The 72,089-nt window shown below is 41.1% G+C and overlaps 1 protein-coding gene and 1 long non-coding RNA gene across 2 annotated transcripts; one reads left to right on the top strand and one right to left on the bottom strand.

Moving 5' to 3' along the window:
- Positions 1–9,273: 9,273 nt before the first annotated feature.
- On the bottom strand, positions 9,274–10,992 carry LOC121398180. Its single transcript, XR_005964156.1, has 2 exons — positions 10,862–10,992; positions 9,274–10,373 (listed from the first exon to the last, which is right to left on the bottom strand). It is a non-coding gene; the product is annotated as an uncharacterized LOC121398180 (long non-coding RNA).
- A 29,446-nt stretch (positions 10,993–40,438) lies between these two features.
- Positions 40,439–47,391, top strand: mmp9.2.L (matrix metallopeptidase 9 gene 2 L homeolog). The gene is given in 13 exon segments (NM_001097836.1): positions 40,439–40,641; positions 41,697–41,929; positions 42,043–42,191; positions 42,677–42,805; positions 43,934–44,107; positions 44,247–44,420; positions 44,631–44,804; positions 44,926–45,081; positions 45,185–45,371; positions 45,522–45,661; positions 45,862–46,012; positions 46,649–46,752; positions 47,249–47,391. Coding segments are annotated over 13 exon segments (2,025 nt in total). The 5' UTR covers positions 40,439–40,500; the 3' UTR covers positions 47,362–47,391.
- The last annotated feature ends 24,698 nt before the right edge of the window (positions 47,392–72,089 follow it).

The following is a 72,089-nucleotide window of genomic DNA, read 5'->3' as shown; positions in this document are numbered from 1 at the left end:
CAGACGATTAGAGATTCAGCTCCTGGTTATGTGCTGTCCATGCAAAAGTTCATTTTCATATTTCTAAATAAATGCACACTTGTAGCAACTATATGTGGGTGTTAGGGACCTGTTTGGGTGCAGATACCTTTAATGAAAGGCCACAATAAACAAAAAAAACTTGAGTAAGCATTCCCTTCCAGTATCTCAGTCATGCTCGTCCTGTCCAAGTGGAGGCCTTCCATCTGTGTTCCCATCAGCCAAAAACTGACCAGGGATGCAGGTAGTGGCAGGATAATCACAGGAACATTCTATGTAATGTGCTGTTTTACACCTTTGTGCTGGGACTATACTTTCCACTTATGTCATAGCCAATACTCTGTTCTTCTGTTACAGATCTGCTGCAAGTCTTGGTGTTTCTTCAAAGGAAGAGGCTGGAATGTTCCTCTGGATCAAGACCATGGGCATTAAAGCTTCTGGGTATTGGGGTATAAAGTTGAAGCTCCGTGCAACTAATCATTGAGGAACCTATTGGTGCAGCTCAGCTCAAGTATCTGATACAGTGTAATATAGACTTGGCCAAGTCAGTCCTGACCCTTGTGATTTCATTGAAAATCCCACTGATCATTGACCCCTTCCTCACTGTCCTGTGCCTGGAATTAGGGTTCAGGAATTGGAGTTAACTGCAGTGGATCATTGGCAGGTTCCAAGGAATGCAGATTAGTTATCAGTATGTATCTGTCAGATGCCTCTCACATGACTGCTACCAGCATGCAATGAGGGTCACTCATTAGGGCCACGTTTCTATGGATGCTATTGTGACTGGAGGACTCATACAGAAGATCTGCTCTAAATGAGAATGTACCCCCAATAAAAATAAAATATACACAGACTGCCCATTTCCAGTAACACCATAGCAACCAATAAGATGTTTATTTTTAGACAGCTATTTGTTATGGGTTACTGCATCTGGGCAAAATTACAGATGCAGTCACTGTGGTTTATTTATTTTTAAGTTATGTTTTAGGCAACCATACTAATGCTGGGATTTTGGGGGATGTTGCTTTGTTGGTAAAAAAAATGGCACAAACTTTGTACAAACACAACAGTACACCTACCTCTGCTCTTTTTCTTAGAAAGGCACTCCTCTCTCTTCCTCCTAAAACTCAGATATCTGAGATACCTACCCCTCCCTTAATACTCACACATGCTGAAACTAAATGTTCCTTTCCTTTGTGGGACACCTGCCTCTCCTCCCATAAAACACAGGAAAAAGCAGACTTATACTTTTTAACAGGGCAAGTCCATCTGCTAGGGAATGTGGTGAATTGTAGCTGTTGTAACAGTTGCTGGAGCCATAGATTTTACTATATCTTTATTATATTTTATTAAATCCTGCCTCACCTCTTCCTTGCTCAATTACACTGGAATTCTGAAAATTCTGCATCATAGGCCATTCCTGCTATTACTCATCCTACAGGTTCCAGGGACACTTACCTCTCTACTTACAGACATCCAGATCCCTGCTTGTCCCTCCACTGAATAAAGTTATTGGTAGTCGCTGCCTTGTCCATTTCCTTATGCAGAATAAGTTGTTTATGTACTAACTGGGTGCAAATGCATTGATAATACAATTGACCTGTTCTAACAGCAAGAGATTGAACTTGCAACATATGTTTTACCAGTACATGTTTGAGATGAGTTAACCAGTAAGCTCGAAACCTGAGGCTTTCTGGATTATGGATCTTACTCTAATTTGGAACTTCTTGCCTTAAGTCTACGAGAAAACCATGTAAACATTAAATAAAACCAACAGGCAGGTTCTGCTTCCGCTAAGGATTAATTATATCTTAATTGTGATCAAGTACAAGGTACTGTTGTATTATTACAGAGAAAAAGGAAATCATTTTTTAACAATTGGCTTGTTTGGATAAAATTGAGTATGAGAGAGCCTTTCCATAATTTGGAAACGAGTTTCCAGATAATGGATCTCATATCTGTATAACGGGGGTGCATCTGCTTTGCTGGACTACAGGGCCAAATGAAGGGTTTAGGCAAGCAAGGTGCCTACTTTGGGTGCAGGGGGTGAGCAGATAGACGGTAGAGCAAGCAGGCTCATAGAGGTGCAGACTGAGTGCTGGTGGGTACAGTCATATTGTTGGCATAGTGTTTCATCTTCCATTGTAACCTGAATTTCAGTAACTCCCCACATGATGCTGTTTCTGCCCCCAGACACACGGGTGTGGGTAGTGGGTGCGCTCAAAGATCCCAATTTATGCACCTGTTTGTGCATGAAAAATGTATATAAACAAATATATGTATAATAACAATAATAATAAAAAAAAAAAAAAAAAAAAATATATATATATATATATATATATATATAAAATAGCAATTTATGGAAAGAGACATTGGCATCAAACTCCCCTATGACTGCAGCACTTACTGAGCCAGTCTCCACTATATACTGTACGTAAGATAAGTGATCTAGATTTAGCCACTGAATTAAATGTATATAATAAGGCAATGGGTCACTAGTAAGTGCTGCTATCTTGCAGGTCTTAAGGTGGCCATAGACGTAACAATTACGATCATTCTTGGAAAAGATCTTTCCAAGAAAGATCGTTCGTTTCAATACACACGTGTAGAGCTGAATCGTCAGACATACAGGTAGATAAACGGGAAGAAACAATAGAATTCTACCTGTATCGGACGATTCAGCACTAACAATGGCCGATGTTTGGGTCCCTTCAAAGGCACCCGATCAAAATTTTCCGTCCAGCCCGATCGACAAGCCGACCGATATACAAGTCTTCTGCCGATATCGGTCGGCTCTTTTTCCACCATACACGCAACGAATATCGTACGAAAATTCGTTTCGTACGATATTATCTGTGCGTCTATGGCCACCTTTAGGTTCTGAGTTTTATTCCCATTCTTTAAAGGTCTGTGTAAGCATATTACCACTATATAAATATGTGTAGAATGTTCAACAAAGGTGGAGTGACATAATGGCTTGCTGGTTGTGAGTCCTTAGTGTGATTCCAGCCTCAGCACTGTACAAACAGTTGAGTTATCTCTTTTAAGGTTGGAGTATTTTAGCACTATTTGTATGCAAAGACACGTATATAGCTCTTAATATGATACATAGCATAAAATGTTTACCCGGAAAATTAATTGAAGGGATTATTTACTCTTTGATTCCAGCTGAAGTCAGTATTGAAATCTGGTCCTTGGATATTGCAAGGCAGTAGCCCTAATCATCAAACCATTTTGTCGCTCCTTTGTGTTAGTTTGTTCTATACAGGAAGCAAATTCAGGATACAGGAGCTGTAATACTCAACCCATTACTCTATCTTCTGTCATTATTATTATCATATTAATATATATATCAGAGCAAACAATTGTACATAGTGCTGAGGAGGGAATAAAACTTTGGACACAAAATTTGAACGGCAGCAGCGTTATCCACCAAGCCATCATGCTCTTTACCATTACTGTTTGTTCAGCAGCTCCACTTTCTATACCAGCAGCAGGTGAACTTATCACTATAGTCATTCTGACAATATGTCAATACAGGATCGGTGAGAGGCTTCAGTTCTTTGGTGGATCAGAGGGTTAGTGCCTCTGTGTTAAAATGCTTGGGTCTTGAGTTCAATTCCTGTGTTGGAATGGTTTGAATGAACATTTATGTTGTATGTGAACTTGTTGATACTATATAGATAAAGCATTAGCTGTAAAACCTTGAATTCAAGTTTTATGTTGTATGTGAACTTGTTGATACTATATAGAAAAAGGATTAGCTTTAAATCCTGTGCAGCTTGGTGGCGCATTGGATAGCACTCCTGCTTAGCAATGCCTGAGTCCTGAGTTCAATTCCTGGGTTGGCTCGACTGGAAATTTTATGTTCTATGTGAACTTGTTGATACTATATAGATAAAGGATTAGCCTGGAAATCTGTGCAGCTGGGTGGCGCATTGGATAGCGCTGCTGCATAGTAGTCATTGAGTTCTGAGTTCAATTCCAGGCTGAGCACTATCTGTGAGTTGCGTGATACATGGGTTAGCAGTACTTGAGTTCATTCCACAAACAAAATCACAGCTGGTTGCTGTGTGATGCGGTGCCTTAATCAGGTAGCAGAGCTTTGGTTCTGAACTGAGCTCTCTACCTGTCTGGAGTTTGCATGTTCTCCATGTGTGTATGGGTGGGCTCCGGCCCACCCTCCCAAAACATGCTTTCTAATTGGCCCCGCCCCCCTCATTTGAGAAAAAAACATTGCAGATCATGCTCAGGTTAGAATTGAACTCAGAACCCAGGGCTGCAGTTAGGGCCTTATACACCTGGCCCTGACATGAGCATGGGCAATACTAAAGGCAACAAACCCTGACATGAGCATGGGCAATACTAAAGACAACAGACCCTGACATGAGCATGGGCAATACTAAAGACAACAAACCCTGACATGAGCATGGGCAATACGAAAGGCAACAAACCCTGACATGAGCATGGGCAATACGAAAGGCAACAGACCCTGACATGAGCATGGGCAATACGAAAGACAACAGACCCTGACATGAGCATGGGCAATACGAAAGGCAACAAACCCTGACATGAGCATGGGCAATATGAAAGGCAACAGACCCTGACATGAGCATGGGCAATACGAAAGACAACAGAGGGCCTGCTAGATTAGGATGCTTTTCTAAATAAATTTTTTTTTTTTTTAAGAAGAAAGATTTTTTTTTTAAAGAACGATTCTTTCGAAGAAAAAGATTCTTTTTGAAAGAATCTAGAAAAAGATTCTTTCTTAAGAATCTTTTTCTAGATTCTTTTGAAAGAATCTAGAAAAAGAATCTTTTGAAAGATTCTTAAGAATCTTTTTCTAGATTCTTTCTTTGAAAGAATCTAGAAAAAGATTCTTAAGAATCTTTTTCTAGATTCTTTCTTTTTGAAAGAATCTAGAAAAAGATTCTTTTTTGAAAGAATCTAGAAAAAGATTCTTTTTGAAAGAATCTAGAAAAAGATTCTTTTTGAAAGAATCTAGGAAAAGATTCTTTTTGAAAGAATCTAGAAAAAGATTCTTTTTTGAAAAAATCTAGAAAAAGATTCTTTTTGAAAGAATCTAGAAAAAGATTCTTTCTTAAGAATCTAGAAAAAGATTCTTTCTTAAGAATCTAGAAAAAGATTCTTTCTTAAGAATCTTTTTCTAGATTCTTTCAAAAAGAATCTTCTTAAAAAAAAAAAAAAATCTTCTTAAAAAAAAAATTTAATTTAGAAAAGAATCCTAATCTAGCAGGCCCTCTGTTGTCTTTCGTATTGCCCATGCTCATGTCAGGGTCTGTTGCCTTTCGTATTGCCCATGCTCATGTCAGGGTCTGTTGCCTTTCGTATTGCCCATGCTCATGTCAGGGTCTGTTGCCTTTCGTATTGCCCATGCTCATGTCAGGGTCTGTTGCCTTTAGTATTGCCCATGCTCATGTCAGGGTCTGTTGACTTTAGTATTGCCCATGCTCATGTCAGGGTTTGTTGCCTTTCGTATTGCCCATGCTCATGTCAGGGTTTGTTGTCTTTTGTATTGCCCATGCTCATGTCAGGGCCAGGTGTATAAGGCCCTAACTGCAGCCCTGGGTTCTGAGTTCAATTCTAACCTGAGCATGATCTGCAATGTTTTTTTCTCAAATGAGGGGGGCGGGGCCAATTAGAAAGCATGTTTTGGGAGGGTGGGCCGGAGCCCACCCATACACACACGGAGAACATGCAAACTCCAGACAGGTAGAGAGCTCAGTTCAGAACCAAAGCTCTGCTACCTGATTAAGGCACCGCATCACACAGCAACCAGCTGTGATTTTGTTTGTGGAATGAACTCAAGTACTGTTAACCCATGTATCACGCAACTCGCAGATAGTGCTCAGACTGGAATTGAACTCAGAACTCAATGACTACTATGCAGCAGCGCTATCCAATGCGCCACCCAGCTGCACAGCTTTTCAGGCTAAACCTTTATCTATATAGTACCAACAAGTTCACATAGAACATAAAACTTCCAGTTGAGCCAACCCAGGAATTGAACTCAGGACTCAGGCATTGCTAAACGGTCATGCTATCAAATGCGCCACCAAGCTGCACAGGATTTAAAGCTAATCCTTTTTCTATATAGCATCAACAAGTTCACATACAACATAAAACTTGAAGTCAAGCCAAGCCAGGAATTGAACTCAGGACTCAGGCATTGCTAAGCAGCAGCGCTATCCAATGCACCACCAAGCTGCACAGGGTTTACAGCTAATCCTTTATATATAGTATCAACAAGTTCACATACAACATAAAACACCCATGAAGCCAACCTGGGATTTGAACTCAGGACTCAGGCATTGCTAAACAGCAGTGCTATCCAATGCGCCACGAAGCTGCACAGGTTTTTAATGCTTATCCTTTATCTATACAGTCGCAACAAGTTCAAGGTAAAGGGTTTTTGGTGGTCTGTACAGCTGAGGAATTGAATGTTTTGCTTCCAATTAAGATGCTCTGTGCCAACAACTCCCCTGTGCCAGTAAATCAAAATAATAAAGGAAGGAGATACCCTTTATCAATTGTAACCTGGAATAAAAGATTTGCAGATTCTGCTGGAGTTCTCCGTCCTTTATTATTTTGATTTAATAGTATCAACAAGTTCACATAGAACTTGAAGTCAAGCCAACCCAAAATTTGAACTCAAGACCCAAGCTCTCTAACACAGATCCACTCAAGACCCAAGCTCTCTAACACAGATCCACTAACTGCTGCACCACCATTCAACTTACTCCTCTTTCCTTTGTCATAATGAACACAGAGACAACTCCAACTCCGCAGGATAGAAAGGGGAGCTGCTGAATGCCCAAAGCTTGAAGAGTGTGTGATGGCGTGACAGGCCCGGACTGGCAATCTGTGGGTTCTGGCAAATGCCAGAGGGGTTGCTATAAGGTCCCATAGAAAGTCAGTATTTAGTGGGCTGGTGGGGGTTGTTTGGGCCTCTATGTGGCCTGAGTGGGCCTCTGTGTACCTGAAATGCCAGGGCCTATTTTAATTCATGTATGTGTGTGTATATAAATATATATATATATATATCTATATATAGCTTTATATATATATATATATATCTATATCTATGTATGTGTATATATATATATATATATATATATATATATAAAACAATCTTAACATAGTACTTAGGAGGGAATCAAACTCTGGACACAAAAGCTGGAAGGTAGTGGCGCTAAACATATATATATATATATATAGTCCAAAAATAAAAGGAAGCACTCATGGCATAAAGGTTGTTAGAAGTCGTTTACTGAATTATATAAACATCTACGCATTTCGGTACCTCAAGGGACCGTCATCAGGATGTGATGACGGTCCCTTGAGGTACCAAAACGCATATATATATATATATATATATATGTATATATATATGTGTGTATATATATATATATATATATATATATGTATGTATATATGTGTATTATTCCCTTTAGATTGTAAGCTCTTTTTGCACTGGGCCTTCCTCACCTTTTGTACCAGTATTGGTTGAGATGTATGTAACTCCATATGTTCTATGTATGTAATTCAAGTGATTGAGCTGTATAAACAAATTTACTTTACAGCGCTGCAAAATATGCGCTATATAAATACATGATAATAATAAAATAACTGTATAGAACAAGCAAAGCACAGAGTGCGACACAATGGCTTGATGGTTTGGCCCTTGATATTGCAAAGCAGCAGCTCTGAGTTCAATACTGACTTTAGTTGGAAGTGAGGAGCAACTAATCTTTTTAATTAATGTGCTGAGAAAACATTTCATGTTATATATATTAAGAGTTAAATCATAATAAGATCTACTAGTTTATGCAAGTACAAGACTAACTCAGGACTAGACAATATGTGCACAAAGGCATCAACCCATTTCATATGCACTAGATCACATTTGTTTTTCTAATTCCATCTTTATATGAAGGACAGAGTTATCCTACACACACACAGGACAATATAGCACTTATATACTTATAACATAGCATTAAAGTGGCAGGGCTTCAAGTATATCCAACGATGAATATGTTCAGAATGGTGACATTCCATGTGCTGCCTGAAGAAGAAAGTCCCTTTCACCAAGTCGTTCATCTTTGTCACTCTAGTATCAGTGAAATACTGCTACACAAGTACAATAAAAACAACAATAAATACATCAGAATTAAGAACCTTTCTCAGATACAAACACAACAAATCTGGGGTTATTATACACAGGATAGTCAAAGAAGTCCCAGGAGAAATATTTCAGAAGACATGGGAAAGTTCCCTTTCCTCAATGATACCCTATAAGTTCGTAAATATCCAGTTTATAAACCCATTCCAAATCTCTCTGTTTAAAGGAGAACTCAACCCTTAACTTAAAAAAAAAAACCCCTACCCCCCCACCCTACGTAGACCCCTTTCCTCCTCTCACTCAGCCTAAGATGGCTGCCGTAAACTCTGATCCCTGAATCTCCACTGAAGGGTTAGTAAAAAGTTAGGGGCATTTCCCCGGGTTAGCAGCTAGGCTGGGGGGGGGAGGAGGGAGGGGGGTCTACATAGGGTAGGGGGGCTAGGGGTTTTTTGAGTTAAGGGTTGAATTCTCCTTTAAGGAGTAATTCCCTATTCCAAAAAGTATTTTTTTTCTGGTGAACAATCTGTAAACAAAAGAACTGAGAAAAAAAAGGTTTTGGAAGGTGAACAACCCCTTTAACCATTACAGCTCTCAATCCAAGCAGGATTTTATTAAAGTAAGTTGTGTCCATGTAAGCCTGAATTATTGATTGTATGAACTTTACAGCACACGTGTGCTGTTTGCAGATGTAAACGTCATTGATGAGGTGTCAGAAGGAAAATGGCTGCCAGGGGGGAAAATGGCTGCCAGGGGAAAGCAGCCATTTGTTTTAGAAAAATGTGACAGTGCTGTTGAACAGAGAGAATATCCAGTGCAAATAATGCAGTCGGGGTTGTGGAGATGCCCAATGTATAGACATGGTAGGCGAAGGTAGGGTTTGTGTGTCCTTTAATCTTCTTAGGACATATCATTCAAAATGGCCCTTTTCAGCACAATAAAGCTGGTTCACAAGTTCCTCCATGGCAATGGGTCCTCTGATAAGCCCTAATTGCTGCATATTCTGCTGAACTGAACCTTTCCCCTGAACCCCAAACTTGGGTTTGGCTATAAGGGGTTACATTCACCTTACACACAGGTTAGACTAACATCAGACACCCCAAAAAATACGAACACACAGAAAATTTAATTTATTTGCTTCATTATCATTAACAAGCAATAGAAACCTAGTGTGACTGTTCCCCTGCCCTCTATAACCATAATCTATGGGTTCGATTCTATTAGTTCAACAAGCACGACAGCAGCCAAAGGGTTAATTTACAAACACAGTCTCCTGCTAGCTGTACTAGTAATTTAGCATATAAATACAGTAGATCATTTTCCCTTTAACACATACATACAAGTTTTTTCCATAGAAAAGTTATTTTACACTTTTTTTTGTTGTTTGTAAAATTCCTGATACTGCCAAATCCAATGATACCAAATATATATCAGTACCTCAATTTTCTTGTCCAGGAGTAGCCCCCCCCCCCAAAAAAGGAAACGTTTTGTAGAATTGTATACAAGAACAACGTGGATAAGTGCATGTAACAGTTGATGCAGCATAATTTATATGTAAATCTAAAATATCCCCTCAAGTTTGGAATTTCTAATAACTTCATACCTTCAGGTTTCTAGGGGTGCTGTAGTTTTCACTTAGAAATACATTTTATAAGTGCATCATGAAATTTAGAGCTTTTTTATTGCATTTTTAGTTTTTTTCTAAAATGTAAACATAGACTCAGGATCAAATCTAAATATGACAAAAACTCCCATAACAATGATCAAACCACAGCAAATTTGAAAGACAGACTTCTCCTGAATAAAACAATACCCCATATGTAAGAGTACACATAGAGATATGGCCACCAAACACCCCAAAACAGGAGCAATGCATAAGGGTAATAGATAAAAATCTGATGCCATTCTTGCTTTTCTACTTGGAGAATTGTGGCCACAGTCCTTTGCAAAAGTCAGCTCTTTGGTCTGAAACAAAGGAAAAAAATTGATACAAATTTATGTGTAGTACTTGCAGTTTTTTAGTCGAAACACCCCCTAGCTGTGAAATAACCCCCACAAATCATATACACCTTTAGCTGTTTAATGACGCCATTCTTGACACCAAAACAGGAGCAATGCTTAAGGGTAATAGCTAAAAATCTGATGCCATTCTTGCTCTTCTACTTGTTTTTTGAGAATTGTGATCGCAATCCTTTGTAGAATTCTGCTCTTTGGTCTGAAATAAAAGAAAAAATGCATACAAAGTTATAATTCTCCCTCAGTTCCATGGCAACTAACAAAATCTTCAAAGTTCCCCTGAATAAAATGATACCCCATATGTATGCATACACATAGAAATACGGCCAACAAACACCCCAAAACAGGAGCAATGTATAAGGGCAATTATAGATGAAAATCTGGGGGCTGCACTCTATGTTGTACATAGAGAATTATAGCTGCAGTCCTTCATAGAAGTCAGCTCTGAAATTAAGAAAAAAAATACAAATTTAGATTTCTCCCCAAATTTCCATGGAAACTTTCAAAAAATCTACAAGTTCCATTGAATAAAACAATACCCCATATGTTTGGGTGCACACAGGAAAAATGCATAATATTGGGGCTGCAAATTTATGTGCAGATCTCAACTTTTTTCATCCTAAGCTGCCCTTTAACTGTGAAATAACCCCCACAACTATAAACTATAGATTCCTTGAAAATTCCTACCATCGACTATTTAGAGACATCATTCTCGCTCAACTACAAGGAGAATTGTGGCCGCAGTCCTTTGTAGAATTCAGCTCTTTGGTCTAAAATAAAGAAAAAAAACAGACACAAAGTTACTTTTATTCCTTAGAATTCTCCCAAATTTCAGGACTGCTCTTCAGACCTGTTTCTGGGTGCTATTACCCGAAATTAAATATATTTCACTCACCCTTTTTGGATTGGTGGAGCGTCTGAGTTCCATCTGTCCTATGGTGTTACAATACCAATTTGTTTGCTTCTTACTACACTATTTCACCAATGACAAAATCTGCACCACATTTACAAAGATACAGTATATGCCAACAGAATCCATAGTAAATTCAGCCCATAAATTATGCAAGTATCCTAAGAAGTTAGGAATTTAGGTGGCAACAATTAAGATTGGGGCATTAGTAGCTGATATAAAAGCATGCACGCCAGAAGTTTGATCATGTGCCATGCCTGTAACCAGTAGGGCACCAGCTTTTTTACAAAGTGCTATTACTATTCAGAGACCTACTGCAACTTGTATAACCTAAACACAGCATAAATATTCAATTTGTGCTACAAGCACTGAAGCACCATAGCTCAAATGCAAAAGCTGAATGCCCAAGACTAGACTAAGAAAAAACCTAAACAATCACAGAACCAGTATACAATTATATTTTTTCTTCCACAGTGCACAAAAAGGGAGAATTGTTTTCATACCATACCAAGTTCTAGTCCTGCAGGGATGGGAAAGGAGAATTAAGTATGAAAACAATTCTCCCTTTTCCTGTCCACTCCAAATCAGCATTACAATTGGATGTACCAAGCAATGCAGCTCAACTGGGTGGGAACAAACCACAAGACAATGAGCTGCTGAAAATTTGTTTACTGAGGAAAATGGCAGATGGGCTCTTTCCGCAAAGGCATGACTGCTGGAAGTAGGCAAATCCAACTGATAATGTCTAACAAAGGTTCGGGTTGATGACCAGGATGCAACCTCACAAATCTGTGTTGTAGGCACCTCCGCCAAGGCTGCCCATGAAGTTGAAATAGCTCTCGTAGAATGTGCCCTCAAACCCTCAGGAGATAGCTTGCCTTAGGCCTGATCGGCTTTGGATATCCATATGGATACTGCAGATGCCTGTTCTTTTCTGCTGCCCGCTGGGATGACGAACAAATTGTTAGATTTCCTGAAGCAATTTGACACCTCTAGGTATAGTCTCAGGTAACGTACCGGGTTCACCTTTTGGAGATTCTCGGAGCTCTGCATTTTCGTAGAAAAAACGGGCAGAGTCACTTGTTTCCTTAAATGAAAGGTTGAGACAACGTTAGGGAGAAATGACTTCACTGGCTTAAGAACCACTCTGTCATAAAAGAAGGAAATGTGCCCCAAACAGGAAGAAAAAGCCTGCAACTCTCCTACTCTGCATGCTAAAGATATGGCTAGCAAGAACAGCGTCTTGAGAGTGAGGTACAAGGTGGAGACAGATTCCAGGGGTTCAAAAGGTGGCATGGACAATGACTTCAGAACGAGAGGAAGACTCCAAGCTGTAAGCACTTTGTTCGTGGGAGGACGAACTTTAAAGGAATTGTTCAGTGTAAAAATAAAAACTGTGTAAATACACAGGCTGTGCAAAATAAAAAAATGTTAAAAGGCTGGAGTGATTTGATGTATAACAAGTCAGTCAGAACACTACTTCATGCTTTTCAGCTCTCTTGGTTTACACTGACTGGTTACCCTGGTTACCAAGCAGTAACCAATCAGAGACTTGAGGGGGGGGGGGGCACATGGGTCATATCTGTTGCTTTTGAATCTGAGCTGAATGCTGAGGATCAATTGTTAACTCACAGAACAGAAATGTACCATGTGGCCCCCCCTTCAAGTCGCTGACTAACTCAGAGTTATAGAGCTGAAAAGCAGGAAGTTGGATTCTGGCTGTTTTATTAGACATCTGTTCACTCCAGCCTTTATATATTGCATTTTTGACTAACTTACTAAATTAGAAACATTTTTTTATTTTGCATAGCCTATCTATTTACACAGTTTTTATTTTCACACTGAACTGTTCCTTTAAGGGCCGCCTTGAATTTTTTTTTAACCAAGGGTTCTTCGGACCAGGCTTTTCCAGATAAGGCTGAGAGAGCTGAGGCATGGACCTTGAGAGTCCTATACTGCAGGCCTTTGTTTAGACAAGACTGGAGGAAACCCAATACTTGGGAAAGGGAACCTACATCCCCGTTGTCTTCATTCTTGGAGCACAAAGACAGGAATCATTCCCATATTCTGTAGTAGGTGGAAGAAGTGGAGGGTTTTCTTGCCTAAACAAGAGTCTAAACCACCTTCTGAGGTAAACCTAACCCTGCCAATCTCGTGCGCTCAGCTTCCAAGCCTGGAGAGACAGAGCTGCTGGGTTTGGGTGAAGGAGGGGACCTTGGCATAACAGATCCCTTCTCCTAGGAAGAGGCCACAAAGGACCCCTTTATAGTCTGCGTAGCAGAGGATACCAAGGCCTTCGAGGCCAATTCAGAGCAACCAGGATCAAGTTGGCCTTGTCCTGAATGGTCTTCAGGAGGACTGTGAGAATAAGAGGGAATGGAGGAAAGGCATAGGCTAGGTTGAATGACCAAGGCTGTAGAAGAGTGTCCAACCCCTTTGTCGCTGGGCATAAATTCCTGGAGAAAAGGAAGCCATGCATTGATATTTGTTGAGAAAAGGTCGATCTTTGGAACCTCCTATCTCCCACCAACATCTGGAAAACCTCCTGATTCAAGGTCCATTCATGACTCGACATAGTGTTCAGACTCCGCTTCTTGATTGTATATCCCCGGAAGGTAGTCTGCGGTCAGCAAGTAGAGATTCTTCTCTGCCAAATCCATGATTGGTTGGACCTCCTGAAGTACAGACCTGCTCTTGATGTAGGCTACTGCATTTGTATTGTCAGAAGCTTGACTGCTGATCCCTATAGAACTCTGGTGAAAGAATGCAGTGCTAACTTTGCAGCTCTTATCTCCAATATGTTTGAGGGAACCCCGACTTGGTGCAAGGGCCACTTCGACCCCAAGTATGCTCCCCAGCCCAGAGTCGAGGCATCTGTGACCAGTGTCAGACTGGGATGCCATGGGCCCACTAGAAAAACTTAGACCGTGGGCCCACTTTCCAAACTATTATTCCTCCTCTCCTCTCTCAACCTCTTTATTCTCCTAGTCTTTTATCTCTACATACTATACTCTATTCTTCCATCATTAAACCTATTTTTTCCTATAAAGAAATAGGGAATTACCATGAAATAGGCCAAATGGTTAGAAGCAAGAGGGCCCGACACTGTCTGTGTCTAGTACTCTCCATTGAGGCTGGCATAATGGAAACCCCCTCATCAGACAGCCACCACTAGATTGAGTCTTTGAAGGACCGAGAGAGAAGCGTTAACTGGTTTCAGTCCTTCAATCCACTTGTTCCAATGATCCAGGAAGAGACACTGAGCTGGCCTCATGTGCCATCTTGCCCACTTGACTACCGGAATGGTGAAAGCCATGGAGCCCATCAGGGACATGAGATCCTTGGCTGAGACCTGTTCCTTGACTAGGAAGCCTGAAGCCAGACTGATGAGGGTATTTACCATCTCAGGAGGAAGAGAAACTGACCCCTCCTGGGTGTTGAACCATGATCCCAAGTAGACCAGGGTCTGAGAAGGGATCAACTGGCTCTTCTCCCAATTCACCAGCCACCCATGGGTTTCCAGAAGTTGATAACCCGATCCTGATGATGGAGCAGGGTGCTTCTCTGTTTGGCTGATACCAGAATGTTGTCGAGTTAGTGCCAAATGGAAATGCCCTCCAGCCGAAGAGCCTCAATCAAGGTTACCAATACCTTTGAAAACACCCCCGGGGCTGTAGAAAGGCTGAAGGGAAGGCACCAAAACTGGAAACCTCTTTTTCCATTAGCCATCGCAGATGATGATCTAAGGCCTCTCTTTTTTTTTTGCCCTATTCTGGGATAAGAAGAGACTACAAAATGCTCCTCCAGATGAAATGGGGTGAATTCTAGGTGATATCCTCTCCTTAACATGTCCAGTACCCACTGGTCTGAGATGGTGGAAAGCCAATTTTCGTAGAACTTTGTAAATCTGGCCCACACCTTCCCTAAAGGAGATGGATAGTCATGAGGACTTTTTGGTAAACTGGGAAGATTTGGCCTTATCACCTCCTGGAAAGGCTGCTCGACCATTCCTCCACAAAAAATGCTTGTGACCTTCCCCCTCTGACCTGGAGGACTGCTGAGTGGGCCTTGTCCTTCCAGAGTCCCGAAAAAAAGAGGATTTGAAATGGACAGATCTTTGTTTCTTTTTAGCCTGGGGCAAAAATAGACTTTTTTCCCCCATTGGCCTTTGCTATGACTTTGTCAAGTTTAGCACCGAAAAGACGTTGGCCTTCTAACGGAAGGTATATAGACTCATCTTAGATGACAGATCTGCCGACCAAGGCCTGAGCCAGAGGACGAGGCAAGCCCCAACTGAAATAGCCATGGACGGGCTACCAGCTGGTTAGGCTCACAGCTCCTTCTGAAATAAAACTTGTGGCCAACTTGAGTTCAGCTAGACTAAAAGAGATCTCCTTCTTGTCAACCCCTTCCATAAGGGCTCTGTTAATGCCATCTATCCAAAAGAACATAGCTTTTGTGACTCATAGGGATGTAGCGAACGTCGGAAAAAAAGTTCGCGAACATATTCGCGAACTTGCGCAAAAATGCGAGCGGTTCGCGAACGGTTCGCGAACCCCATAGACTTCAATGGGAAGGCGAACTTTAACATCTAGAAAAGACATTTCTGGCCAGAAAAATGATTTTAAAGTTGTTTAAAGGGTGCAACGACCTGGACAGTGGCATGCCAGAGGGGGATCAAGGGCAAAAATGTATCTGAAAAATCTGCCTGTGTGTGCTTGGAAGAGATAGTGTAGGGGGAGAGCTGTTAGTGATTTCAGGGACAGATGATAGTAAGCTTGCTGGCTAGTAATCTGCTTGATACTGCTCTGTATTGGAGGGACAGAAGTCTGCAGGGATTTGAGGGACATTTTAGCTTAGGTAGCTTTGCTGGCTAGTAATCTACTGTTCTCTTTAAACAACTGCCATACGTTGACCTTGTAGGCATTGTTTGCCCAGTTTTTTTGGACGCAGCCACTGAAGCACAGTTGCCAGAAAAAATATGCCATATAAATGCTGAAAATAGTAATTTTTCGCCATACGTTGACCTTGTAGACATTGTTTGCCCAGTTTTTTTGGACGCAGCCACTGAAGCACAGTTGCCAGAAAAATTATGCCATATAAATGCTGAAAATATAAATTTTTTTGGTTGCAGCCACTGAAGCACAGAGGCCAGAAAAATTATGCCATATAAATGCAGAAAATATGCATTTTTTTGGTCGCAGCCACTGAAGCACAGTTGCCAGAAAAATTATGCCATATAAATGCTGAAAATATAAATTTTTTTGGTTGCAGCCACTGAAGCACAGAGGCCAGAAAAATTATGCCATATAAATGCAGAAAATATGCATTTTTTTGGTCGCAGCCACTGAAGCACAGTTGCCAGAAAAAATATGCCATATAAATGCTGAAAATAGTCATTTTTTGCCATATACGTTGAGTCAACGTATGGCAAAAAATGACTATTTTCAGCATTTATATGGCATATTTTTTCTGGCCTCTGTGCTTCAGTGGCTGCGGCCAAAAAAACTGGGCAAACAATGCCTACAAGGTCAACGTATACACTACTACAGCGGTGGATACGGATTACGTAAAATATATTATGGCTGCTTGAAAAAAGTCACTCCGGTGTTTTTTCTGGAGACGGTAATATTATGGATATTTAGACAGAATGTGAACAAGGTCACACAGCTAGATGGCGGGTTGAAGAAAACAGTGTGCAAATAATGCCTACAAGGTCAACGTATACACTACTACAGCGGTGGATACGGATTACGTAAAATATATTATGGCTGCTTGAAAAAAGTCACTCCGGTGTTTTTTCTGGAGACGGTAATATTATGGATATTTAGACAGAATGTGAACAAGGTCACACAGCTAGATGGCGGGTTGAAGAAAACAGTGTGCAAATAATGCCTACAGGGCAAATAATGCCTAAAAGGTCAACTTATACACTACTACAGCGGTAGTAAAATAAAAAAAAGTAAAATAAAAAAAAAATGAATATTAAAAAAAAAAATTAAAGTTGGTGCTGCTGAACTACTAGGAGCAGCAGATTAGCACACCAGTCCCACTCCCCAACACTGCTAGACTAATAGCACTGGGCTCTTATAGTAGTAGTAGTAGTAGTAGTAGTAAAACAACAAAAAAATAAATAAAAGCAGTCCTTACAAGGACTACTGTTATTGCAGCAGTCAGCAGATGAGATCAGAAGCAGGACAGCTGCCCACTGCAGCTACATACAGAGCACTGCAGTAGAAGGTAGATTACTAGCCAGCAAAGCTACCTAAGCTTAAATGTCCCTCAAACCCCTGCAGACTTCTGTCCCTCCAATAACAGAGCAGTATCAAAACGATTACTAGCCAGCAAACTTTCAACTGTCCCTGAAATCACTAACAGGCAGCAGCTCTCTCCCTACACTATCTCTTCAGCACACACAGGCAGAGTGAAAAAACGCTGCAGGGCTTCGGTTTTTATAGGGAAGGGGAGTGGTCCAGGGGAGAGCTTCCTGATTGGCTGCCATGTACCTGCTGGTCTGGGGTGAGAGGGCAAAAAAAAGCGCCAACAATGGCGAACCCAAAATGGCGAACGTCGCGCGACGTTCGCGAACTTCCGGCGAGCGCGAACACCCGATGTTCGCGCGAACAAGTTCGCCGGCGAACAGTTCGCGACATCTCTAGTGACTCATACCAGAGCTACTGCTGGTTGGCAAACTGCCCCAGCCACTGAGTGTGAATCCACACGCCTGTCTTTCAAGGCTGAGCAATTATCAATCAGCAGGGTGGTCCTTTTTGCCCAGTGAATAACTGCAGGATCAACCTCTTCTTCACCAGAGAGACCTTAACAACTGGCTGGATGCAATGAATGCTGGTGTCACGACCGGCACCCAATACCAGAACAAGTGCCAAGCACCCTGGTCTCCGCTCGGCTTCACTAGTAGTGTGACCACCGTTGGGCTCTCAGCTTACTTGGGTGCCACCTGAACTTAACGAGGGGTACAAGGCGAGATGTTCTGGCTGGCAAAGGGGCACGGCTGTTAGCAAAGTCTTTTGAGCCGAAGGTCACGGTACAAAAGGATTAGGCAGAAGGATGGTCAGACAGGCTTGGTCGAGGCAGGCAGATATCAGAATCGTCAGGCAGGCAGGGGTCAAAACCGGGTTGTCAATCAAGGGGTTAAGCTGGAAGAGTAGTTATAGGCAGGCAATGGTCAGGATACAGAATAGTCAGGAAACAAGCAGGAGTCAAAACCGGATAATCAGGACAAACAGATTCAGGATCAGATGCACAAGGCTCAGGAAACCACTAGAAACCAAGTTTTATCACGGGCATCTGTCTGCAGTCAGAATGGGCCTTTTATAGGGGAAAGAATTCGCGTCAAAAACGTGCACATTCACGCCAGCGTGTTTGCGCCTATAAACAACACGCAGGCGCGCCGCGCGCGCCCTAAGGAAGGCATGATGGAGCAGGAAGTGTACCATGCGGTGGGCGTCCCCGCCGCCCCACTAGACCACCAGGGCAGGTAGGTTTTATTACAGCTGGGCTGTAGAACAACTAGCAGCCAGCAAGTCACACACGAGGCCTACACTATGCAAGTACCACTCCACAACAAGCACCAATTCCATAACCTAAGTTGATGCTATTGATACAATACCTGAGCCATGATGGATGCAAGAACACCACTCTACCTGCACAGGTTGTACGTTGATTGTTTTCTTTTCTTTTTTGTTATGATGAGCCGCCCAATAGACTCACTGCTAACACCATCTAGAGCCACACTACTATGATAGACTGGTATCCTAGCCCTGAGACGGAAAACAGAGCCGCTTATCTCCCTTACTTTCACCTCTCAGCCTGTAAGGGTCCAGCAGGCTAAACACCCCCGTAAAAATTAATACATAGCACAGTTAATCTTATATACTTTTTCAGTGTACAAGTTCCACCAAAGTTCCATGGTGGAAGGGGAGGGGTTTGTTGGGGAATGTTTCATATTTTGGTTTGTTCATGTTGTTGTACCTTGAATGCTCAGGTTATTGCACAGATATAGACATGCAAGCAAGGGGGGACAGGGGAACCTATTGGGTTCCTGTAAAGAGCCAAAATTATGGTGGTTAACATCACCACATGAAACGTTAGGGGGCTAAATAATCCCATAAAGAGGCGGTTAGTCTTAGACTTAATTAAGCATTAGGATGCTCATATAACCCTGCTCCATTAAACCCACCTAGTGGGAGGCAAAACACTGGCCCTAAAACTGGATTGGCTGGTCATACCATGCCACACACACAGTGTACTCATCAGGAGTCGCAATATTGGTACACAAGAAGCTCCCATTTAAAATGTTACGTGTACATACATATGCTAATGGAAGGTATTTATTCTTACACTGCCCGATAGGTCAATTTGAGCAGTTACTAGCCAGCATATATATTCCACCCCCTTACTCGGACGAGTGCATATGGCAATGGGCCAAATGTCCGGCAGATTACCCACGCTCACTACCAATACTTGCTGGGGATTTTAATACTGTCCTTAGCCCCATGCTGGACAGGGTGCAGCAAGAGGGTAGTCCCTGGTAGTGGAGACAACCTCAAATTTTCAGTGCCATATGCAGGAAACGGGCCTAACTGAATTTTGGAGGTACCAGCACCCTAAAAACAAACAATATTCATGCTACTCAGCCTCGCATTGTGTTCTCTCTAGACTAGATATGCTATTTACTAACAGGGCCTTACTCTAAAAAGCTTGCACCACTAGGTACCTAATTCAGCCCCCTGCTCACCCTTGATGGTCTTTTAACCCCATATTGTTTCATATACCTAATAACCAAGTAGAACTAGACAAACAGATTGAGTAATACTTTGAGCTCAACACAGGTTCCGCAAACACTTTTATATTGTGGGATGCATTCAAGGCATATATGAGAGGGGTGCTAATTTCGCAAATTATACATCATGAAAAGCAAGCTAGGGCGGCCACTGAATGCCTTGAAGCACAATTAGCAAGAGCGGCTTTCAAAATCAGTCACAGCCCACAGCAGACAACATTCTTTTGTTAAAGCATTTGCAAGACCAGTTACATAGTTACATAGTAGTTACATAGTTAAATTGGGTTGAAAAAAGACAAGTCCATCAAGTTCAACCCCAATCAAATGAAAACCCAGCATCCATACACACACCCCTCCCTACTTTTAATTCTATATACCCATACCTATATTAACTATAGAGCTTAGTATCACAATAGCCTTCGATATTATGTCTGTCCAAAAAATCATCCAAGCCATTCTTAAAGGCATTAACTGAATCAGCATCACAACATCACCCGGCAGTGCATTCCACAACCTCACTGTCCTGACTGTGAAGAACCCCCTACGTTGCTTCAAATAAAAGTTATTTTCTTCTAGTCTAAAGGGGTGGCCTCTGGTACGGTGATCCACTTTATGGGTAAAAAGGTCACCTGCTATTTGTCTATAATGTCCTCTAATGTACTTGTAAAGTGTAATCATGTCCCCTCGCAAGCGCCTTTTTTCAAGAGAAAACAACCCCAACCTTGAAAGTCTACCCTCATAATTTAAGTCTTCCGTCCCTCTAACCAATTTAGTTGCATGTCTCTGCACTCTCTCCAGCTCATTTATATCCCTCTTAAGGACTGGAGTCCAAAACTGAACTGCATACTCCAGATGAGGCCTCACCAGGGACCTATAAAGAGGCATAATTATGTTTTCATCCCTTGAGGTAATGCCCTTTTTATGCAAGACAGAACTTTATTTGCTTTAGTAGCCACAGAATGACACTGCCCAGAATTAGACAACGTGTTATCTACAAAAAAAACCCTAGATCCTTTTCATTTAAGGAAACTCCCAACACACAGCCATTTAGTGTATAACTTGCATTTATATAATTTTAGTTGTTAAAGCATTTGCAAGACTAGTATGCACAACACATGTGGGAAGAGCGAAATATGTTGGCGCTACATAAATACATGTTAATAATAATAATAAGTTTCACAGCGTAAACATTACTTCTCTAAAGTAAATATATTTGAGTATGGAGAAAAACCAGGCAAGCTATTGGCCTATATGGTCAAAAATCAAGAAGTGGCCCTACTACCATCACAACTCGTAAAGACGACCAAGACCAAATATAAACAGACCCAACCCAAATACAGAATATACTACTGTCTTTTCACAAAGGGCTGTATTCCTCTAAGCTTGCCGTCAGCCGGGAGTTGATTCAGCAATTTCTGTCTGATCTTAGTCTACCCAACCTCCCAGCCGAATATAAAGACCACCATAGAAGAAATATCACAGGCCATTGATACATTTCTGCTGGGTAAAGCAGCAGGAGCGGATGGTATACCTATTGAACTATACAAGAGGCACATTAAGAAACTAGCCCCATCCTGTAGAAAGTGTACTCAGAAGCCATCTTACAAGGTACCCTACCCACCCTCAATGTATGAGGCAGCCATTGCTTTACTAGTTAAACTGGGCAAGGACCCACAAATGTGCAAGTCCTATCATGCCATATCACTTTTGACAGTAGATGTAAAAACCCTAGCAGAGGTACTGACAAGACAATTACATAGTTACATAGTTAAATTCAGTTGAAAAAAGACAAAGTCCATAAAGTTCAACACCTCCAAATGAAAACCCAGCATCCATACATACACCCCTCCCTACTTTCACATAAGTTATATATACCTATACCTATAACTATAGAGTTTAGTCTCACAATATTTGATATTCTGTCTCTCCAAAATCTCATCCAAGCCATTCTTAAAGGCATTAACTGAATCAGCCATCACAACATCACCCGGCAGTGCATTCCACAACCTCACTGTCCTGACTGTGAAGAACCCCCTACGTTGCTTCAAATGAAAGTTCTTTTCTTCTAGTCTAAACGGGTGGCCTCTGGTACGGTGATCCACTTTATGGGTAAAAAGATCCCCTGCTATTTGTCTATAATGTCCTCTAATGTACTTGTATAGTGTATGTCTCCTCACAAGCGCCTTTTTTCAAGAGAAAACAACCCCAACCTTGACAGTCTCCCCTCATAATTTAAGTCTTCCATCCCCCTAACCAATTTAGTTGCACTTAGTCTCTGCACTCTCTCCAGCTCATTTATATCCCTCTTAAGGACTGGGGTCCAAAACTGCACTGCATACTCCAGATGAGGCCTCACCAGGGACCTATAAAGAGGCATAATTATGTTTTCATCCCTTGAGTTAATGCCCTTTTTTATGCAAGATAGAACTTTATTTGCTTTAGTAGCCACAGAATGTCACTGCCCAGAATTAGACAACGTGTTATCTACAAAGACCCCTAGATCCTTCTCATTTAAGGAAACTCCCAACACACTGCCAATTAGTGTATAACTTGCATTTATATTATTTTTGCCAAAGTACATAACCTGCATTTATCAACATTGAACCTCATTTTCCAGTTTGCTGCCCAGTTTTCCAATTTAGACAAATCACTCTGCAAAGTGGCAGCATCCTGCATGGAACCTATAGTTCTGCACAATTTAGTATCATCTGCAAAAATAGAAACAGTACTTTCAATACTCGCCTCCAGGTCATTAATAAACAAGTTGAAAAGCACCACCACTCTTTGTAGTCTATCTTTTAGCCAGTTCTCTATCCAGGTACAAATACTATGTTCCAGGCCAACATTCCTTAATTTAACCAGTAACCTTTTGTGTGGCATTGTATCAAATGCTTTAGCAAAGTCTAAGTAAATCACATCCACTGCCATCCCAGAATCGAGGTCCCTACTTACCTTCTCATAAAAATAAATTAAGTTAGTCTGGCAAGATCTATTACGCATAAAATCATGTCAACAATGGTTTTTAATTAATCCTCCTTAAAGAACCCGCTTGCCATTTTGTAAGGGCCCAAGCTAACTGTAATGACCACGTTATCAGGAACCTTGTTGAGCAAACGTACCCACAGAGGCACAGGTTCCGGTGTTCACCGATGCCCTTTTGCCCGGGCTTTCTTCTGCGGAAGTCAACAAGGAAGTGTGTAGCAGGAACGTAAGCGGCAGGGATGAAGAGAAGGTGTAAATGAAGTCAGGCGAAAAGTTCAAGGCAAAACCAAGAATCCAAGAAGTAGAATAGATGCTTGAGCAGGTACAGGTAAACTGCTTGGGCACTTACAAAATAGCGAGCGGGCTCTTTAACGAGGATTTGGCGCCAAGTTTGAATATCGTGCCTTCGGATGACGTCATGACGCCCAGCATTAATATGACAGCGTCAATGAGTCCTAATGCACACACTCAACCTGGAAGTGCGCGCATGCGCACAAGTACCCGAGAGGAGACGCGCCGGGAGGTAAGGGAACAAAGATCTCCTGGTGCGTCTTATAAAAAGTTTCTCAGCTATGGGGTGAGTTACGTTGCCTCCAATATGGTCAAAACTGGGGTTATACGAGATAGGTGAAGTATGGGAGTCAAACAATCCAATACCATTTGCAGCACTTAGAGCTAGGTCTGGCCTATTTAAGTCACAATGGCTCGTTAACAGTAGCCTTCGCTCAGCTCTGGTAAAACAAAACCAACTTACCCCAATCCAGATAAGAAGCTCACTATTAGCAAGTGAAATAGCAGCCACCAAGCACAAATGACTAATGTCCAAGTTGTACAGGACCATACAGAAACATAAAGATGCTAAGAGAGCATTAAAGTTGTGTGTCAAGTGGGACCAGGACTTACCCTGTCTCACAGAAAACCAATGGTCTCAGGCACCCCATCCAGAGTATTCCTAAACTACAAATACAGGCTCATTCAGCTATAATTTATCCATAGAACCTATTATACCAAGACCAGACTGCACAGGATCCCTCCATTTCTCCCCTTTGTAACCACTGTGCTCAACAGAATGGTACTCTTCTCCATACTCTCTGGTCGGGACCTGTACAAAGTTGGATTCTTACTGGACCAAAATCCTAGAAACACTATCTAGACAGGTAGGCATCCCCTTACCAAAAGATCCCAAGTTGTGTCTCCTTGGAACTTTCGATTTGCACCCAAAACCAAAATGTCCACCACATACATGGAATGGAAGCACGTGTTGCAAAGAACACTGAAGTCACTGTGAGGTAAACGGACACCTCCCCCAAAGCACATTTGGCAGGGCAGCCCAAATGGCATCTTGAAAGAGGGCAGCCAAAATGAGGCACGGAACCTCAGGAAAAAAAGGAGGAGAAGGATTCCTTGTAACACAGGGAACCTAGATGGCCACCTCCATGTTACTCCTCTTAGAATAAGGCATAAGACAGCAATGTTAGTAAGGCTAAAAGCTATCAACCACACAGACACCTTCACTGCAAGAAAGTTGGCTCTCGCACACACCCTAAATTAAATAAAGTCACAGATACCTGGTGCGCTGAGGTAGAGGTTCGGTTGCCTCACATATGATGCTCATAAAAGAAAATTCCAAAGGTACACAGGACGAATTGCAAGCAAAATTGCCTTGCGTGTTTAATGCAGAGTGCATTAAAACCGCAAGGCAATTTTGCTTGCAATTACTCCAGTGTGCCTTTGGAATTTTCTTTTATGACCACACAGACACCTGCCAGATCCCTAACTTCACAAGAGAGGGAGGAAAGTGAAGCACTCTGCCGGGATTCACCTAGTGGGGCTCAATCCAACCCAGCAAATAAAAGCCAAGCTAAGTATGACCCTGCAGTGTGAACAGGGACAGAAAGAAAAAAGACAAGGTAGGGGTGTTCCCTTGGTACATTTAAAACTTTAGGGGTAGTGATGATCTGGTATATGGGCAGGGATGGGACGAACCTCCCTATTGTAATACTGATATGGAGTGGCCAGGAAAAAGTTTTTCACCATGTGCCCAGGTCTATGCCATAAATGCAGAAAATCTTACTATGCAGAATTTTTTTTTGCCAATTATATATCTTTTTTTTTTTCAGTAGATATATCTGTAACCTAGTTATAAGCGAAGTGGGGAACTGTCAGAATATTATATTTCAATGGGGGTCTTGAAGCTGAAAAACAAACAGCCCAATCATGTGACCAATTAAAAAAAACAAAAAAATAAAACAGTACCTCTTTGCCAACACACCTAGCCAGTTACTGCAACCATGTGCATAAAAAATTTAGGGCATGCCAAATCCTCTTTACCACCAACAAACCCAGAGAGCACTAACTTACCAACACAACACAGACTTCAAGTACACTCATAGTGTACCACAGTACGGTAATATGGTATTGTAAACACATGCACATGCATTTCTACTGAATTACTTATGAGACAGGGGACCAGGCAATGTGCATTAAAAAGTAGCACTTCCATTATACTTAAATATACTAACTTAGCCTTTTGAGTGCTCCCACAACCCCCCTTTATGTATATTGTATTGTAGCCGGATGCTGTGGCCGAGCTTCATACAGTATGTGGTTTGTAATAGCACCCCATACCCACCCCTTTAAACTAATGGTGGTCCTATGCTTTTAAAACTGGGCATTGGTTTGGGCAATCTCTCCCTCTTAAAAGCCGCTTACTGGCGGGAGGATTCAGCCTTCAGACTGAAATCAAGGTTCAAGAGACACGGATTACAAGTAATGCTACTATACAGAGAAGTAAAAGACTTTTTATACTATGACCAAAGGTAGACAAGTTAGGGACTACTGTATGGGGTTTACCTTGATGTGGTATAGTGGCTTATCAACTTTATGATCATAACTTTGTAACTAAAAACCCCTGTTTTGTAAACACATGCACATTCAGTTATACTGAATTACTTATGAGACAGGGGACCAGGGAATAAAAAAAAAGTAGCACTTCCATTATACTTAAATATACTTTAACTTAGCCTTTTTGGGTGCTCCCACAACACCCCTTTTTTGTATATTATGGTATACCTAAAAACATGGTTGGAAACACAAATCAGGGTTGCCAGGACACTTGGGACAAAAATACCCCACATCTCTTCTATCACCCCTGGAACGGCAAACCTTACAAGCTCTCTGGGCATATCTTTTATTAGGATAGGTGGAATTTTGGCAATGAAATGCTTACCCATCATTCGTGCAACATTGTCACTGCCAGGCATATCTGGAACCTCCTCTACATCTCCAAATAATAGGGCAGGAAGCATTGTAGACGATAATTGTAATAATTCAATCTTGGGCCTGGTACCACCTTCTTGTAAACAACATAAGAATTAAAAAGGGCCATTTGAATCATATAAATTGCAGCTTTTTTGTACCAGGCCCTGCTTTTTCTGGTGAGTGTCCCTTACAGTACCCCCTTCTCCACAGGGGGCCTCAGGACCACCATGACTGCGACTTGAGGGAAACTGTTTGTGGACTCTTTCGATGAGGAGAGGGGCATGAACATCATATTTCTTTACCCATGAGCATTCCTCAGGACCAAACCCCTTCCACTCCACCAAGTACTGTAGGGCACTCCTGGAAACCCGAGAATTCAAAATCCTCTTTACTTCGAATTCCTGGTGGCCATCAACAAGAACAGGAGCTGGAGAAGAAGAATTTGAAGTAGTAGCTGGTTTGAGGAGGGAGACATGGAATACATTCAGAACCCGCATCTCAGGAGGAAGCTGCAGACGAACCGCCACTGGATTGATGATCTCCACAACTGAGAACGGGCCGATGAACTTGGGACCAAGCTTGGCAGTAGGTATTCTAAGACGAATATTTCTCGTGGGCAGCCAGACCTTATCCCCGGGAAGAAACATTCTTTTGTCTGCAAATTTCTTTTGAGAAAGAGAACTCTTCTCCAGATTGGCCTCTGTAGCATGCCAGATAGAAGACATGTGGGCGGCTTTGACATTGGCATCTGGAACATTTGTAAGGAGTAGATCTTGAGGGAACGCCAGTGGATTCTGACCGTAGAAGAAAGGGGATTTTTCAGAAGAAGCATGCAAAGTGTTGTTGTGGGCAAATTCGGCCCATGGAAGGAGGTCTGCCCAATTTTCCTGACACAAAGACACATGACACCGCAGAAATTGCTTGAGTACTCGATAAACCCTCTCAGCAGCCCCATTGGATTGAGGATGGTAAGCAGAAGAAAATTGAAGGGAAATATTGAGTGCCTTGCACAAGGATCTCCAGAACTTAGAGACAAATTGGGAGCCTCTATAGGACACAATTTCAGCCTGAAATCCGTGAAAATTAAAAATGTGTTGGATAATTAACTTTCGATGGCAGAAGGTAGTTTGCGTAATGGTATGAAATGGGCCATCTTGCTAAATCTGTCGATCACGACCCAGATAACTGTGTGCCCAAGGGAAATAGGAAGGTCTACGATATAATCCAAATGAGTCCAGGGTCGAGAGGGTATGGGTAAGGGCAAGGGTAACCCATTAGGAGGAGAGTGTCCAGCTTTAGAGGTAGCACATGTAGCACAAGAAGACAAAGTCCTTAACATCCTTTCGAAGGTAAGGCCACCAGACCAGGCGAGATAAAAGTTCTGTAGTTTTCCTAATTCCAGGATTACCATCTTGCTTGGAGTTATGGGAGTTCTGGAGAAACAAAGGCCATTCCCAGGGGAGTATCAGGCGGAGCAGGAAATTGTGCTGCCAACAACTGAGAGGATCCTCGGAACTGGGGTCTTCAGGGACAAAGCTTCTGGAAAGTGCATCTGCTTTCTTGTTTCTGGAACCAGGATGGAACGTATTGACAAAGTTGTATAGGGAAAAGAAGAGCGCCCACCGAGCCTGTCTGAGATTTAAGCTTTTGAGCGTCTGAATGTATTCTAGGTTCTTGTGATCAGTGAACATCGACACTGGTACAGTAGAACCCTCCAACAGATGTCTCCATTCTTCTAGAGCCAGCTTAACTGCTTGCAGCTCCCGATTTCCCACATCATAATTCTGTTCTGGAGGCTCGAATTTTTTAGAAAAGAAAGTGCAGGGATGCAGTTTTCCATCACAAGGCAGTCTGTGCGATAACACAGCTCCTGCCCCAACCTCTGAAGCATCGACCTCAACGAAGAATGGCAGAAGAGGATCGGTGTGTCTGAGGATTGGAGCAGAAGAGAAGGATTCTTTCAAAGTCTTGAAAGCTTCCAAAGCTTGTGGAGACCAGCATTGAGGTTTTCCCCCTTTCTGAATGAGAGAGAGGATCAGAGCAATTTTAGACAAGAAACCTTTAATAAATTGTCTGTAATAATTGGCAAAGCCAATGAATCTCTGTATAGATTGGTGCTGGTGGGAAGAGGCCAATCTTTTATTGTTGACACCTTCACTGGGTCCATCTCAAAGCCCTTCTGGGAGATGATATACCCCAGAAACGGGATCGTAGAAGTCTCAAAGGTGCACTTTTCAAACTTGACAAAGAGAGCATTCTTTCTCAAATGTGAGAGAACTTTATATACTTGGAGCCGATGTTCATCTAAATTCTTAGAAAAAATTAGAATGTCATCTAAGTAGATTACAACACTTTGGCCTAACAAGTCCCGAAAGATGTCGTTAACAAATTCTTGGAAAACCGTGGGTGCGTTACAGAGTCCATAGGGCATCACGAGATACTCGTAGTGCCCATCACGAGTGTTGAACGCGGTTTTCCATTCATCATCCTCTCTGATACGGATGAGATGAGGTCCAGTTTTGGTAAGAATCAGGCACCTTTAAGTTGGTCGAATAACTCAGAAATGAGGGGGAGTGGATAGCGATTCTTTTCTGTGATTTTGTTCAAGCCCCATTAGTCAGTGCAGGGTCATATACTGCTGTCCTTTTTCTCGACAAAGAAGAACCCCGCTTCAGCAGGTGAAGAAGAGGCGCGGATGAATCCTCTTTGGACATTCTCCCTTATGTACTCCTTCATCCCTTTGGTTTCAGAAGGAGAGAGTGAATAAGTACATCCCTGAGGGGGCATTATGCCAGGAAGAAGATCGATGGGACAGTCACAAGACCGGTGAGGAGGAAGGGTCTCTACAGATTTCTTGTTGAACACATCGGAGAAGGCTTGATAAACGGAAGGAAGGGAGGGAAGATCCATGACGATAGAAGACAGCTTCAGGAGAGAGTCAGCAGGAAGACAGTTCTGTCGGCAGAAGGGACTCCAGTGGGAAATTTGATGGCAGGATTGTGCATACGGAGCCAAGGCAGCCCCAGCAATAAGGAGGAAAGACAATCTCTGCAAGGGCATCTCTGCAACATATTAAGTGGGAAATGCTTTTCACAGGGTTAATCACAGAACAAAAATGGGAAGTCTTTAAAATGCTGCTTCATAAATATACTTGTCAGTATATTCCACTTGTAAGCAAGGAACGTCGTTGCAAAGCAAAACCTTTTTGGTTCAATAGAAGCGTTGGTGTTGAGGTGGGTAAGAAAAGACGTGCTTTTAAGACTTTCAGGCTGGTACAGCCGAAACATTTATAAGGTACAAGGAGGCCAATAAATCATGCAAAGAAGCTATAAGGCAAACTAAAATTGATATAGAAAAGGATATTGCAGCAAGCAGTAAAAAAATCCAAAATTATTTTTTAAATATGTTAATAGTAAAAAAATGAAGCAGTAAGGGTGGGACCCTTACTATCAGAGGGGGGTCAGCTGGTTGATGAAAACAAAATAAAAGCGCAGATTCTGAACTCATATTTTTCATCTGTCTACACAAATTAGGAACCAGTAAGTGAAGGTTTCCTTCTTAACAGTACCAATTCTAGTAATACAACTAATGATGCATGGTTCACACATGATGAAATTCAAAAGAAACTAGAACATGTTAAGATTAACAAAGGTCCAGGGCCAGATGGTATTCATCCCAGGGTAATTAGCGAGCTTAGCTCTGTGATTGCCAAACCTCTTTACTTAATTTTTCAGGATTCATTGAGATCTGGCATAGTGCCAAGAGACTGGCGAATTGCTAATGTGGTGCCTCTATTCAAAAAAGGATCCCGTTCTCAGCCTCAAAACTATAGGCCAGTTAGTCTGACGTCAGTGGTAGGAAAGATTTTTGAAGGGTTAATAAAGGATAAGATACTGGACTTCATAGCAAATCATAATACTATGCGTTTGTGCCAGCATGGTTTTATGCGTAATAGACTAACTTATTAATTTATTTTTATGAGAAGGTAAGTAGAGACCTCGATTCTGGGATGGCAGTGGATTTGATTTACTTAGACTTTGCTAAAGCATTTGATACAGTGCCGCACAAAAGGTTACTGGTTAAATTAAGGAATGTTGGCCTGGAACATAGTATTTGTACCTGGATAGAGAACTGGCTAAAAGATAGACTACAAAGAGTGGTGGTAAATGGAACATTTTCTAATTGGACCAGTGTTGTTAGTGGAGTACCACAGGGCTCTGTACTAGGTCCCTTGCTTTTCAACTTGTTTATTAATGACCTGGAGGTGGGCATTGAAAGTACTATTTCTATTTTTGCAGATGATACTAAATTGTGCAGAACTATAGGTTCCATGCAGGATGCTGCCACTTTGCAGAGTGATTTGTCTAAATTGGAAAACTGGGCAGCAAACTGGAAAATGAGGTTCAATGTTGATTAATGCAGGTTATGCACTTTGGCAAAAATAATATAAATGCAAGTTATACACTAAATGGCAGTGTGTTGGGAGTTTCCTTAAATTAGAAGGATCTAGGGGTCTTTGTAGATAACACATTGTCTAATTCTGGGCAGGGTCATTCTGTGGCTACTAAAGCAAATAAAGTTCTGTCTTGCATAAAAAAGGGCATTAACTCAAGGGATGAAAACATAATTATGCCTCTTTATAGGTCCCTGGTAAGGCCTCATCTGGAGTATGCAGTGCAGTTTTGGACTCCAGTCCTTAAGAGGCATATAAATGAGCTGGAGAGAGTGCAGAGACATGCAACTAAATTCGTTAGAGGGATGGAAGACAAATTATGGGGGTAGACTTTCTCTGGAAAAAAGGCGCTTGCGAGGGGACATGATTACACTTTACATTAGAGGACATTATAGACAAATAGCAGGGGACCTTTTTACCCATAAAGTCGGTCACCATACCAGAGGCCACCCCTTTAGACTAGAAGAAAAGAACTTTCATTTGAAGCAACGTAGGGGGTTCTTCACAGTCAGGACAGTGAGGTTGTGGAATGCACTGCCGGGTGATGTTGTGATGGCTGATTCAGTTAATGCCTTTAAGAGTGGCTTGGATGATTTTTTGGACAGACATAATATCAAAGGCTATTGTGATACTAAGCTCTATAGTTAGTATAGGTATATAGAATTTAATTAAAAGTAGGGAGGGGTGTGTGTATGGATGCTGGGTTTTCATTTGGAGGGGTTGAACTTGATGGACTTTGTCTTTTTTCAACCCAATTCAACTATGTAACTATGTGTGTAGCGTGCCCACTTTGAAAGGTAACTCCAGAGAGGATTTGGAGATTAGGGCAGAAGAAAGAGGTTGATCATCGATCAAGACTCTGAGTGGTACAGCCAAGGGTTGAAGAGGAATAGCATGAAGTTAAGCAAAGACTCGATCAAGAAATTTCCAGCTGCGCCAGAGTCCAGAAAAGCTTGAACTTGGATGGTCTTGGAAGGGAGTTGGATCTGTACAGGAAGAAGGAAACGATGAGCCAATGTATGGGGAAAAGTATTAATTCGGCCCAGGTACGTTTCCCCAAACTTACCTAGGCGTTGAAGTTTCCCGGCTTCACGGGGCATTCATGGGCAAAATGGGATTTGCCCCCACAATCAAGACAGAGGCCGGCTGCGCTTCTCCGCAGTTTCTCCTGTTCAGAGAGTCAGGCACGTCCTATCTGCATAGGTTCCTCTGCAGAAATTGAAGGAGAAGCAGTAGACAAAGATGATGTAAGAGAGCATGTGCTGGGGAGCAAGGGTTTCTGGAAGCAAGGAGCCAGCATAGGTTGAAAACTCTTGATTCCGTCCCTATCCATTTGGTGCTCTCTTTGCCGAGTGTCTACGTTGACGGCCAAATCAATGAGGTCTTCCAACAGGGTAGGCAGCTCATGGGAGACTAGGTAGTCTTTAAGGCTGATAGAGAGCCCATTATAGAAAGTGGCATGATAGGCCTCGTTGTTCCATGCAGCTAATGTACAAAATTCAATTGCATATTCGGAAGCCAAGAAGACGCAGGCGCGACCCGGCTAGGAGCGCCAAGCACGGTCCGGAACTCCTGGAGGAATGCCTTGGCATCATCAATTAGGGGAGATTCCTTTTCCCAGAGAGAAGGACGGCCATTCAAGAGCTTTCCCTACCAGACGGGTGATCACGAATCCCACCTGGGCTCGCTCCGACCCAAATTGTGTGGGTTGCAAGACGAACTGGATCTGGCACTGGTTCACAATTCCATGGCATGCTTGGGGATCTCCACTGTAGAGGGGAGGTGCCGGAATACGTGGTTCGACCACAGGAGCAGTAGGGACAGCAACAGGAATTGGCACTGGTGCTGCTGGTGTAAGAATAGACAACTTGTCCAGAATGGCCTCCAACGCCTGTCCGAAATGTGACTGCCGAGCTTCATAAGCTTCCATGCAGGCAGTCAATCCGTAAAAGGCTCTGCCGAAGTCAGGCTGACATTCCTCCGAAGGGTCCATGGCCCAATTGTACTGTAAGGGCTGGAGTTTGGAGCAGTGGACCAGGCAAAAGGGTCATTCCAGGCAGAAAGGTATCAATATTTAAATAACAGGCTGAGGTCAGTTTCTTATTCACAAATTCCCTGGGCAGGCGTTTGTGGTTACTGTTAATGGTGCCACAGGCTGGAGTGTCTAAAAAATGTTGGGTTTTGAATAAAGGGATGCTTGGGTAAGTTATCCACATATAAGTGGTAACCTCAGCCCAACAGTGGAGTTATGAGCTCCCAGACAATTTTACCACTGGCAGGCAAATCAAGGGGACAACCAGGGGGTTCAAATTAGAGTCCTTTCCCTCACAGAGCATGAAAAAAGGGGCCTCAATTTATGAAGCCTGTCGTGACCAGGCTCATTAGGGGGACCAGCCATTGCATTATCATTAAAGACAAGAAACCAAAGTAAAATTTGTTAACGGTTTCTTGGCATAATGGTTAAAAAAAGAAGGATTGACTGCAGTGATATTCCAGTATGAAGCCAGGAATCTTTTGATTTCATTGACATTAGTGGGATACCAGCCTGGACTCTTGAATACCCTGGTGGAGGGTTGCAATAAAATAGATAAAAAACACAATGAGAATGCCAAAAAACAACAAAAAATGCAATAAAATCAATCAAATTATTATAGAACAAGATCAGAAATAAAGTTTTAGCAAAAAAAACAACTACTAAAGAAAGCAAAGAAAGAAGAGAAAATAAGTATAAGGAAAAAAAGTGTTTAAGTGTGAGTTTGGCAAAGTTGCCTGTAAGTGCGAGTGTGTGCTCACAATTATAATAAATGAGAAAGACAGGAAAAAAAAGAGTTTAAAAAGAAATAATGAAACTAAATAGTGTAATAGCATTGTAGTTTAGCTCTCTCAATCGAAGGCAGGCAATCCAGGCAATCAAACCAGCAGGAGATCTGCAGGAAAGCAGCAGGAGGGCTCTAACAGTCACAAGTATGCAGCAGGAGTGAAGGGGGCGGCATCCGGGGCCTGGATTTATAGGGGGGCCAGGGGACATCATAGCCATGTGCCCTCTTCATCCATTGCTGGAGGCAATGAATGGGGCAGTGATATGTAAGTATGACCAGCTTTGGTTTGCCTAGGGGGTTCTGCGGGGATTTAAATGTGATTAACGATCCCAAATGTAAGTGCAGAACATGGGAACCCGGAAGTGCTGCGGAACGTAGAATCTACAATCTGTCACATTTCGGTACTTCTGTACCACAGAACATAGATTCTACGTTCTGTGGCACTTAAAGGGTTAAAGAATTGCAAAACAGTTAATTAAAAATAAAAGCCAGCGATATCGGCAGCTTATCTGCTCCCGACGGGTCCTCCCAATGGACCTTGCCAAACGAGCGGATCTTATAGTGTATAGCCACCTTTACTTTATGCACAGGGCCGAATTTCCCTGCTCGGCATACTGAGGCCTCAGGGTCCTAGTGCCTCCCGGGCGCTCTCACTTCCCCCCCGTCCCGAGGGTGCATGTGCCATAGTGCAGGGGAAATCGGAGTAGTTTAGGATGCAGGGGATTACTATTTGAAGGCCAGATTCCTCAATATAATATTGGTACTTGCCAGCACCCAATATTATAGTGAAAATATGGGCCTGCTGTGATCCATACATGGGCGATCAGAATGATACCAAACACGAGGGATGTCTCATGTTCCAGTCCCCCAGGAACCATCAGTCCTAACTGGTGGGTATAGGCTGGCCCTGTTTGGTATCATTAGGAAACATGTGACCTCCTCATAACTAATATGTAAGTAATGAGGATGAGAACCATATGACAAGAGGAGATACGGATCCGTTTCTATAATCCATATTTTTCTACTAACTCCCCCCCCCCCGCCGCAGCTTAAGCTCCCGGCTACTTTCTTTTTGATCACTGATCAAAGAGCCGACTGGCCCAGTTTCCTTGCCCAAATGGTGTGACTCAGTTGTCTTAAAAGGCAGATATAGATAACACCATTGTATAGCCCCCAGTGGAAATGTCTAATTAAGAGCCCAAAACCAAACGTCTCCAGTGTTAACCCTTTACAATCCAAAAAATATATCCCAACACCAATTCTGAGGTTTTGAATTAGTATAAGTAATTTCTATCTGCTTGATCCTCTATAACACAAAGATTTATAGCGATTAAAGTCCGCTCACCGTTGGTAGTAATTGGCCCGGGTGCACCTGCCCCGAACCCTGCGTTTATTACACAATCCTTCCCACGTTATTTCCAACGGTTATTTGCACTCATAGATAAATATAAGGATCAGCTTACCCTCTCCACGGGGTGACCCTGGTGCTGCCGCCCCGAGTCTGTCGCTAAGGGAGACGTTTTCACAATACACATCCTAGTCGTTGCAGCGCACTCCAATGTCAAAAAGATCGCTCAGATAGATTATCAGTTAAAAGATCATCCTTTGTTGTTTTACATCAGGTTAAAAAAGAAATGCTAGCTCATGGTCTGACGCGTTTCGTAACTATGTACTTCATCAGAGACCTCATGTGACTCAGTTGTCTTAAAAGGCAGATATAGATAACACCATTGTATAGCCCCCAGTGGAAATGTCTAATTAAGGGCCCAAAACCAAACGTCTCCAGTGTTAACCCTTTACAATGCCAGCACAATACTACTCTAGCAAGACAGTCATCCAATATAATGGCCATAGCTGAACTGAACCCATTAAAGCTTCTGCTCCTGTGGGATCCATTTCTGGCCTGAAATAACTGTTAGGAACACAATGAGGTCCTGTAGCAAGGAGCAAGTGGTTTCAGTCATATCAAAATAGCAGAGTCAGTAGGAGTTGAGCTGAAAGGGTTAAGCTGCCATTGACTGAATAGCAGGGAGCTATACACACAGCTCAGGAGAATGTGAATTACTGGCACAGACAAAACTCACCAATAGCAACTTAGCCAAACAGTAACTAAAGCAGAGTCAGGAATCAGACTCAGTAAGTAGAAATCTCTCAATATACTTTATCCTTTAGTCTCTAGTCTCTAGTCTCTAGAACACTAATCCCCCTCTCACTCTCTCCACAACCTGTAGCTGTGATCAGCTGACCAAGGGATAGTTATAGCTTCCCCTCAAAGCTGAGGTTAGCATTCTGCTCATACAAGTCTGTTGCTATAAGTCAGTGGTCCCCAACCAGTAGCTCGCGAGCAACATGTTGCTCTCCAACCCCTTGGATGTTGCTCTCAGGGTCCTTAAAGCAGGTGCTTATTTTTGAATTCCAAGCTTGAAAGCAAGTTTTGGTTGCATAAAAACTGAGTATAGTGCCAAGTAGAGACTCCTGTAGGCTACCAGTCCACATAGGGGCTACCAAATAGCCAATCACAGCCCTTATTTTGCACCCCAAGGGACTTTTTTATGCTTGTGTTGCTCCCCAACTCTTTTTACATTTGAATGTGGCTCACAGGTAAAAAAGGTTGGGGACCCTTGCTATAAGTCATCCCACTGTTACTATAGGCACCATCTCTCCCTACTATACCTGCTATCCCAAAGTCACACTCCCTTCCCAGAGACTATTATCCACTGTTACTATAGGTACCATCTCTCCCTACTATACCTGCTATCCCAAAGTCACACTCCCTTCCCAGTGACTATTATCCACTGTTACTATAGGCACCATCTCTCCCTACTATACCTGCTATCCCACAGTCACACTCCCTTCCCAGAGACTATTATCCCACTGCTACTATAGGCACCATCTCTCCCTACTATACCTGCTATCCCACAGTCACACTCCCTTCCCAGAGACTATTATCCCACTGCTACTATAGGCACCATCTCTCCCTACTATACCTGCTATCCCACAGCCACAGTTCCTTCCCAGAGACTATTATCCCCACTTCTACTATAGGCACCATCTCTCCCTACTATACCTGCTATCCCACAGCCACAGTCTCTTCCCAGAGACTATTATCCCACTGTTACTATACGCACAATCTTTCCCTACTATACCTGCTATCCCACAGCCACAGTCCCTTCCCAGAGATTATTATCCCCACTGTTACTATAGGCACCATCTCTCCCTACTATAACTGATATCCCACAGCCACAGTCTCTTCCCAGAGACTATTATCCCACTGTTACTATAGGCACCATCTCTCCCTACTATACCTGCTATCCCACAGCCACAGTCCCTTCCCAGAGACTATTATCCCACTGTTACTATAGACACCATCTCTCCCTACTATACCTGCTATCCCACAGTCACACTCCCTTCCCAGAGACTATTATCCCACTGTTACTATAGGCACCATCTCTCCCTAATATACCTGATATCCCACAGTCACACTCCCTTCCCAGAGACTATTATCCCACTGCTACTATAGGCACCATCTCTCCCTACTATGCCTGCTATCCCACAGTCACAGTGTCTCTCATAGGATACTATAAGCCCATTCTGTCCTTAGTTTACCTGCTTTGCCACAACCACAGTTATTTCCCAGAGGTTATTATCCCCACAACAGTTTAGAACAGTTACAGAACAAAAACTGAAATACTTCAAAAAAAGAAAAGCATAAACACAATTTTAAGTTGTATCACTGCCCTCAGCATGCTACAAGTTAATTTTAAGGTAAACATCCTCTTTTTAATGAAAAAAAAAAAACATGCAAACTGGAAGCTTTATCTCATGTGACCAGTGACAAAGAAAATAAGAGACCCAGCCACAGACTCTCCCAAATATTGACACAGGAACACAAATGTGCTTTGTGATCCAAATCAAAGTGGATCGGTGTAGCCTTGCCTTTGTTGGAGTTGCTGAGACACAAGGAGTGTGGTTGCACGATGCTGAGTGTGCGGCTGAATAAGACTCCGTGGCTGTGACTTGCTGAGTCAGCCTGTGGGCTTGTGTGCCCTTGTCTCTGACATCTAAAGGATAACAGAGGAAACGGTTTTATGTGTCTCTCTATGAGCTATTTTGAAGCAGAGAGGGTTAGGTAGGATCAAGTACAAGGTACTATTTTATTGTTACAAAGAAAAAGGGAATCATTTTAAAAATTTGAGTTAATTCACTTTATATTCAGCAGCTCTCCACTTTGCAATTTCAGCAATCCGGTTGCCAGGGTCCAAATGACCCTAGCAACCATGCATTGATTTGAATAAGAGACTGGAATATGAATAGGAGAGGCCTGAATAGAAAGATGAGTGATAAAAAGTAGCAGTAACAATACATTCGTAGCCTTACAGAGCTTTTGTTTTTTTAGATGGGGTCAGTGACCCCCATTTGAAAACTAGAAGGCAAATAATAAAAAAAAAATTAAAACTATAAAAAATAAATAATGAATTATTTATAGTTGCTTAGAATTGACGATTCTATAACATACTAAAAGTTAACTTAAAGATGAACCACCCCTTGAGAAAGGTGAAACATCAGATTTACACTTCACAGTCAGGACAGTGAGGTTGTGGAATGCACTGCCGGGTGATGTTGTGATGGCTGATTCTGTTAATGCCTTTAAGAATGACTTGGATGATTTTTTGGACAGACATAATATCAAAGGCTATTCTGATACTAAACGCTATAGTTAATATAGATATGGGTATATAGAATTTTAATTAAAAGTATGGAGGGGTGTGTGTATGGATGCTGGGTTTTCATTTGGAGGGGTTGAACTTGATGGACTTTGTCTTTTTTCAACCCAATTTAACTATGTAACTATGTAACATTAGAAAAATAGAATTGCAATTGGAAAAAGTATTTATTTCTGGTTAACTATTTGAAACCGTCTTACCTGAAAAAAAGTGTTGGAAGGCCGAACAACCCCAATAGGTCAATGTGCTGATAAATTTGATGCCCGATTAAGGTTCAAACCAACCTGATAGACATCTGCCCAAATTATGGCCCAACAGGCATGTCCTGGTCTCCCCATAAACAGGCTGAATAGTTGCCGACGTGGTCTGGAGGGGCTTTTATTGGAAGCTCTAGCGTTGCCACAGTGGTCTGTGTTAGTTGCCCCAGCACAGCTGAGGGCACACACACCAAGAGGCAGAAATGATGCCAACCGAGATTACAGATTTTTCAGAGTGGTTACATCAGATTCGCATTGATGTGTAAGATCACAAATTTCAATTTTGATGAACAGGTTCCGAGTCAGGCTCATCTCACCCTGGCCACTTTTCTGGAATCATAGGGAAAATACCTGCATTATTATCAAAAAACAACTCATGATTGGCTTTTGCTACAATTGGCTTAAATCTCAGGAAAAGTGATTGGGATTTTTTTTAAGTTTTATGCATTGTTCCCCCAGTTTATTGCATCTTGCCAGGTTTTAGTCAAGTTTTCTTTATGAATTTCTTTTGACAAAACCACAGCAAAAAAAATGCAGTTGAGAATTTTTTTTTAATATAATTGTACATCAACAAAAAAAAAAAGTCTCCTATAATGCAAGGTGGCACCCCCCTGTGGATGCAGCTGGATTGGATTCATAATAGAGACATATAAGGAAACAGATTTCTATTCTAGGATTACTAAATAGTTTTTATTGACCCTTTAGGGCAGAGACAGACAAGAAGATTCATGAGAACAGTCGCCCGGCGACAAATCGCTTCGTCTTCAGGTGACTAATCGCCCCGAACTGCCTCCCCGCCGGCTCGAATCTAAATCGCCGGGGGATGGCACTCAGAGCGATTCTTTTTCCAAAGTCACCTGAAGTTTCCTCGTGAGGCAACTTCGGCCAGCTTCGAAAACAAAGCACTCTGAGTGCCATCCCGCCAGCGATTTAGATTCTAGCTGGCGGTGAGGCAGTTTTGGGAGATTAGTCGCCCGAAAAAGAGGCGATTTGTAGACGGGCGACTAAATCTCCCTGAATCTTCTCGTCTGTCTCTGCCCTTAAACAACACAAAAAAATATACTATTATTGGGGGAGTCTATATTGCTAGTCCGTATTGGGCACCATTAAACAGCCATTTATATAAGATATATGTCTTATGACTCATAATCAGTTAAAAATACGAAATTTATTCTAATAACATATTAAGAATTGTGCATACTGACACTGTATGACCCACCTTTAAACAACATAAAACATAAATGAATTATTCATTATTATTACAGGTATGGGACCTGCTATCCAGAATGCTCAGGACCTGGGGTTTTCTGGATAACAGATCTTTTTGTAATTTGGATCTTCATACCTTAAGTCTACTAAAAAATCATGTAAACATTAAATCCAAACCCAATAGGCTGGTTCTGCTTCCAATAAGGATTAATTATATCTTAGTTTGGATCAAGCACAAAATACTGTTTTATTATTACCGAGAAAAAGAAAATCATTTTTAAAGATGTGAATTATTTGATTATAATGGAGTTTATGGGAGACGGCCTTTCAAAAAATCTGAACTTTCTGGATAACGGGTTTCAGGATAACAGATGCCAGACCTGTAGTAGTATATGGACTAAAGATTCATAAAAAAAAGGTGATATGTGCTATCTTTTGATGCATAGCAAGATCATTCTGATGAACATACAGGAGGTAGGAATACTGCAACCATTGAACCATGGAATGCTCCAATGGGGATACATTTGGGCAGGGAAGGGTTACCCATGTCCCTCTAGATGTAACTGAACTAGTGAGGGATTGTCATTATGTGACTGGAGATTGGCTTTATTATGGCTGCTGTGCAGAGCAGGATGTGACCACTCTATTTACACAACAGTGATGCAATATGTGTAGTTTTTATTTTTAATCTTTGTGATACTCACGGCTCCTTGTTTTCCTCCCACTTAGTTTTTGTGTGACACTTCCTCCCCTCCCCAGGCCATGAGTTACAATCCTGTGGTTTGAAGCTCTGGTGAATCAGTCACCGAGGTGTATATATATACTGGGGAGAAACAAGGAGAAGGCAGACAGGAGGCACCTATAGGGAGACAAGAAGAGTAAAAGGCAGAGCATTCCTAGGTGTCATTATGGGTGGGCTGTGTGTTTTTGTCCTAGTTTCTATACTTTGTGCGTGGGGTCACTCTGCTCCCACAGCCAGCAAGACCCCTGTGTCAATTACATTTCCAGGGGAAATCCGTAAAAACATGACTAGTGTGGAGGTGGCGGAGGTAAGATTTGACTCTGTGTCCCCTGAACCCCGCTCATTATTATTCTTGTTACTCTGTGTATCTGTTACCATCGGTTATCCTGAGTATCTGTGCCCTTTCCATTTGAATTATTACCTGTTACTCCGAGTGTATATAAATTTCTGTCTTACCCTGAGTATCTATGTCCCTTTAGTACTTTGTGTCTGTTATGTCCTTGCTTTAAACTGTGTCTTGTTACCCTGAGTGTTCTTTATGTCTTCTTTACCCTGGACATGTCACCTCCTGTACCTAAATTCTTATTTTATCCTAGGTATATCTGTGTATATCTTTTGCTGTGTATTTATTACTCCCAACCCTGTTATAGAACTCCTTGTTGCATTAACCTGTGAATGCGTGACCTCTTCATCCTATGTGTCTCTAACCTTATGTGTCTTTTACCTCCTTGCTATATTCTTACCAGACTCTGTATATCTGGCCCAACATGTTAGCACAGGTATCTGTGTATTTGCCTTGCGTACCTCCTGTTATCCTGAATATATCTGTGCCTTATACTATGTCTCTGTTACCTGCTGTAACCTTGAGTATATTTGTCCTTGTCTTACCTTGTAAATCTTGACTTTCTCTTACTCTGACTCTTACCCTGTATCTGTACTTCAAGTTACCCTTAGTATATCCTTGCCTTACATCCTGTTACTTGAGTATCTATATTCTAGCCTTACCATATGTATCAGTTTCTTCATATCTGAGTGCCCATGTCCTACAACTACTTTCAGTACCTGATCCTTCACTTACTCGGAGTGTCCATGTCTTTCCTTAACACGAGTGCCCGTGTCCTTCCTTTATTTTGAGTGTCCATGTCTTTCCTTTATTCTGAGTGCCTGTGTCATTCCATTACTCAAAGTGCATGTATCCCTCACTTATTCAAGTATCTGTTCATTTACTCCAATTGCCCATGTCTTCTCCTAGGTCCTTATCTTCTGACCTTCTTAAGCTGACCTTACCTCTTCTGCCCCACATACCTTCATTTCTCAGATCTCCACTTGTTTTCTTAATAACCAGCTCTGTGTTTCTTGCAGTGGTATCTGGTGAAGTTTGGGTATCTGCCCCTCCAGCAGGGCTCAAACCATCATGTCTCCTTAAAAAAAGCTCTCAGCCAAATGCAAAGTAAGCTGGGACTAAAGGTTACTGGAAACCTGGATGCTGAAACATTGGATGCCATGAAAACCCCTCGATGTGCAGTACCAGATATTGGCAATTACAACACGTTTGAGGGGGAATTAAAGTGGGATCACAATGATCTCACATATCGGTGAGGAGCTTGTGCCATACCCAACAACCCATAGTTTTTCAGCTTGTGCCTTAGCCTATTAATAAGCTATTTTTGTGGGAGAGTCTATGGCTAATGATTCTTCTCTCTCACAGTATCCTAAACTACTCCCCTGACCTGGACCCCGATGTGATCGATGATGCCTTCGCCCGCGCATTCAAAGTCTGGAGTGATGTCACACCTCTGACCTTCACTCGTATATACAGTGGGGAACCCGATATCAACATTATGTTTGGAACTGAGAGTGAGCTTAAATTCATTTCTCCTCTTATGACATCATACAGAGTCACATGATCAAATAATTGAATTCCTTAAATAATATATATTAATATATATGAAAAACAATGGTAGAAATGTAATGATTATTGTAGTATTACAATACAATGCAGTAAATATCGTATATATTGTGGGAATTCACTCAGATTTGTGTTTTATTCCCAGCAGGGTTTTCCATAAGAGAGGGCAGTTTTCATTTTCACAAACAGCATTTCCAAACACACACATTTCATTCCGCTGAACAGATTGGTCCACTGGCAGACCAGAATTCCTGAATTCAGCCTATAATACACGACTGATGTTTAGAGTTCCTTGATTCTAGTTATAACTCATATTATTTTGTTTTGCGTTTACATAGTGAAAAAGATCCTCAGTGCCTTCTAATATCCCTACGTGCCATGTGGTGATATCAGAAGCCGTAGTCACAGATCCATACACCAATTTCTCTTGCAGACCATGGGGATCCTTACCCCTTCGATGGAAAGGATGGCCTCTTGGCTCATGCATATCCACCAGGCCCTGGAATGCAAGGCGATGCTCACTTTGATGATGATGAGTTCTGGACACTTGGTACTGGAATTGGTATGTACTACAGACAATACAGGGGAGGAAGAAATGTAGTACAAAACAAAAAGTGTCAATGCTAATGTTACATGGGTGAGAAGTCATCTGAAGTTGCTAAAAATAAAGCTGTTATGAGTAAGTGGCAATGGTTGTATAAGACATGCAGATATCATCTGAGAGTGAATCACGTGTAGCCTAGCAACACAGTATCATTTGGAGGCCTAACCTGAATACTTTGCCCCTGGACCTGTTGCTCTCAAACTTTGGGACTTGCCCTTCTAGGGGGGCACAGAGCACTGTCTGGTGGAGTGGCTTAGCTTAAAGGCCAATTAAGCGGAGATTTGGGGAGAGCACACTTTTTTCTAAATATACCATGAAGCCCATCCTGAAGGTCAGTTAGTGTATGAATTGGGGTAAACACTAATTTGCTGTGCTAGATATTCATGGAGCTATGGCTGAATTGCTGTTAAAGCAATGTTCTCCGAAATCTGAAGCCTTATTATAAGCTAAGGAAAGGGCCCAGATCAATTATTGCACCTCAAAAAACCAAAACCCCACTGCCCTAGACTGACCAAGGCCACAACTCTCAGACCAACTACCTCACACCCAACTTTTTCATGCCTTTAGTGGGGGGTGGGTGATTTTAGGACTTGAAAGTAGAACATTTACCTTACAGAGCAGACAGAATTGTACTATGAATATATTTAGTAGGAATGCACCAAATTAATTAATGCTGGATTTGGCTAAATACTAAATCTTAAACTATAAGGACAAATGAAACCAACCCCTAATTTGTATATTCATATCTGAAAAAGATTTGAAAATTGCATACTCTTAAAAAAAAGTGTCTAGTGCTTATTTATTCACTGGCCATATTGTTATTTGTCACATGCAGAGGACTCCAAAGGGCCAGTGATAGAAAGACCAGACCAGCTCACCAGACAGGGCCTCTTGGTTTAAAAGAAATCCCTATATAATAACTAATGAATCCCATAATTCCCTTCTCTACTATGGGGCCCTGCTGAGTGCAGGGAAGCATTTTATGTCCCTCAAACCAAGCCTTAAAGGAGAACTGATCTCATACCGATTCATCTTAACCTTTATTTTGCCTCTGGCTTTAAACCCTACTTTCTCCTTGCTCTTCAGTGGTAAAGACTCGATTTGGGAATGCCGAAGGGGCCGCATGTCACTTTCCATTTGTATTCGATGGCCAGTCTTACAACTCCTGTACAAGTGATGGACGCTCAGATGGGCTGCCTTGGTGTAGCACCACCCCAGACTTTGATCAGGATAAAAAATATGGATTCTGCCCCAGCGAGTGTAAGTATCCATATACCCAGAGAGTAACAATGTAACAAAATTACTCAAGACACTAATTTCTTGCATTTACTGCAGGGGTATAATAACTAGGGGATGTTGATGCAAATATGTATACTAAAATTATTCACACTCTCCATAGTGCTCTACACGTATGGAGGCAACAGCAACGGTGAGCCTTGTGTCTTTCCTTTCATCTTTGATGGAGTGTCGTATAAGGGCTGTACCAAGGATGGGCGTCAAGATGGATACCGATGGTGCAGCACCACTGCCAACTATGACCAAGACCATAAATATGGATTTTGCCCTAACCGAGGTATAGCTCACCTTCTATATTTCATGTTGGATCTAGCATTGATATAAGGGGATATGTTGTAAAGTACCAGACAACGTGGGGGTTTTAGAGTCAAGATATTCAAAGATGAAGGAAATTTATCACACAGATTTATGCTGAGGGATTATGCATGATCCCTGATTATTATTTTATCATAGTAGATAGATGTTCAGTCGCATGACTCTATTGCAGATACATCTGTGATTGGCGGAAACTCCCAGGGAGATCCTTGCGTCTTTCCATTCACATTCCTGGGGAAGAGATACAATTCCTGCACTAGTGAGGGGCGCGGTGACAGGAAGTTGTGGTGTGCTACAACTTCCAGCTATGACCAAGACAAGAAGTGGGGCTTCTGTCCTGATCAAGGTTCGTACTATCATTTACAGGAAAAACCCTGATAATACTTAGTGTTACTGGTTCAGCTGGCTCAACTGGACCATCCATTGTATTCCTGCTTCTGTGTGTGATATTGCTCCTGTTTGTTTAGGGTACAGTCTTTTCCTGGTGGCAGCCCATGAGTTTGGCCATTCGCTTGGTCTGGAGCACAGTGATGTGAAAGATGCTCTTATGTACCCCATGTACAGCTATGTGAAAGATTTCGAGCTTCATGAAGACGATGTGAATGGGATCCAATATTTATATGGTATAACAATTTATGTTCTTCCGCACACTGTCCGTGGTTTTTTTTTATGTCATCATTAATAGTGGTCATTTCAAATAAGGATAACATCTGAAACTATTTATAGGGTCTGGGCCACATCCCGCTCCACCAAAACCCACCGACAAGCCAATACCAACCACCACCCCATCCACCAGGACCACTACTACCACCCCACTGACACCATCCGTGAACCCTGCCCTAGATGCTTGTAAAGTGAAAATGTTTGACGCCATTGCAGAGCTACAAGGAGCTCTGCACTTTTTCAAAGACGGGTAAGTAAAAACAGGAGGAGTTGATGGAAAATGATAGAGCTACAAGAAGTTTAAGAACATACATAAAAGAGTAAATAAGTACCAGATTACATTTGTGTATGTAACAGGGCTATTTACATGACATCACATCAATTTATATTTCTATCAAAGGTTGTTCTGGACTGTGACCTCCAAAAATAAGAATGCGCCACAGTCTCCTCGCAAAATCTCGGACACATGGCCAGCCCTTCCCTCTAAAATTGACACTGCATTCCAGGACCCCACCAGCAAGAACATGTTTTTCTTCTCAGGTACTATAGGAATCCATCAATTAATTCAAGCAGAGGTTGAAATGTGAGAAAATATATGCCAAAGAGGAAAAGTAATTCTACTATGGAAAAACAATATTATTAGTGTATTTTATTTGCAAAAAGACCAAGTAGGGAGAAAAGCAGTGGCACTTCATTAAACTTTGCTTTTAGTTTACTCAGTCAATATTGCCTTTTTGCAGGGCGCAAGTTCTGGCAGTATACAGGGAAGAGTGTCTTAGGTCCACGCAGCATTGAGAAGTTGGGTCTGAGCAAGGATGTGGAGGGCATCATGGGATCTTTTGCTCGTGATAATGGAAAGGCCCTGTTATTCAACGGGGAGCGATACTGGAGGTAAGGAGATTACATCAGGCTTGAATGAACAATAACACGGAGGGAGAGATAAGCCTTCATTTAAGAAATAATGAATATGAGAAATCAAAGGAAATTGATGATGTTTCTAAAGGTGCTGAGAGTCAAAAATGCTGCTCATCCAAATGCCTGAACATTTGGAGAAGAAAGCTCTATTAAATAACATGGGTAACATTTCATATCTGTCTTGGGTTAGAATAAAATGGCAGTTGGGGTCGGACTAGAGGTGGCTAAACATGGACCAAAAAAATCTGCTGATAGACCAAGTCAGCAGTTTACTAGCCATTGCATGGGCCCTCCGACGGGCAGGTTTAAGAATCCCATCGGATCGAGGACTGCACCGGTTCGTTGATATGGTCCTTACACTGACCACCTGTTGCATTCCTGACATAGTGATCCAATTGTTGGGTCCTAGGGCCCACGATCGGATCAGCCCAATATTTCCCACTCAGGTTAGGCATATTGGGGCAGGTCGCTTGGTGACCTCTCCAAAAGAGAGAATCTGCAAATGTAAGGCCACCTGTTACCAAAGCTAAATAGACTTTGTTTTAAGTGTTGAGATTAGCAAACATCTCATGGGCATATCTCCAGGCTCAATATGTCTCCTTCCTTTTTTAGGCTTAATGTAAAGACATTGACCATCGACAAAGGATACCCACGACTGACAGATGTAGACTATGCTGGTGTTCCAAGTGACTCCCATGATGTTTTCCTGTACCAAGGTAGGTATATGGGAGACTGATGACTTGCAGGATTGGGCTTATAGTCTGGTAGAAAGTATTTTAGCACAGGGGCATCACCAGTATAAATGTGTCTTTTATTGTACCATTCTACTCGTTAAATTTAAATTTAGCTGTATGTAAATAAATCTATTAGTCACCTTCATCTGTCTACCGTCCAAATATTCCTAAAATACCCAGACACCCACCTAACCTGCCAGCCACCCACCCACCCACAGCTTGATAAAAGACCAGTTGGTCTGAAACGTTGCTGTAATGCCCTTGGTCCAATAAAGGCCGTTTTATTCTAAACAGTGGGTGCTGTACTAATTTCTTAGCCACCCACCCACCCAACCAACCACCTAACCAACCACCCAACTAAACTTGGCAGGTGTCTGTATGTTTTAATGTCTATCTATCTCTTTCTCTCTCTTTTTCTATGTAATTGTCATACATATTCACATATATGTTTACAAGCTTAAATTCTTGTCTCCTGCAGGGAAATATTACTTCTGTCAGGATCGCTTCTTCTGGCGCATGACATCACGCAAGCAAGTTGACAGAGTTGGTTATGTCAAATATGATCTCTTGCACTGCCCAGAGCAAAAATAGATAGCTGAGGAAGAGTGGGTTGGTGTGTCTACGGCAGTGACCATTACTTTGGGGAAAGGGTCAGGTTATTAATGATATGAAATTGAAGGGGTTTACACTGTACTAGTTGCTGTTGTACCCTTGAGTGCCAAACAAATTTGGTTAACTGTTGCTAACGGTATCAATTTTTTCACTATATACAGATAAGGAACTGCCAGGTGGACTCTTGTATTATGTGATCTAATTTCTACTGGCTCCATATCTATGCAAGGTCCCAAAACATTTCACTATGGAGCAGCTTCCAAATGTATTAGCAGCTATCCACATCAATTGTGTTCTAGTTTGCCTTAGTGAAGGCTTAGTAAACTAACATTGTTGCCAATGCCCAGCCCATTAAGCTATTGCAATCACAGCTCAGTGACATCACTTCTGATGTCATGGTCCAGCATATAATCAGCTGCAGTTATGATGTAATACTATATTTCACAGGGTCCATACCAAAGTAATTGTAGGTTTTTTTGGGGGGGGGGGGTGACATATTTTGCAATCCTATGTTGAAACTGCACATCATTCAAGACTCTCCACACTCATAGGATCTCCAGGGCTTTCTTTTGTCCCCAGTGTTAAGCCACTGATTTTCCCTGTACCACTTTTAGGCCTAAAGGCAGAAACAAATTCCTTATAGTGATAATCTTTAGAAGCAGTACCTGTCTGAACCAGTTAGTACTATTTACAGATGCTCAAGCAGTTTGCCTCTATGCCCTATAAGTACTTATTGGCAAGGGTTTATCACAATGATTATGGCTCCAAGACAAAGTCATCTGTGTGTACCTAGCCTGAACAGAAGAATGGTTCTTACACACTGGATGGATGGCTGCCAGTCTTAAACACCTCTACAGTGTAGGATGTGTGTTCGTAACTTTTTGGTCTGCCTGGAGCAGACTATGAATTAAGTGTGAAATGTGTAATTTGATGAAGTCATGAAGTGATAGAAGGAGGGTTCTGTATAGAGATTACAATAATATATCATTTTCTTTTCTAATAAATATTATTTCTCTCCAATGTACAAACTTGCGGTGTGTTCTTTATGGATGAACAAAACAATGGCCAACGGGCAAGGCCATGAGACTTCTATGAATGGAGGGGGGGGGCTGGTGTGGAGAACTGAAGGAGTTATACAGAGCAGGAGATGGATTTGCAGTAGGGATTGTATGGATCAATGAATGAATTTTCGAAAGACATTACACAATATTATGAGTTCTAGGGAGGGTTACATGGAGCAATAGGAGGAGTTATAGGGAGGGGTTGTATGGAACAATAGGAGGAGTTATAGGGAGGGTTATATGGAACAATAGGAGGAGTTTTAGGGAGGGTTATATGAAGCAATTGGAGGAGTTATAGGGAGGGTTATATGGAGCAATATGAGGAGTTATTGGGAGGGTTATAAAGCAATAGGAAGAATCATAGGGAGGGTTATATGGAGCAATAAGAGGAGTCCTAGGGAGGGTTATATGGAGCAATAGGAGGAGTTCAAGGGAGGGTTATATGAAGCAATTGGAGGAGTTATTATAAAGCAATAGGAAGAGTCATAGGGAGGGTTATATGGAGCAATAAGAGGAGTCCTAGGGAGGGTTATATGGAGTAATAGGAGGAGTTATAGGAATGGTTATATGGAGCAATAGGAGGAGTTATAGGGAGGGTTATATGGAGCAATAGGAGGAGTTATAGGGAGGGTTATATGGAGTAATAGGAGGAGTTATAGGAATGGTTATATGGAGCAATAGGAGGAGTTATAGGGAGGGTTATATGGAGCAATAGGAGGAGTTCTAGGGAGGGTTATATGGAGTAATAGGAGGAGTTATAGGAATGGTTATATGGAGCAATAGGAGGAGTTATAGGGAGGGTTATATGGAGCAATAGGAGGAGTTCTAGGGAGGGTTATATGGAGTAATAGGAGGAGTTCTAGGGAGGGTTATATGGAGTAATAGGAGGAGTTATTGGGAGGGTTATATGGAGCAATAGGAGGAGTTCAAGGGAGGGTTATATGGAGCAATAGGAGGAGTTATAGGGAGGGTTATATGGAGCAATAGGAGGAGTTATAGGGAGGGCTACATGGAGTAATAGAAGGAGTTATAGGGAGGGTTATAGGGGGGTTATATTGAGCAATAAGAGGAGTTATATGGAGTAATAGGAGGAGTTATAGGGAGGGTTATATTGAGCAATAAGAGGAGTTATAGGGAGGGTTATATGGAGCAATAGGAGGAGTTATAGGGAGGGTTATAAGGAGCAATAGGAGGAGTTATAGGGAGGGTTATATAGAGAAAAAGGAGGAGTTATAGGGAGGGTTATATTGAGCAATAAGAGGAGTTATAGGGAGGGTTATATGGAGTAATAGGTGGTGTTATAGGGAGGGTTATTTGTATAGAACAATACAATGGGGCTCATTTATTAAAGCAACGCAGCGCATAAGTGGACGCAAAAGATTGTCTGCGCCATCACAAGCGTGATCGCTAATATATTTGCGTGATATTGCGCATAACACAGAGCTTTTGCGATGGTTTTGTTTATGCGCATTGCACAAAAGATTGGGCATTTATGTCGCAAACGATGCCGTGGTTGTTAGGGGCGTGGCTGTGGGCGTGGCTACAATGTGCTTGCACTGCGGCCGTCGCAGATTTGCGTTTGTATATGTGCAAAACTGCACCCGGGCAACAGCACCACAATTTTTACGACTGCCTCTTCGTGGCGTAATAGTAACGCTCTTCAAAATGCGCATTCCTGCCCAGCTGCGCTAGTATATTCACATTTTTGCGTTTCATGTTGCTTAAAAGAGAATTTTATATATGTGTGCAGAGCCACACTGCTAAACTGGGTTCTGGCAAATACAATGGTGCTGCTGTTGGTGGGGATGTTTGTTAACTCAAAGTTAACTCAAAGATGAACAACCCCTGTAAAGTGCATATTAACCACGCCTTCCACCCAACATGTTTATATTGACCAAGGTTCCTTTAAGGGTATCAGGTAGGCTAAACACCTTTGCAACCAAACAAATATTAGCACAGAAACAAATGCAGATGCGTCTAAGTGAACGCAATATGCGCAATATGTGACGCAACTAATTAAAGCAGCGCCTTCATACATGAGCACAACTAATCCTTACCTTTGCGGTATCTTCCTGTGCGCACAATTTATTATAAGCACTGCGACAGCTGATACACGTCGCACCTGTCTGTGTCTACATTAGCGCACAAATTGCACTGTTAAGGTATCGTGCACTACATTATTAAATACTCGCATGCGCTGGGCAAATGTAAGGCCACTGCGCTCTTTTTAGCGCTGCGCTGCGTTAATAAATGAGCCCCAATGAGTTTTGGGGGTTTATATTAAGTACCTGAAGGATTTATAATACAGCATCATACAGAACTACAGGAGTTACATGGAGTAATAACAGGCATTATTAGTAGGGTGATATGAAACGCAAATTAAGGGCAATGAAAACAAAAGGAGTGAGTATTAAAAGAAGCATTAAATTAAAGAGTGGCAACAGAATCTTGATGACTAGCTTTCTGCGCCATAATAGATCCTTTCTCTCCTCTGATGGAATATAATGCAATGTAACCTCTCTGCTGGTTGCCATGGAGACACAAGGGATGCAGGCTTTATTTGTGTGCCCTGACCAATGTACCTGGAGATATAGAGAGAGAGGCCTCAGCACAAAGAGGGAATCATAGTGCATTCTCCCACCTGATTACTGAACACAGAATGTGCTACTGAGTGTAAGATAGTTTGGAATTTGTGCAATTAATATTATAGAGCACATAAGTACTTTATGGAGTTTAAAAAACATACAATAAATAGTGACAAGGGATGCATCATCTTTGGTTTCGGTTGAATACGGAGTCTTCCTCATTATTATCTTGTAACTGCAAGAGCCTTGTTTCAGTCACATGCCAGGGGGGAATAACTGCACAAGCAACAATACTTTTCCTTATCTACATATACCTACAATCTAACATGTGGCCTAGTTATAGAAAGGTCCTTGATACGGCCCTTGCTATAATGTTTTTAATTTCATATGTCTGGAACCTTGTTCGGGGGCTAGAGAGGCCCTGACCAAATATGGGGCCAAAAAAATCTGACCATTATTGGGTTAAACTGTGTTTTACAGTTCAATGTTGGGCCATTATCTTTTCACCTTGTTTATAAAATGTTTATTATTTTGTTGAGCATTTTACAGGATTATGTGTATTGCAGGGTAATATTGTTTGCATTGCTACTTCCCAACACAGGCTAGGAAAGACCCCTGGGAGTTATTCTCCCTACAGAGAGGACCTTTTATGGCCCCATTCATTTGGACACAACCTAATGACATCATGGCCCACTCAATGACCCAAAGTCTTTTTGCTCAGGCCCGGAATTGAGGAAAGGCCGCCACGGCCCGGGCCTAGGGCGGCAGGATTTTAGGGGGCGGCATGCTGCCCAACCACACCCACATTGGTTCAAAAACACTGGGGATGCACAGGAAATACAATATTCTTTTTAATTTCCTATGTGCCAATCCCCATTGCTCTGGTGCTAATAATGAAAAAGGGGAGGGGACTGGGGTGACGAACGGCAGTGAGCCTAGGGGCGGCCGCTATGTAAATCCAGCCCTGTTTTTGCTTATTATCTTGAAGTGAATTAAAAGACAATATGAACACGCGAGGGATTTGAAACTAGAATCTACAATTTGACCTTATTTATTATTTAAAAAGCTACATTTTATTGGATCAAGGGAAACTCGCTTGATCCAATAAAAATTTTTTTTTTGGACTTCAATAAATAACCCCCACAGAGATGTGATAAGGAAGCTTGGAGTCAGCCAGCATGAAACAATGGCATTCTAAGTGAGGCTTAAAATAGAACATTCTTTTTAGTAGGGATGTACCTAATCCAGGATATGGTTCGGGATTCGGCCGGGATTCGGCCTTTTTCAGCAGGATTCGGATTCGGCCGAACAAAACAAGAAAGTAAAAAATGTTTCCCGTTCCCATCCCTAATTTTCATATGCAAATTAGGATTCGGATTTGGTTCGGTATTCAGCCGAATCTCTCGTGAAGGATTTGGGGGTTCGGCCGAATCCAAAATAGTGGATTCGGGGCATCCCGACTTTTTAGTTAAGTTAAAAAAAATTAAATGGACGATGATGTTCAATTTAGATCAATATAGGAATACTCAGTACATTTTGTGAACACTGAAATAAATATAGTACACGGGGTAGCCAGCACTCACAAATAAAAGTTTAACTTGCCTGGGTGCAGTTTCAAAAAAGTCAAATTGATATCAAGCAAAAAAGATCCGCACTCTCAGGATTTATATTAATCTAAAAAGTTTTAATTGCGAGACTAACGTTTCGGCCTCCTCCGAGGCCTTTCTCAAAGTGTCTAAAAGTTGGTAGATACACAAATAAATACAAGAGTTTGGCGGGAAACTTGACACATTGAATCTGACGTAACGCCATTTAAATATTGCTCATTCTATACAGACAAGTCAAAGGACTACAAAGCACATATACAAATAGCAGCTATAGACAATCCCATTTAAAACAATGTATCCATTCTACTCATAAAAACAAGATATTGTGTAACTATGTTTCAACCACTTAGTAACACCATAACTAAATGATTGTTCAGAGTATCTTTAAACACTGTTGCAAGAAATAGCTTAAAATTGAGTTAGATTGACAGGCCTGCATGGAGACTCGTTCGTCATTTATAATATTTATTTTATAAATTGTTATTTTGTTAATATTTAAAACTACCACTCGGATTGCAGGATAATAGTCCCTGCGGTTATTCACATATTTTAATCATCAGGTGTGGGCCAAGCTTCTATATAAATATCTTTTAAGGGTGTTGCCTCACCTACAGGGAACCCTTAGAGTTAGTATCACTGTGTGAACTTAACCCATACATTGCAAGTGTGGCTATTATAACTATTCGGGCGTGTGTATCGATTCCCTCCTATACGTATAACCAAGGACTGTGGACTCTAAGTATATGTAGCCCTCATGCTAAGTGTAGTATTATAAAGGTAACCCCTACACCTATAATTCTTAAGTGCAATGTGTACCATAAACCAACAGTGTCACTCCTACTCGGCTGTGTAGAATATGCCTAAGTGTATTCATATTACTATAAATCAAATAAACATGACTATATGTGAGTCTAAACGTAATTAACATATTCACCATCATGATTAGAAACATTGATGCGTATTAAGTGCCGGATATCTCCACCAAAAAACAAAGTTATATGAAAATTATTCTATAAAACACACAAAAAAACTAAAGACAAATGAAACATTTATAAAAAGAGAAAAGTGTGCAAGGGTCCTGATATCAGAGTCAGTTTTTTTAACAAACACCATTACCTTAAAAGGATCCTGTCATCGGAAAACATGTTTTTTTCAAAACGCATCAGTCAATAGTGCTACTCCAGCAGAATTCTGCACTGAAACCCATTTCTCAAAAGAGCAAACAGATTTTTTTTATATTTAATTTTGAAATCTGACATGGGGCTAGACATATTGTCAATTTCCCAGCTGCCCCTGGTCATGTGACTTATGAATAATTTCCAATCTACTCCTGTGGCGTTCATCACTTTGGGAGTAATGAGTGTGAACTTCGATTTCTCTGTGGATGACACCTTTGTGAATGGACATACTTTATCCGATAAGTTTATTAGTTCCCCATGCATTTGCATTACAGACAGTAACAGGTTAATCCTGGACAACAAGAGGTTAGTAAGACATCACACATGCAGATAGGTTACTAACTGAACTTTTCTCCGAGACTCTAAACAGACTCTGATATCGGGACCTGTGCACACTTTTCTCTTTTTTTAAATTTTTTTATTTATCTTTAGTTTTTTCGTGTGTTTTATAGAATAGTTTTCATATAACTTTGTTTTTTGGTGGAGATATCCGGCACTTAATACTCATCAATGTTTCTAATCATGATGGTGAATATGTTAATTACATTTAGGGGCTGATTCACTAAGGGTCGAATATCGAGGGTTAATTAACCCTCGATATTCGACTAGGAATTAAAATCCTTCGACTTCGAATATCAAAGTCGAAGGATTTAGCGCAAATACTGCGATCGTACGATCGAAGGATTATTCCTTCGATCGAACGATTAAATCCTTCGAATCGAATGATTAGAAGGATTTTAATCCAACGATCGAAGGAATATCCTTCGATCAAAAAAACTTATGAAAGCCTATGGGGACCTTCCCCATAGGCTAACATTGACTTCGGTAGCTTTTAGCTGCCGAAGTATGGGGTCGAAGTTTTTTTTAAAGAGACAGTACTTCGACTATCAAATGGTCGAATAGTCGAACGATTTTTAGTTCGAATCCTTCGATTCGAAGTCGTAGTCGAAGGTCGAAGTAGGCCATTCGATGGTCGAAGTAGCCCAAAAAATACGTTTTTTCACTTCGAATCCTTCACTCAAATATAGTGAATCGGCCCTTAGACTCACATATAGTCATGTTTATTTGATTTATAGTAATATGAATACAGTGAGGCATATTCTACACAGCCGAGTAGGAGTGATACTATTGGTTTATGATACCCATTGCACTTAAGAATTATAGGTGTAGGGGGTACCTTTATAATGCTACACTTAGGGGCACATTTACTAAGCTCGAGCTAAGGATTCGAAGTAGAAAAACTTTTTTTGGGGTACTTCGACCATCAAATAGGCTACCTTCGTCTTAGATTAGAACGATTCGAAGTAAAAATCGTTCAACTGTCTCTTTAAAAAAAACTTTGACTACATACTTCGCCACTTTAAACCTACCAAGCTTCAATGTTAGCTTATGGGGACCTTCCTCGTCAGTTTACTACGTTTTTTTTGATCGAAGGAAAATCCTCCGATCGATCGATTAAAATCCTGCGAATCGTTCGATTCGAAGGATTTCATCGTTCGAGCAAACGATTTTTCTTTCGATCGTAGGATTTGCGGTTAATCCTATGAATTCGATAGGATTTTACCTCGATGGTCGAATCTGAGGGTTTATTAACCCTCGATATTCGACCCTTAGTAAATGTGCCATTTAGCATGAGGGCTACATACACTTAGGGGCACATTTACTTAGCTCGAGTGAAGGAATAGAAGAAAAAATACTTTGAATTTCGAACGTTTTTTTTGGCTACTTCGACCATCGAATTGGCTACTTCGACCTTCGACTATGACTTCGAATTGAACGATTCGAACTAAAAATCGTTCGACTATTCGATAGTCGAAGTACTGTCTCTTTAAAAAAAAACTTCGACCCCCTACTTCACCACCTAAAACCTACCGAACCTCAATGTTAGCCTAGGGGGAAGGTCCCCATAGGCTTTCTAAGCTTTTTTTGATCGAAGGAATTTCGTTCAGTGGATGGATTAAAATCCTTCGAATCGTTCGATCAAACAAATTGCGGTAAATCCTTCAACTTCGATATTCGAAGTCGAATTATTTAACTTCGACATTCGAATATCAAGGGTTAATTAACCCTCGCGACCCTAAGTAAATGTGCCCCTTAGAGTCCACAGTCCTTGGTTAAATGTATAGGAGGGAATCAATACACACGCCCTAATAGTTATAATAGCCACACTTGCAATGTATGGGTTAAGTTCACACAGTGAATATATATAGTGAATAAAGTACCCCCTCTTGTAAAATATAAGGATATTATAAGTTACCGAGGAGTTTCATGACCATATAAAAACACGAGGCCGAAGGCCGAGTGTTTTTATACGGGTCATGGAACTCCGAGGTAACTTCTAATATCCTCATATTTTACAACTGGGGGTACTTTATTTATTATAATACACAAATTTTAAATTTCAGTGAGTCATGTGACAGAAATGACATCAGAACTCACCGTTTATAACTGATGACATCAGAACTCACCGTTTATAAGGATATAATTTACAGGATATTCATGGCTTTTGTGTATTATATATATATATATATATATATATATATATATATATATATATATATAATACACAAAAGCCATGAATATCCTGTAAATTATATCCTTATAAACGGTGAGTTCTGATGTCATCAGTTATAAACGGTGAGTTCTGTTATATATATATATATATATATATATATATATATATATATATATATATATATATATATATATATATATATATATATATATATATATATATAGTTAGTAAGGTGCAAATAAGAACCTAGGACCATTAATTAATAGGCAACAGAGCTTAGTGCTAGACTTCAGGACATTTTGCCTCTTTATAAAGACACGGCTCTGTCCATGGTACTGAATAACATATTCCCAGTCCTATGGACAGTGAGGCAGCAGAGGCAAACAAAACGGCATCTAACACTGGTATAAATGAAACTCATTTGCAGGATAAGAAAATAACAATAATACCCATTTATAACAATGGTACATTTATACCTAATTTTATATATATATATATATATATATATATATATATATATATATATATATATATATATATATATATATATATATATATATATATATATATATATATATATATATATATATATATATATATATATATATATACATATACATATACATACATTTTACAAAAAAATAATTAAATTCGAAATTCATGTGTGTTTAAAACATTTTCCTAATAATCTCAAATAACAACGATAGTTTCACAGGGACTATTTTTCCCCATGTCTCAATGCAAATTGCCCATCATTCATTGCAAATCATGGAGGATTCACTTTAATTATCGTCACAGTGACTGATCCATCATTACACCAATATCCTGAATGGCCCACAGTGAATTTACAAAGCCCAGGTCAATATGCTATTATTGGAGGATGCACCGGTGCCCTATGGAATTGCAGAAAGATCAAAAATTTGATTAACCTTTTTGCTAAAAATGTGAATGACAAGTTTCTCTGCCATTTCCCCATAGCAAATCATTTACTTCTCTGGCTATTGGGAATGCAAAGTGTGAATAAGCGTGAATGGTCACATACAGCTTAATGCTAAGAAAGCTGATTTTGCCGTATTTCCCTTGCAGGTGCACTTGCTGTGACAAGTCGATTCTTGTAGGGAAGAATTTACAAATTCCTTGCCAGCGATTTTTATGGGGGTGGGATAGTGCTTCCAGTTTTGGTCAGACACTGTTGTCATACAGGTCAGTAGGGTGCATTCACTTACCTAGAAGCAATGTGCAATTTTGAGTGCAATCATCATATTTCTTTCCACAATGCAATACAATTCTAGCACAACTGTGGACACAACAGGGCGATTTACATTACAGGCGATTCACAAAAAATAGATGCAATGCTTCATTATAAATTGGGAGCAGTTGTATTGAATATTAGGTGCAAATGGGCGGCGCCTATTGATGCATGGCACGAAGGGGAACCCTGGAACCACCACCTGGCCAGCAGATAGCAGTGTCAATAGGAGCAGCAGTTCAGAACAGAAGGAAGTGCAACTATATAGTGCAACTATATGGAAGTGTGAAGAGCACATATTGATATAAGCACCTTAATGAAAGTGGATTTAAGTGCAACTTACTGTAGGGAAATATGCAAGTTACCCACTGCACTCATGGATGTAAATGAGCTTGAATATCTTCGATAAACAAAAAGTGGTTCGGACTTTTTTAGACTGGCATTATAAAACAGGGTCAACATTTGCCCAGGCTCTAGACCTAATAATATCAGATGTCAGTATTAACTGTTCTTGGGAAGTTTGACTAATAAAAGCAAACATCTAATTGGATACTAGCTAAACGTGTACAAGCCTCAAAGGAAAGATGTGATCTGACTTGGACTGTTGGGCCAAAATTGTCATTTCTTGGACATATTTCAACACTTGGATGGATGCAGCTTTTATTACATGTTTACAGCAGTCACATCCAATTGACAGTGCAAGCACAATCAAACTAAATCTCTAGTGTCAGAAATCATGAAATAATTGGAGTAGAAAATAATACACTACACGTATAATAAAAGTGGAAGCCCCAAAGCACAAGGAAGAAAGAAACACCTCCCATTCCTGCTTAAAGACCATTGATGCATAAGCAGGGTAAAAAAAAAAACAAAAGAGGAATCAAATTGGTGGTTACAAAAGCAGATTGTTTTCACGAGCCACCATTATATTCTTATGTTTATGTTGTATTTTGTCTGTTTCATGGCCAACCTACTACAGTTTGCCCTTCATATGTAGGAAATTACTATGGAATTCAGGAGCTCAACTGTGCCAATAAATCATAATTAGTGTTAAAATAGGAGTCTCCTTTCAACCACCCAACAAACATTTTATGCTGCTAACCCCTTTCCCAAATGCTGGATATATTAAATATAACCCACACGGTATGATAGAAGATCTGGGTGCAACAAAGGATTGTGTAAGAATTTACTTATAGCTGAAGCCTAAAACTGCTCACCATGAAACTTAAAGGAGAAGGAAAATCGTGTACCACTTGGGGGTGCCAAATGTTAGGCACCCCCAAGTGAATGTATTTACTTACCTAAAACCCGGGCTGGTGCTCCTATCAGCAGAAAACTGCACCGGCCCGGGGTTATTCCAACGAACACCACGGAGCGATCCTCTTCCGGCTTCCTCTTTCTTCTCACAGCTGCACATTCTAGCTTTTTCATTCTACTGTACATGCGTTTCCCCCGTGAAATTTGAAGAAAGAAGAAGATGGAAGAGGATCGCTCCATGGTGCTCGCTAGAATAACCCCGGGCCGGTGCAGTTTTCTGCTGATAGGAGCACTGACCCGGGTTTCAGGTAAGTAAATGCAATCACTTGGGGGTGCCTAACATTTGGCACCCCCAAGTGCTAAACGACTTTCCTTCTACATTAAGTGGCCCTGGTGCAACTGGCTTTACATAGTTACATAGTTAAAATTGGTTTGAAAAAAGTCACCAGGTTCAACCCCTCCAAATGAAAACCCAGCATCCATACCCACACCCCTCCATAAATTATATAGAATTTGCACTTGAGGGGACACTATGCTACAATCACAATTCCAAACTTTTAAACACAGGCTCATGATTCAACCTATGAGTAAGTATCTATGTAGAGACAAAAAGCATCAGGCCTTTATGTTTCTGATGGGGACAATCAAGTGGATTTGATTTCATCCCTTCCAGTTTATTCTGCTGCCTGGAGTAGCGCCAGTCAGGGAGGTTACGATTACAGCGTTGAACTGGAGTTCTGTGCGCCTAAAGGGGAAGCAACCTCTAGCCCCCCCCCCCCCAAAGTGCCATAACTGCTGTTGTACATGACAAGGCCACCCACTTCAGCAGCACCATGACACTATAGTGGCAGGGACAGGCTGCAGGACTTGCCTTGGGATCCAGGGAGCAAAAGGATTGGGGTCAACCAGACTTGAGCTGGATCTCAAATTCTATGCAGTCTAGTTCTGCAGCTGCAGTATATATGAGACACTGTCTGGAGGCCACAACCAACTTTTTTGTAAATGTGGAAATGTCAGGTTGCTATGGTTTCCTCTAGGTAGGATGTGGAATGATAGGCAGAACCTAATTTTCTGAACTCAACACAATACCTGAAACTGAAAAATACACATCCGTTATGTCAGTGCTTCTACTGTGCTTGTGTACCACACACTGATCCTGGGATTAAAGGAATTGCTCAGTGTAAAAATAAAAACTGGGTAAATAGATAGGCTGTGCAAAATAAAAAAATGTTTCTAATATAGTTAGTTAGCCAAAAATGTAATGTAATAAATCAGCATTTAAAGGAGCAATTCGGTGTAAAAATAAAAACTTAGTAAAGCCAAAAATGTAATATATAAAGGCTGGAGTGACTGGATGTCTAACATAATAGCCAGGACACTACTTCCTGCTTTGCAGCTCTCTTGGTTTCCACTGATTGGATACCAGTCAGTAACCAATCAGAGACTTGAGGGGGGGCCACATGGGTCATATCTGTTGCTTTTGAATCTGAGCTGAATGCTGAGGATCAATTGCAAACTCACTGAACAGTTATGTCCCATGTGGCCCCCCTTCAAGTCGCTGACTAACTCTGAGTTATAGAGCTGAAAAGCAGGAAGTTGGATTTTGGCTGCTTTATTAGACATCCAGTCACTCCAGCCTTTATATATTACATTTTTGGCTAACTATATTAGAAATATTTTTCATTTTGCACATAAAATCTATTTACCAAGTTTTTATTTTTACACTGAACTGTTCCTTTAAATGCTGATCTCTATTAAAGGGGTACGATGAAGGTACACAACATGCAGTGTGGGGAATGTAGCCTTAGAAAGCACATCATCTAGACAGTTATACAGTATTTCCCTTTGCATAAAGCGAGAAGCAGCTGACTGCATTCGGAATTATTACATTTAAAGACATTTTACCATATGGACATTCCCTGCAGCAGGAATTAGGCAGTTTCTGTATTTTAAGCATACTGTACGTCCTGACCAATCAGGGAAGGTGAAATGTCTTTTCTATGTAAAAGCCATTTGAGGATTAGCCTGAGCCGATGACACAATGGCACGCAGGCTTTTTATAGACATGAATGTTGACATCGCCTCCTGCTGGCTTCAGCACAACTTGTCACAGCACAAACGTACAGATATGTGTATAATATTACAGCCAGGCTGAGGCGAAAAGATCATTATGACAAATCTGTGTTGATACGTGATTTTTATATGCAGCGAAAAAGAGAAAGGTTACCATTTAATGGGGGTGTTCACCTTTGCATTAACTTTCATTATGATGTAGCGAATGATATCCGGAGACAATTTGCAACTGGTTTTCATTTTTTATAATTTGCGGTTTTTGTATTATTTAGCATTTTATGCAACAGCTCTCTAGTTTGCAATTTAAACAAGAAAGTACAGTATCCTTTATAATACCTAAGTGATGGAATTCCAGATATAATAAAGCCTACATCCATATGGTCACAGAACTCCTCATATCATAATAATTTACATTAGGCACTACATTATCCCTTATAATAGATGAGTGATACTCGGAGTTCCTGCAGCCTTGTGCCTTCATATGGTCACAGAACCCCTCAGTGACTTCTAATATTCTTATTTACAATACGGGGTACATTATTAATTATAATACATGAGAGAGTTCCCTGTATATCTCAGACTGTAGCCTTGTGCCTTTATATGGTCAAATAAACCCTGAGTAACTTTTAATATCCTTATAATTTACAGCAGGGGGTGCATTATCCCTTATAATACACAAGTGATACTCAGAGTTCCCTGTATAACTCAGCCTTGTGCCTTTTATATGGTCACAGAACCCCTCCGTAACTTCTTATGTCCTTATTTACAGTAGGAGGTGAATTATTCCTCATAATACATGAGAGATACTTGGAGTTCCCTATATTACTCAGCTTACAGCCTTGTGCCTTTATATGGTCACAGAAACACTCAGTAACTTTTAATATCCTTATAATTTACAGTAGGGGGTACATTATCCCTTATAATACATGAGTGATACTCAGAGTTCCCTGTATAACTCAGCCTGTAGCCTTGTGCCTTTATATGGTCACAGAACAACCCCTCAGTGACTTCTAATGTCCTTATTTACAGTAGGAGGTGAATTATTCCTCATAATACATGAGAGATACTTGGAGTTCCCTATATTACTCAGCTTACAGTCTTGTGCCTTTATATGGTCACAGAAACACTCGGTAACTTTTAATATCCTTATAATTTACAGCAGAGGGTACATTATCCCTTATAATACATGAGTGATACTCAGAGTTTCCTTTATAACTCTTCAGTGACTTCTAATATACTTATAATTTACAGTAGGGGTGAATTATCCCTTATAGTACATGGGGTAGTGTGACCTGCATCACCCTGTGTCTTCATATGGTGACAGAACTTATTTCTCTGTCAGGGAGGGATTTTTTTCGGTGGCAGCATAACCCTGGAGGTGAGGTCCTCTGATGGTGGACTCCAGTCCAACAGTTGGTGGCCATATATAAGAATTAAGTCAAATGCTTTTCCAAAGTGACATATAATATCTGTATAATTTAACACTTCTTATTCTACAAAAGCTTCAATGGGTCATCGCTGAGCACAGTTTAGAAGGCTGACCCATATGCATTATGAGGATATATTTGCATGTTTGTTTTTTCGTGTATTATATAATCAAATACAGGAAAAAAGAATTAGAAGCACACTCAGTGTAGAGGAGAAAGCTATTTGCCTTTTTAGGTATTCCTTTAAGACATTGGCATGATCATATGCATGAATTCTTGTAAGCATTTGGACTTCTGCAATCTGCTATTTTTAAACCCACTAGAGAGACACAGAGAGCAGTAATGGAAGTGAGAATCAAACTTGCCCTCCCTCCCTACCAACTACATTTCAGCGTCCAAATACAAGACTTGCTTATGGGTGTAGGTGGGGGGTTGTAAAAAAAAAACAATCATAACCAGGTATTTGTAAATGGAAAGCAATTCCCAAGGATATTTGTGTTTTGCACTTAAAGCAGTTCAGGTTGATGAAGATGTTCTGCTCCACTTAGACGCTTCACTGCTCCGGCTCTTTGTCTTTCCACTGCTTTTTGGCTGTACACGTGAGCTTTCTATTATAAGTCTTCTTGAGTTCCAACGAGATATTTTAAAGCACATTTATTACTTGGCACAGGCAGCCAGTACATTTATAATGTAACCAGAAAGTGGCTGCCTGAATATAACCTGCAATGACGGCACCCCTGTCGCTGACATGAAGAATAGAGCCTTCTGCATCTCCCTATACAGATATGGTGTTGCCCATCATTTATTATGTTCCCTATACCAATTACTATATTTCCTATAAAATGGCAATTATGCCTTCATTCCTTAAATGTCTCTTTGTATATATCTAAAAGAGCTATGAAGACATAAATACAATGGAATGCCTGTTGCTTTGCTTCCCCCCAGCTTTCAGGAAGGAATTAGCTGCTTGTTGCAAAGTTGTATAAAGTAAAGGGCAAAATTCTACTATTTCAATGTAATTTCCAATCTGATTGTAAATAAATAGTTATGGACCTGTTATTCAGAATGCTCAAGACATGTGATTTTCCGGATAAGGAATATTTCTGTAATTTAGATCCCCATACCTTAAAGGAGTTGTTGAGTTAGAGAGAGATATTCTGAGAATTTGCATTTGGTTTTCATTCTTTATTATTTGGGGTTTTTGAGTTATTTAGCTTTTAATTCAGTAGCTCTCAGCTCAGCAATTTCAGTAATCTGGTTGATGGAGTTCAAATTACCCTAGTGACCATGCGCTGATTTGAATAAGAGACTGGATTATAAATAGGAGAGGATCTGAATAGAAAGAGGAGCAATAAAAAGTAGCAATAACTATAAATGTGTAGCTTTACAGAACATTTGTTTTTTTTAAATGGGGTCATTTGATGGAAAGAGTAAGGCAAATAATTTAAAAACTATAAAAAAAAAATAATTATTAAGACCAACTGAAAAGTTGCTTGGAATTGTTCATTCAAAGTAAATTTAAAGGGATACTGTCATGGGGAAAAAAAAATTTCAAAATGAATCAGTTAATAGTGCTTCTCCGGCACAATTCTGCACTGAAATCCATTTCTCAAAAGAGCAAACAGATTTTTATATATTCAATTTTGAAATCTGACATGGGGCTAGACATATTGTCAATTTCCCAGCTGCCCCAAGTCATGTGACTTGTGTTCTGATAAACTTCAATCACTCTTTACTGCTGTACTGCAAGTTGGAGTGATATCACCCCACTCCTTTCCCCCCCCCAGTAGCCAAAACAAAAGAACAATGGGAAGGTAACAAGATAACAGCTCCCTAACACAAGATAACAGCTGCCTGGTAGATCTAAGAACAACACTCAATAGTAAAAACCCAAGTCCCACTGAGACACATTCAGTTACATTGAGAAGGAAAAACAGCAGCCTGCCAGAAAGCATTTCTCTCCTAAAGTGCAGACACAAGTCACATGACCAGGGGCAGCTGGGAAATTGACAAAATGTCTAGCCCCATATCAGATTTCAAAATTGAATATAAAAAAATCTGTTTGCTCTTTTGAGAAATGGATTTCAGTGCATAATTCTGCTGGAGTAGCACTATTAACTGATGCGTTTTGGAAAAAACCATGTTTTCCGATGACAGGATCCCTTTAAAGGTGAACCACCCTTAGAAGTCTGCTAAAAAAATCATGTAAACATTTAATTAAACCCAATAGGCTGGCTTTGCTTCCAAGGATTAATTATATCTTAATTTGGATCAAGTACAAGATACTGTTTTATTACAGGAGAAAAGGAAATTATTTTCAAAAATTATAATTATTTGTAAAAATGGAGTCTGTGGGAGATGTTCTTCCCATAATTCTGAGCTTTCTGGATAATGGGTTTCCATATAAGGTATTCTATACATCCTGATGATCATATATATATATATATATATATATATATATATATATATATATATATATATATATATATATATACACACACACACATTTTAACATCACAAAAAAAAGCAATTGGACGGCACTCTGGTTTAAAAATGTATTGCAGCACACTGCGAATAGGTATCACCTAAAGCGTTTTGGGAACAGTGGCGTAACTACCGGTGGAGCAGGGGGTGCAATTGGGCCAGGGCCCGCACCCCCGCAGTGCGCACTGGAGTCGGCTGCAGCCGCACGGACGAGGGTGGGGCCCGGCTGCACAGCCCGCACCAGGGCCCGCCCCCACCTAGTTCCGTCACTGTTCGGGAACAAGAGTTGTTCCCAAAATGCATTTTTAAACAGAGTGCCTTCTAATTGCTTTTTTTGTGATGTATGTAAGTGGAGACGATGAGGACTGAGCACCTGGTTTTGGGAGCTGCTTCTATGAAAAAGTGAGCTTGGAGCAGTCTTTTTTTTCTGTTATTAATTGTAATCAAGATTTTTTTTGATTCATTATAAATAACCAATTGTATTTATGACACTAATAGTCCGTGATAATTGGGCAGGTTTTATTTAAGTTGGTCCATAATGTGGGGTATAAGGTGCACTAAAACATCATTAAAGGAGAAGGAAAGGCTAAAGTTAAGTAAGTTTTATCAGAAAGGTCTATATAAATACACCAGCAAACAATCAAAGTAATGCTTCTCAGAGTCCTCTGTCAAAAGAAACACCAAATTTCTTTCTTTCTATTGTGTACACATGGGCTTCTGTATCAGACTTCCTGTTTTCAGCTTAAACCTCCAGGGCTAGGGCTTGAGCATGAGCATTTGTATACGAGCCCTACAGGGAGCTTTGCATGTAGTACATTGAGAGGTAACTTAAGGGGTCATTTACGTGTAGCCTTAGAGCTCATTTAGGAAGCACTTCTGCCCCTGGTCTGGCTTTACATATTTTTATACCTTGTGAGAGGTGCAGCGTACAGTGTTGGCCCCTGCTCTCCAACTTGCAAGTCTGAATAATGCACAAGTTCAGGGGACACCTATTTGCCTTCCCCCAATTACCCCTCGTGATTACAGCACAACCAAATGGGACAGCCACAGGTCTCAGCAGGAAGGCAAAATTCAAAAAGTGTCAAGATTATATTACGCCTAGTGAGCGGTAATGCTATAGGGTGCATTATGCTATACGTGTTGTGCAAAAAGAGATACAATGAGTGGGAAAACTCAGTGTGCATGACGCATGGTGTGTAGTACAGAGGGAGATAACAGTAAAAGGGAATGATGAAGTGGGTAAATATATATATATATATATATAGCCTGTTGTACACATCAGGAAGACAAAGATGAGCAGTTTGTGTTTGATTCTTCCTTCTCAGCCCTGCCGAGTGCACAGTAATCTGTCAGATTTAGGGATTAGTGGGGCTGGTGGGCATTTCTATGCTCAGATTTATCACAACGTAATGTTGTGTTGTGCAGCCAGTAAATGGGAGAGTCGTGTGCAAAGCGTCAGTGCATAGATCAATGTGCATGCAACATTCATAGTTGCACTGGATGACACCCAATGGCCTGGTTTTTGCTCACATGAGAAAGGAGCTGTCAGTGCAGCTGTAACACATAGAGGGATCTTAGCTTCATACAATGAGCTCTCACTGAAATCCACTGCTAAGAAGAAGTGCATTTGCGGACACAAACGCAATGGATGCAAATACAACATGGAGCATTTTCAGAATGGAGGTTGCAAAAGGTCCCTGGTCTGAGTGAAACACTGACCTAATAGACTTTTTCTTTAAAGGACTTAAGTTTTGGGGATGTGCCAGTGTGTTAGGCACCCCCAGTAAATATAATCACTTATCTTAGACCCAGGACCAGGGCTCCTGTTTGCTGAAAAGTGCACCGGACTAGGGTGCTATCCTTTGAGAAGTGAGCACCAATGCAATTTTATTCAGCTGCACATACATGCTATTAGTAACATGCAGAGGATCCCTTGGACACTGGAAAATGTATTGATTATATTCAGTGGGTGGTACCTAATATATTGCCACCTCCCCAGTGAATTAGTGCTGACTTTATGACCTTTATTACCCATGAGTGCTCCTTTTCCTACTGTATTAAATGTTTGCCTCAGGCACACGATTACAGTCAATATAAATAAGCAGCTGTGTAGCCACACGGGAGCTATTCAAAGTTGATTCATTGTTCTTTATAGGACTAAACAAGTAAAGCCTTTCTTATATGAAATTCATATTATATATATATATATATATATATATATATATATATATATATATATATAACAGGAGTATACAGTAGAATGGCATAAATTCCAGGATACTATTAAATCAGGTAAAGAAAAAAAACGCAGCTTGTCTTAATGGGACCGGGACAAAACGGCGTCAATTCTGGGGAAACATAAAATCCGGGAATGTAATATTGGGGTTCTACTGTACATGGAGCTCTTCAGCTGTATCCTTAGCATCCACAAATGATATTTTACACGCAGCCTGTGCTTCCTCCAGTTCCATCCATATACCCCAATGCCTCATTCCCAGCCTCCATTTTTCTTTTTATACATCACATCCAACCTGCCCATTTATACACTATATCCAGCATATACCATGGGCAGCCTCCAGGGTCCTTATACTACATAGATCATAGCCATCCTTCAGTAACCTTCTCAAACCCCATGCAGTATTTATAGCCTTTACATTCCTTTCTCATAACTACATGTAGCATTCCCAACCTGCAGTACCCTACATAAAATACAAATATTTGGTATCCAGAATGAAAAGAAGGACCAACAATCATTCACCCAGATATGGTAGAGACTCTTGAAGCAGTAGTTTCTAGGAAGAACCCTTTCATCAGCATTCTAAGTTAGTAGCAATGTTGTGCACTTTATTGGAATTGGGAAGTCTTCTCCATGACCATGAAGAATTGGTTTAAGGCACAAAGCACAGCCAGCATGTCCTAAACAGATTGTTCTAAAGGAGAAGCCAATGAATGAAGACCCAAAACAGAAAAAGTGAAGCCATTCAGAGTGAAAGATGAGAGGGAATCTTAAAGGTAAATTTGTGCCAACCACTTTTAAACTCTCCACCTGGTTGGGCCACAGGCCAGATGGATAGAGGTGCAACACACAGAATGTAGTCCCTCTGCTTTCTATAGTGGGTGGTGCACAGATCTGTGAAAATCAATGGGACTTCAAGTTCCGGAATCCATCCCTTCACAATGGAACAAGATAAGGGAGGGGTTACATTATATTGTGAGCCTACAGGGTTGGGTGGGGAACTGGTCACTGTGATCAATCTGTGGAATCAGATACAGGTATGGGACCTGTTATCCAGAATGTTTGGGACCAGGGGGTTTCCGGATAATTGATCTTTCTGTAATTTGGATCTTAAAACTTAAGTCTACATTACTGGTTTTGCCTCCAATAAGGATTAATTATATTTTAGTTGGAATCAAGTACAAGTTGCTGTTTTATTATTATAGAGAAAAAGGAGATAAATGTTTGAAAATTTAGATTATTTGGATAAAATGGAGTCTATGGGAGATGGCCTTTCCATAATTCTGAATAACAGGTTTCCAGATAACGGATCCTATACCTGTATGTCCATATAAAAAAAATAAAACATTTTTTTTTATGTTTATGCATGTTTTCTAATACACAGGGGGATGGGGAAGATTTACTTTTTATTTCCTGATGATTTACAATTATATCTAAGCATTTCAGTGCCATTAATAAATTTTATCATCTTTGGGTCTGTACAAAAAATGTGGGCCACTTTGAGAAATGGTACCCTGAGTAAGCTCAGCGGGCTCCTAAATGTCTGCAGAATAAAGCCCCAAGGAGAAGTTCTATGCCAGGTAGAGTCCTACAGCGGGTCGGGTACCTGCAGAATGAGGGGAGGATTTTCAGGTGCAGGTATAGATGTGGTTCTGCGGGTCGCGGGTCTTATCTAAATTTCTTATCTTATGTAATATTGTCTATATTTTACTCATTTTAAAGTTTCGCAAAACTTGTTTCTATCCCCGCCCACTTTTGATGGCATCACTTCCGGTTTGCAGCACCAAACAGGAAGTGACATCACTTCCTGTTTTATGGGGTTGCAGATAAGGCAGTTGCGGGTTCGGGTCGGGTAACGGACCAAGGTGGGTAAATATGCAGGTTGCGGTTCGGGTTGCAGGCTGCGGGTTGGGTCCGGGTCTTAGAAATTGGTTCCGTGTAGGACTCTAATGCCAGGTTCTTATGCCACTGGATGAAGGAGATGGAACCTGCAGTTCCAAAATTCCACACTCATACTTCCCTTTCCAGGTCTTGTACAGGTACATGACCTGTTATCCAGGATGCTTGGGACCTGGGGTTTCCGGATAAGGGATCTTTCTGGAATTTGGATCTCCATTACCTTAGGTCTCGTAAAAATCATTTAAACATTAATTCTTTTGCCTCCAAAATGTATTAATTATATCATAGTTGAGATCACATCCAAAGTACATACAAAAATTACAATTGTTTGATTAAAATGGAGTGTGTGGGAGATAGTCTTTCCATAATTCAGAGTTTTCTGAGCAACGGGAATCGAGATAATGGATCCCATACCTGTATATGACTTTTAGTCAACTTGTCATAGTATGAGACCTGTGATCGAGGATGCTTGGGACCTAGGGTTTTCTGGATAACAGATCTTTCCATAATTTGAACCTCCATACTTTAAGCCTAGTAACTGATAATTTAAATAGTTTCCGGTTAACCAGAATGCTCAGGACCTGGGGGTTTCCAGATAATGGATCTTTCCATAATTTGGATCTTTATACCTAAATTTGACTAGACAATTATGTAAACATTAAATAAACCCAATAGGCTGCTTCTAAATTCTAATATAAAATGATATCTTAGTTTGAATCCAGTACAAGGTATTTATTATTGTTACAGAGAAAAAGGAAATCATTTGTAAATTTCAATTATTGTTATTAAAATGGTAGTCTATGGGAGAAGGCCTTCCTGTAATTCAGAGCTTTCTGGATAATGGGTTTCCAGAAACCGGATCCAATGCCTGTACTTTATTTGATACGTAGCCACTTTATACAGAATATGTACCCATGCTAGAGGTTCCATGCACTGCCCCCTCATACAAAGGGCAAATATCCTCCCTCATACACTACAAATACGAGGCACCTACTCTTCATACACAGGGGATACCCACTCCCACAAACACAAGAGGTTCCTTACACTACTCTCCCATAAACAGGAATACGCACCCATTACATACACTACAGATGTCATACACTACTCACCCCTTATACACAGGGCCTATCCACATACATTACAGGTGATAGTACATGTAGTCAGAGTCGGACTGGCCCACCTGAATACCAGGAAAAATCCCGGTGGGCCCAGGTATCGGTGGCCTTCATGCTGCTAAACATTTGGCCTATTTCATGGCCATTCCCTATTTCTAGGAGAACAAAGAGGCTAAATAGATGGAATAATAGATTATAATATGAAAAGAGACTAGGAAAATAGAGGTTGAGTGAGGAGAGGAAGAATAATAGTACTAAGAGTGGGTCCCTGGTCTAAAGTTTTTGGGTGGGCCCCTGGTGTCCCAGTCCGACACTGCATGTAATGTGTGTGGTGGTGGAAAAAAAACTGTGTATGGGGGTGGGCATTGTATAGCACCCCTTTAAACACAAACATTGCCATTCCACTCTATGAAACACACACAAAAATAATTGGAGGCACACAATTGTCACTTACTGGCTCCTCCCGACGGAATAGGTAACAGAGCGACTGGACTATAGAAGAAGTAGACCCTGCAGTATGCCCCCCCCTTTTCCCTGAGCCCCCCACAGACATGGGGTCTGCCTCCTATATAGTTACATCACTGCCTACCCCCTTATATACTACAGGGGCTAAGCATCCCCCCAAATATACAAGGAATACCCATTCCCCCAAATACACTACAGGTGCCATGTACTGAGCCTTCAAACACAGGCATGTGACCCCTCAAACACCAGCATGGGGCTTACCTACCCCTTGAAAGTGTCAATCACTTTCCCCTCAAATACAGAAAATACCCCAAATCCCCACAAGCACTACAGGTGCCATACACTGTACCCTCATATACACCCCCAATACCCGGCCACCTTATATACAGGACATACCCACCCTTTTATACACTAGAGAGGCCCTGCACTCCTCCTACATGTCAAATTTCCCCTATAAACAACAGGTGGACATGCACAGCCATTGTATCCCTTACCCCTCACATTGCTACAATCCACCTGTGTCTAAAGCTCCATTTGTGGGGCCACTGGGTCCCTGATGCTGACCAATGGCTGCTTGTGTTGTGGCATTGCTTGTGTTGTGGCATTGCCTGTGTTGTGGCATTGCCTGTGTTGTGGCATTGCCTGTGTTGTGGCATTGCCTGTGTTGTGGCATTGCCTGTGTTGTGGCATTGCCTGTGTTGTGGCATTGCCTGTGTTGTGGCATTGCCTGTGTTGTGGCATTGCCTGTGTTGTGGCATTGCTTGTGTAAGAATCCATTCCTCCCTCCCCTTTCCTGCAGTGTCCTCTCTGGATATAGGTTTGTGGAGCATCTTGCTCACTCTGGGGATGACAAGGATGCCACCAGAATACACGATGAGGTGATTCCTCCCCCGGGAGAGTGGGGGGAAAGAGAGTCGATGAGGAGGGGAGTCACCGCTGAAGGCATTTAAACAGGAGCCGGGGAAGGGGGGAGTAAAGAAATGAAACGCTTGGAGGGAGTCCTTTAGAGGCATGAAGAATGCAGCAGAAAGTATATGCGTAAATTAAATTATAAGTCTGTTGCCTATTCAGGGATAATGATAATATCATCCACTCGTGTATCGCCAACAAATCCCACAGCGCAGTACAATGGGATTACTTGCAGTGATCACACACACACAACAGGAATTACACAGGGCACAGCTGACGGGGCTATGAATATTTCATTGTTATTAATACTATCATTATCTGCTGCACTGTACAGCAAGTCACTCCCCAGCACTGCCTCATAGGGGATACCAGCCATTAGCAACACCATCAACAGAAACCGCTCTGTGCACAGGAGCTTGCAATCTACTCATATATACAGCAGCACTGACACGTGTATATATATATATATATATATATATATATATATATATATATATATATATATATATATATATATATCCAATCCATGTTTGTAAACAGCGCACACCGGAATTTATTTTAAAAAGTCACTTCTTCATTTATCAAAAGATTAAAATCAGTCAGGAGGATTGACGTTTCAGTCTTGATCGAAGACCGTTTTCAAGATC

The sequence above is a fragment of the Xenopus laevis genome, chromosome 9_10L (assembly GCF_017654675.1).
Source record: "Xenopus laevis strain J_2021 chromosome 9_10L, Xenopus_laevis_v10.1, whole genome shotgun sequence".
NCBI classification, from domain to species: Eukaryota; Metazoa; Chordata; class Amphibia; order Anura; family Pipidae; genus Xenopus; species Xenopus laevis.
This window is presented reverse-complemented; position numbering and strand designations above follow the sequence as displayed.